Below are 72,089 nucleotides of genomic sequence, written 5' to 3' on the forward strand. Positions count from 1 at the left end.
CTAAGTGTAGCCTTACTTTAAGATCTTTTATAAAGTCTGGTTCATTACATAGCACGAGGTCCCCAATAGCCTGCTCCCTTGTGGGCTCCATGACAAGCTGTTCCAAAAAGCCATCCTGTAAGCATTCCAAGAATCCACTTTCTTTGGATCCACTGGCAACATTATTTACCTGCATATTGAAGTCCCCCGTGATCACCGTAACCTTGCCTTTCTGACATGCCTTCTCTATTTCCTGGTACATGTTGCACCTCTGGTCCTGACCATTGTTAGGAGGTCTGTACATAACTCCCATTATGTTTTTTTTTGCCTTTGTGTTTCCTCATTTCCACCCACATCATCAGAGGCTATGTCATTCAATGCCATAGATTTAATTTTGTTCATAACTAACAAGGCCACATCGCCCCCTCTGCCCACCTCCCTGTCTTTTCGATAAGTTGTAAATCCTTGGATGTTTAACTGCCAGTCCTGAACCCCCTGCAACCACGTCTCTGTGATGCCTAACACATCATAATCATTCACGATGATCTGTGCCGTTAGTTCATCTACTTTGTTATGAATGCTACGAGCATTCAGGTAAAGTGCCTTAATGCTAACATTCTTATCATTAGAGATATTGGAAGTCATAAGATGTCCTAAGTTATCCTTCCTTTTTGTTGCATTCCTAATCTGCCTCAAGGTTAAATCCACCTCAACACATGCTATCCTCCTGCTTATCTTTCCACTTAACTCCATACTCCCTGTCGCTTTCACTTTCGCTTCCTCCCAACTCAGAAGTTTAAAGTCCTGCTGACCACCCTATTTATCCTCTTCACTCGAACATTGGTACCAGATCGAGGTGGAGACCGTCCCAATGGTACAGATCCCCCCCGGTTCCAAAACTGATGCCAATGCCCCATGAAATGGAATCCCTCTTTCCCACACAATCCCTTGACCACGTGTTTACTTCCCTAATCCCTATGCCAATTGACACGTGGCTCGGGCAGTAATCCTGAGATTATGACCCTTGAGGACCTGTACTTCAATTTTCTTCCTAGTGCTTGATAATCCCCAAACAGGTCCTCCATCCTAACTTTGCCTATGTTGTTAGTCCCAACGTGGGCCACAACAACTGGATCCTCCCCATCCCGCTCCAATATCCTTTCAAGCCGGTCGGAGATGTCCCACAATCGGGCAGGCAACACACCATGCGAGACTCCCGATCTGGCTTGCACATATTACTATCTGTCCCCCTAATCATAGAATCCCCTATAACAACTACTTGTATTTTTGCTCCCCCCTCTTGAATGGCCTTCTGCCCAATGGTGCCGTAGTCAGCTGGCTCATCCTGTCCAGAGCCCTTTTCCTCATCCGTATAGGGAGTAAGAATCTCATACCTGTTGGATAAGGTCAAGGGATGAGGCTCCTGCACTCCTGAACTCAGGTTCCCCCTGACTGCCTCACTTACAGTCACACTCTGATGTCCCTGACCACTAACTGAATGTGAATTACTTAATCTGCCAAGTGTGACTGCCTCCTGAAACAAAGCGTCCAGATAAATCTCCCCCTCCCGGATGTGCCGCAGTGTTTGAAGTTCAGATTGCAGATCATCAACTCTGAGCCGGAGTTCTTCCAGCAACCAACACTTGCTGCAGATGTGTTCACTGCCACTCACAATGGGATCCGCCAGCTTCCACATCATACAGCTACAGCAGATCACCTGCCCAGCCATCTCTGTTTCGTTAATTACTTTATTACTTTGCATAGGTTTGAGTTAAAATACTTTCTGATACCTCTCTGCTGTAGTCTTTTTCGGAAAACCAATTAATAGATGAACCATAAAAAGTAAATTTTTAACCATTCACCGATAAAGAAATAGAAAATCCTGTCCTTAACAAAGCAGAGTCCTATTTTTGATTAGAGGAGGAGGGGGTGGGAGACACAACACGTGTAGTGCCTCGGGTTCAGCCACTGCCCAGATATATTACTGGCAGTCCCCTGGTCGTCGCTCCCGCTCTTCCTACTTATTAAGTAGGTTAAAGGAAGACGGCGGGTGGGAGACACTACATTAGTAGAGTCTCGGGTTGAGCCGCCTTGCTGATATATATGGTCACTGCTTTCCTTCCTGCCTGCCCCTCCGGTCCACCTCACTTCATCCGCTGCTCCCGCTCCTTCTGTGAAAGCGAAAAACACCGCTGCCCGCTACCAGTAAGCAATTTTAATAAAAACTGCCTTCCCTATCTGCAGTCTTCCGAGTTCCTCCTACCTCCGCTGCTGCTCGCACTTAAAATGGTCGTTGCCGTTGAAGGGTGAAAACTTATACTCAATACTTACCTTCCCGGCTACCCCTCTGTTCCCCATCACTTCCTCCGCTGCTCCCGCTCCTTCTGTGAAAGAGAAAATCTCGGGAGCTGCGCACACCACAGCAGTGCACTGATCCATAAACCCGGTCCGGATATCTATCCAGCACGGGGAGTTATGCAGACCACAGAACTGCATTGATTTATACAACTCAGCCAGATATTCTGACCAGCAAAGGGAGTTGTGCAATGATCACTGGTGAGTTGAAGTGCAAACCAGGAGCAGTTACACTCCCAGCATATAGAGCTGTGTACATCACCCCAGTGCATTGATCTGTATACCAGGAGCAGTTACACTCCCAGCAGGTAGAGCTGTGTACACCACCCCAGTGAATTGACCTGTAACCGAGGAGCAGTTACCCTCCAAGCATCTAGGATTGTGTACACCACTCCAGTGCATTGATCTGTAAACCAGGAGCAGTTACCCTCCCAGCATGTAGGACTGTGTACCCCATCCCAGTGCATTGATCTGTAAACCAGGAGCAGTTATCCTTCCAGCATGGAGAGCTGTATAGCCCACCTCACTGCATTGATCTGTAAACTAGGAGCAGATACCCTCCCAGCATGTAGAGCTTTGTACACCACCCCAGTGCATTGATCTGTAAACCAGGAGCAGTTACTCTCCCAGCAAGTAGAGCTGTGTACACCACCCAAGTGCACTGCTCAGTGACACTGTGTTAGATCCCTGACCTGCACAAGGAAACTTGCAGCCCGTGCTGGAAGTGAGAGGATGTGCAGCTCCCATCCTTTTACAGCTCCATATCTCCACTGTGCCATGACACAGGAGCTGCTGTGGGTGTAAACATCACTGCTAGAGAGAGAGATGGCAGGGGAATCAGTTTAAATATCACCGCATGGGTGGGGTTTGGGGTATAGGCAGAGAGCGGAAGATCAAAACACGTCATGGAAGAATGTGTTCCCAGGTTTCAGAATACTGAAATGAAGACATTTTGAATACATCCTGCAACATGAGCCAGTATTCATCGAGTGTGACCGAGGGATTGTCTACACGCGGCTGAGTTCGTTCCCTGGTGCTATCTAACTCACCACATTAATTACCCATCCCACCCCATGGTGTCCCTCTCATTCAATACCAGCCCGATTATCCCATCCATCATGGCTGGAGGTACTAACCATTGCCCAGATGCCCCTGGATATTCCATGATCCCTGCCACTGGTTCCATCTTTAAAAGGCCCATGGGCACACGATTGAGCTTTCTCAGTTCGGAGCTGCCCTGTACAGTTTACCCTGAGCATGGCAGATAAGGGACAATTACACTACGGTTTCTCGACCGGGGTACGGAGGTCCTGGTGGATGGGCTAGTACAGAGGGGGACCATTCTCTTCCCAGAGAGGGCCACACCACTAGACCCACCGAGCTTGGTGTGAGCTCACCATCCATCTTGTGCCGTATCAGCGGTTTGAAGAAATACCCAGCAATCCAGGACAAGCATCAATAATCTTCCCCATTCTCTCAGGATAAGGGTCACTATGTTCTCTCTGCTCTCTCACACTCACTGTGTATCTGTTATAGCACCTACCCCCAAACAAGATTCATGCTCCAACTTTTCTCACTCTTGCATGCAGCACCTTCACCCCCCTCCCTCTATCTCTCTCCCCCCACCCCAGTATACCTCCCACAGTAATAACACTGCATGGATACAACACTGCAGACTGACTCCCACCAAACACATCACTATGCCTCCCCCCCGATACGAGATGGAGAAGTCCGGGACGCCTTGTGTGGAGACTCTGAAGCATCCACGTCCCACCGACCGAGTAAGGAGCAATGATCAGTGAAGAGCAATTATCACTTTAAACCAACTGGCAGCTCCGTTTCCCCCAGGCACAACTTAGAAGCCGTGGCCCTGATGCCATCTCCCTTTTGTGTCGACCTGGTACAAATTGAATCCCCACGGTCTCAGTGGACAGGAGGGTGAACCGACAACACATTGTCACCACCACCTCCCAGGAAGGGAGCACGGAGACTCCCTCCTACATCTCCTCCTCTAAACAGCTCAAATATTGAAACTAATCTGTGATATTTACTGCTCTCCCCACTTGTCCTAACATTTTCAATACTGTGCTCATATACTCTGGTCCTGCACCCCTTTTATAATGGTACAGCCTATTTTATATTGGCTTCCATTGTCCTTCCTACCAAAGTACATTACCTCACACTGGTCTGCATTGATCTTTATCTCCCATACACTTGAACACTACACCAACTTGTCTTTTAAATTGCGTAACAATACCCACTTTCACCACTTGCGTAACAATACCCACTTTCCACTGGAAGTTCATTCCACACACAAACCATCCTCTATGTATAAAAGTTGCCTTTCATGTCTTTATGAACTATTTCTCTTCTCATCTTAAAATATCCCCCTAGTCTTCAATACACTACCCTCGGGAAAAGAGAACGGCCAGTCACCTTATCTCGACCTCTCATGATTTTATAAGCTTCTATCACTCCTCAAGCTTACCTGTCCAGTGAAAAAGTCCCAGCCTAACCAGTCTACTCTTATAACTCAACCCCTCCGTTCCTGGCACCATCCTGGTAAATTTCTTCTGAACCCTCTACAGCTCAATCATGTCCTTCCTACAACAGGGCGACAAGAACTGGACACAGTATTCCAGAAGAGCACCATTATTTAAGAAAGGTGGGAGGGACAAGCCAGGGAACTAGAGACCGGTGAGTCTGAAGTCAGTGATGAGCAAGTTGTTGGAGGGAATCCTGAAGGACAGGATTTACATGTATTTGGAAAGGCAAGGACTGGTTAGGGATAGTCAACATGGCTTTGTGTGTGGGAAATCATGTTTCACGAACATATTTGAGTTTATTGAAGAAGTAACAAAGAAGATTGATGAGGGCAGAGTGATGGATGTGATCTGTATGGACCTCAATAAGGTTCCGCATGGTTAGCAAGGTTAGAACTGATGGAATACGAGAACTAACCATTTGGATATAGAACTGGCTCAAAGGTAGAAAAAAGAGGGTGGTGGTGGGGGGTTGCTTTTCAGGCGGGAAGTCTGTGACCAGTGGAGTGCCACAAGGATCGGTGCTAGGTCCACTACTTTTCGGCATTTATATCAATAATTTCGATATGAACATAGGAGGCATTGTTTGTACGTTCTCAATTGTCGATGTCACAACGGACAATCTACACAAACTACAGCTGGTTTATCAAAGATCATTTCCCTTTCCTGAATCTCGTGCGAATGCACTAAATCATATCATTGTTCTCCAACTGTCGAGTCGTTACATTCCTTATCAAAGATTACAGCGTTTTTCTCGCATCTGACATCAAGCTATGTAGTTTTCTGTTTTCGCTCTTCGTCCTGTTTTAAATATTTAGGTTTACAACAGTTGCTTTCCAGTCTGCAGCATCCTTTCCAGAATCATCCCAGCTTTGAAGAATAATCAATAATTCTTTCACCAGCTCTGTTGCCATCTCCTCAATACTTGGGGATGTAGCTCATCAGATGTAGAACCTTACCAACCTTCAATTCAATAAGATTTTCAAGGATATATTTTTTGTTAATTCTAATTTCCTGCAGTCCCGCTTTTACACCAGTCACTCCGTTTCCTAGTTTGTTTCTGTACGTTCCCCTGTGGAGATGGAACCAATGCATTTCTCTCAGCGGGCTTCTGTCAGCCAGTGACACATCAGAGGATTGCACTCTGGACATGATGAATATGTCAACCTTCCTGCATGGAAAGTTCCAGAATTGAAACCGCTCACTTCGTGGTGAGTGTCAGTACAGTCCTGTCCCTGGTGTGAGACTTCAGGTTATACTGAAGGAGGGGACACAGATCAGTGACCACCTCATTTTATTTTTTAAACGGACTGATTTCACACATTACACTTGGAATTGGTCCATTTTAGACAAATTTTCCCGGAATTCCAAAGGAAGATAGTGCTGTGGTCTGCTCCTCCCTGTTGACAGAGCTTCCCTTTTGTGGGCACTCAGCTCCATTTTTCTTTACCTTGGACCCAGACACTTTGTAAATGCAGTGTCCAAAGTGAGGTCACAGACCCTCGGGTCTCCCTGAATGAACCCAGGAGCTGACAATACAAACCCGAGGAAAACATCCACAGAAACTCCACTGAGTTTCCAATGACTGGAGCAAGTCAATTCCCCACATACATGGTACACCCATTCAGTGTTGAAAATGTCTCCATCTCCTCAGTATTTCTTCCTGTCTGAGAAAACCATTGCATCTCTGTACACTCCCACAGTAACTGTTCCGCTCTCCAAAGATGCAGTTGACAATGGAACATTGCATTTCTCTGTATATCGTCAACTGTCTGGGCAGCACCTGTATTTCCGATGGAATTCATCACCAAACTCAGAGAAGAGAGATAGAGTGAGCGGGGCTTATACAATTAATAGTAAGGTCCTCGGGAGTTTTGCTGAACAAAGAGACCTTGGAGTACAGGTTCATAGCCCCTTGATAGTGGAGTCACAGGTAGATGGGATAGTGAAAAAGGCGTTTAGTATGCTTTCCTTTATCGGTCAAAGTATTGAGTACAGGATTTGGGAGGTGATGTTGCGGCTGTACAGGACATTCGTTTGCCGACTGTTGGAATATTGCGTGCAATTCTGGTCTCTTTCCGATCGGAAAGATGTCGTGAATCTTGAAAGGGTTCAGAAAAGATTTACAAGGATGTTGCCAGGGTTGGAGGATTTGAGCTGTAGGAAGAGGCTAAACAGGCTGGGGGTGTTTTCCCTGGAGTGTCGGAGGCTGAGGGGTGACCCTATAGAAGTTTACAAAAATCTGATGGGCATGGATAAGGTAAATAGACAAAGTCTTTTCCCTGTGTTCGTGGCGGCCAGAACTAGAGGGCATAGGTTTAGGGTGAGAAGGGAAAAGATATAAAAGAGACCTACGTGGGCAACTTTTTCACGCAGAGGATGGTATGTGTATGGGATGAGCTGTCAGAGGAAGTGGTGGAGGCTGGTACAATTGCAACATTTAAGAAACATTTGGATGGGTATATGAATAGGAATGGTTTGAAGGGATATGGGCCAGGTGGGACTAGATTAGGTTGGGATATCTGGTCGGCATGGACAGGATGGACCGAAGGGTCTGTTTCAATGCTGTACATCTCTCGGACTCTATGACCTAATGAGCTAATGAGGATTGATCTACCTTTATGTGTTTTAAGATTCCAGCGCTGTCTCTTATCTGTTGAGGATTCTTTCCAAGACATTACTATTTATTTCCCCAAATTCCTGAGCTTCCATGTCTTTCTCCACAAGAGTTTTTTTTGTTTAAGATCTCACCTAGCTCCTCTGTTTCCACACATCAGTGACCTTATTGAAATGTAAGGGATCTTATCCTCGAACAAGTTACTCCTCAGCCCTTACTGAGACTTACGTAAAAGCTTCTGAAAATGCAAATATAACATATCCGTCGTACCTCCTACAACCTTATCTATTCTGCCATTTACTCACTCCAACAAATAAAATACAACAGGTTCAAAAACACATTCTCTTTTATAAAATGTGCTTTTAAGGCTCCAGTTATTGTTATTGATGTATCCTTTCTAATACATTACAGCACACTCCCGACTTACTGTTAGGCTAATACTATTTGGTTTCAGACTCACAGCAGAAAGGGTTGTGGGAGTTGTTGTTTATCAATCTGAAAAAGGTAGCTTACAGGGTCAGCAGGTAATAGAGAAGGCAAATCAAATGCTGTCATTTATTGAAAAGAGAATGGTGTCTAAATATAGGGAGGACTTGCTAAAACCATACAAGACATGAGTCAGATCACACCTAGAAAATTATGAACAGTGTGAATGCCCGAAAGGAAAGATATTGTCGTATTGAAGGCAGGCCAGAGAAGGGTCACTCGGCTGATCCTGGCAATGGATGGATTTCCTAATGAAAAGACATGGAATAGATTGAGATTGAATCCACTAAAGTTTAGAGTAATGAGAGGGAACTGGAATGTAACTTGTAAAATTCTGAAGGACTTTGGTCAGTTAGATGCTGGGAAGTCAGAAAATAGAACAACACATCACAGAAATAGGCCCTTCGGCACACCATGATGCTATTTTCATAACGTCTGCCTGCACATGTTCCATATCCGTCTATTCTCTGCCTGTTCATGTTTCTATCGAAATGCCACTTCAAAACTTTGCTCACATTTCTGCTTCGAGGACTTCCCTCGGAAACCTCCACTCTCCGTACAACAAAAATGCCTTTCACATCTCATTTAAACTTTTTGTTTCTCATCTTAAAACTATGCACTATAGAATTTGAAACTTACATGCTGGAAAATTGATTCTGACTATCTAAAGTATCTATCCCTGTCCTGATGTTATATTCCTGTACCTGGTCGCCTGTCAACCTCTGATACTCTCACAAAGCAATCCAACTTTGTTTAATTTGCTCTTATAGTTAAGACACCCTTAAAGTACCTAACATAGGCAACGTGCTATTAAACCCCGTTTGCAACCTCTCCAGAGCCTCCACATTCTTCCTATTGTGTGGAGGTGAGAACTGCACATAGTACTCCAAATGTGGCCAAGCAACGGTTTTATAGAATCACAATATCAAATGCAAGATACCATACTCAACGTTGTGACCGATGAAGGCCTGTGTTCCATTTGCTTTCTTTCCCATCTGAAACACTTCTGTTGCCATTTTCATGCATTTACTGGCTTGGACCAAGAGCCTTCTCTACATTAATGTCCCCCAGTACCGAACTTTCTTCTTGACTTTGACATGACCTCACACTTGTCCAGATTAAACTCAATTTGCCATTTCTCTGCACATCTTTCCAACTAATCAATAACCTCCGGCAACCTTGGATCTCCTTGCTCATTCATCCCAACTCCACCAATTTTCATGTCATCTGCAATAATTATCTTTGTCACATCCTTTCGTTTCAGTTGTGTGAGACTCTGTAACCAGGGGGCAGAAAATCCCAGCAAGGGCTCACCTATTTTAAGCTGGAGATGAGGAGGAACGTCTTCACTTAGAGAGCAGTGAGTCTGTGGGAATTCCTGACTGCAGGGGGCTGTCGAGGCTGGGTCATAAAGAATAGTTACAGCAGAGATGGTGAGGTTTTAATGAATCAGGGAAACAACGGTTTTGTGGAGAAGGAAGGAAAGTAGAGTTAAAGATCATCAGGTCAATCATGATCTGATTGAAGGGCAGAGTATCCTCAATGGGCCAAATGGCCTAATTCCGCTCCTACATCTCATGGTCTGAACTCAAACTCAATATGGTTTGCATAACATTATGGCTCTTGGCTCACAAAATTCCTTTGTCATGGGATTATTAGGTACAGCATTAGACACAGCATTAGATCTACAATACACCCTTTTTTTGATGGCTCCTTGATATAATGTGATAGAAAGCCATCACACAGTCCATCCATTACATCCCTGATATTCATTAGTTATCCAGTCGGGATGGAGACCGCCGTCACACACAGTTACTGTACTGCCCTTGCTACATGTACATTCAGTGTCCTGACTGTAACCATATTGACATCACCATACTGGTTCATATAAAAGAATTCCTGCTAATGGTTGCTGCTGCTTGCTTATTCTCAGCTCCACCCAAATGGACTCAAAATCTTGATCTTCATTTCCACGTGGTTATCTCATTAATGCATTAGCCTCGTTCTTCCTTCACAACTTGTTGTCTTTTTGCCTAGCCTGCCTCGATCCCAACAACCATTCAATATTCACATCCCAGCGATCGTCATTCTGCAGCTATCTCTCTGGAATGACATTTCCATCATATCTGTACATGACATTCCATCTGTATTATGGCGAGTGCAGGGAGTCATTCCTCAGTATGGGGGATTGAACGGATGGATATAGGTTACAGAGTTAGGGAGGCTAACATGGGCTCGAGGATGTTAAAGTTAAACAGAGCTACATCTGGTCAAGAATGTCAGTGGGACAAAGGGGTTTGGGAATTGGACGAATTTATAGAGATAGAGGGAGCTGGATTAGATTCTGGAGATAGGGATAGGGATGGATGTCGAGAAAGGCAGGCAGACTGAGAGGCACAGACAGTGGGTGTTTCAGGGAGAAGAGTATTGTGTAGACTAACAGAGATATGGAAGGTTGTAGCGACTGAAGACGTTTAAAGATATAAGAAGGTTCTAGGTTCTGGAGACTACATAGATAGAAATGCAATGTAGAATGCCAGGTTTGCTGGGTTGGAGACAACTACACAAATGGGGAGGGTTGTACAAACTGAACGTGGTTCCTGTGGTCAGGAGTGCTGGGGCGGGGGGGAGGATGAGGGTGAAATTTAAATAGATTAACATTGAAGAATTGGAGAAGGATAATGAGATTACAGATGAATGTAGAGATTGGTTGAGCTGGCATTCATAGTGGTCTTTTCGGAACAGAAGATTCACAAACATTGGGGTTGACGCTAAGATCGGGGTTTTGCCAGGGACATCAAGAGGTTACCCAGTAAGGGAAGATTAAAGGGGCTCCATATATTGGGGGTGTTGTCAGGACTGGAAGAGGTTACACAGAAAGAGTGGGCTTCAGGACTGTAGATGTTTATGTAGATAGTGGAGGAGTTGGAGCAGTTTACAGAGACGTAAGTTTTTTTAGGACAATACTAAGACGCATAGGCTTTGATAATGCAAGAATGGGAAGCGTAATGGGACTGGAGGACGGAAGAAAGTACGGACAGTTGTGGTGTTTGCAGATGTTAACGGATTATAGAGATTTGCAGGTTAGAGAGAGTGTGGGTTTCAGATTCTGACATTGTAGGAACTGGAGTAACCTTGGCAAATGGGGCGTTGACAGTTATAGAAGTGCTGAAGGGACTGGAAGTGGTAAAAGATGAAGGGAGGGTTGTGAAAGCAGTTAGTGGTCAGAGATAGGGAGGCTGCAGTGTTTGCAGGGGATCATACAGACAGACGAATTTATAAGAGTAGGGGAAAGTAACAGAAATAGAGAAAGTGCAGTGCCCGAAGAGGGTTCATCAACCAGGTGGTTTCAAGAGGCAGGACAATGTTACAAAGACAGGGACAGTTGTAGGAATTGGAGGAGCATACAAAGATAGGGAGGGCTTCCAAACCTGTAGGATAGTATGTTACAGAGATGGGGAGAGTTTCTCAACTAAAGGGAATTCGAGAGATCAGGTTGATTTGAGGTTATTGGAGCAGCTTTGACTATATAGTTTCTACAGAGAAAGGGAGAGATGTGGAGACTGGAACAGGTGACATCGATAGGGAGGGTTTTAAGAATAAGGAGGACTTTTCAGAGAAACGGAGGGATGTAGGGATGGGACATGTTGAGAGTCACAGTGACAATTACGGCAGCTCATGAAGGTAACGGAAAAAAATAGTGTAGTCACATGGGGAGTATGTAAAAGGTATAAAGATTTGTAAAGACTGAAGGAGATTAGATGCATAGGGAGGGTAGTAGGGAACTTCAGAGTTTACACAGATTGAGTCGGTTTTAGAGACGAAGGGTTTATCATCATTAGGATTGTAGAGACTAAATTCCAATGATAGGGACAGTAGAACATGATGGTATCCACAGACATGGGGGATGTTAACAGGTGGAGGGGGTTCCTAAGGTCAGGATTTCCTTGAGAGATTTCACAGATAGTGAGATTCTCAGGTAGGAGCCTGACATAGTTACAAAGACAGGGAGGTATTTCAGGTCTGGAAGGGATTTCACAGATCAGGACAGTTCAATGAACTGAAGAATTTTTTCACAGATAAGGAAGGGTTGGAGGAGCTGGAGGAGTTTACCCAGATAGGGACTGATGGAGAGGTTAAAGGCGAATACATTGACATGGAGGGTATTATTGGTAGGGGGAGCTTACAGGGATAGACCGGAGTGTCGGGGATTAAAGGGATGAAGGAATTTATTATCTACTGGAGAAGTTTAGGGAAAAGGGTGTTAGGGATTGGAAAATCTGACAGAGAGAGAGAGAGAGCATTTTGTGGACTACAGGAGATTCCAAACAGAGGAAGGATCATCGGGACTGGAGGATATTACAAAGATCACTAATACAGCATGGGCCAGGATTGATGCCTGGGATCCACTGTGCTGTCTCAGGGAGCATCAGTACAGCAGAGGTGAAAGCAGGACCCTCACAAGATGGTGGGAATGAAGCCTAGAATGTAGCTGTTCCTTGCCCACCACTATATCTGTGTCCTGTCTCCCAGGCCTGAATACAGAACGCCACTAACACCTCCCTGTGCTGTTTACTGTGAGTGATCTTACCCCGGCTGCAGGATTTACTGAAGGCTCCAGATCTTCCTCTTCTCCTCTTTCGAGCTGACCAAGCATCTTCAATGAGGTGATGGGTGAGACAGGAGTCAGGAATATCCTTATTACCTGCATGGACAGAATGGGAAATTAGACTTGATGCAGTGAGGATAACTCATGTAGAGTAGCACTGAGTCCAGCAGACATCTCGAAGATCCCAGCCTCCATCCATGGCCTGTGCTGAGGCGTCTCTCTGGAGTGGATAATTCTGTTCGCTCAGGATCAAGAGTAGCTGCAAGAGTGAGAGGTGCTGACAGAGGCAACAATTAGACACACACAGTGAGGGCTACCACATGGAGAGAGACTGAGTGATACCACCAGAGTGCTAGAAGGTATCAGGATCAAACCATGTTGTCAGAAGAAGTGGGTCTGATGCAGGGGGCACTGCTACCAGTACTCATGGAGGAGTCAGCTATTTTATTGAGATTGTACAGTGCTGGGTCCAGTGCCCTGGTCAATCATGTGACCATGGTCATGTAGAGTGGTTTGAACTGACAGAGATGAGGAGGGACAGGTCTCAGCTGAAAGGAAATTCCCAATTCCATAGAGAAAGTTTAAAATTTGAAACATGGGACTGTGGCTGAGGATGAACAGAAAGAAACAGGAAGGAACTGAGTTTAACTAAAATTGTACATCAGCAAATAGGTTTGCATCAGGAAATTGTGATTAAATAAAGTAAATTACTGTTTATTATTTTGAATGTATGAAGCATTTGCAATAAGGAATATGTACGTGTGACTGTGATTTCTATCTAATCGCCATCAGGGAGACGTGGTCACAGAGTGAACAAAAAGGTGGTGCATTAATATTCACAGCTACACAACATTGTGGAAAGTCAGGCAGAGTGGGAAGCAGGATGTGGAACTCTCATCGTTAGGGATCACAATTGGGAGTAGCAAGGAAATATATGGCCTTAGATTATCAATCATTAGGAGACTAAATTCTGGGTAAAAAGGGTCAGAACACAGAATTGGAAGGGCAGTGTTAAAGCCCCTTTACAGCATTATGTTGTGAGACACTACATTAACAGGTAATTATTGGAATTTGTAACAAAGGCACTGGGATAATTGTGAGGGATTCAAACTTCCTATCTCATCATCTGATTGGCCGTGGGTCACAGACGAGGCTGACTCTCTTCCACTCTCAGGGGAAGTCTGTAGGTGGCTGTACAGACCGATGTGGCCTGCCACAGACTCTGTTACACTTGGGGCAGAAGGTGGCCGTGGGAAGTGGGGTGGGTGGGGCGTTGGTGTGGCAGCGTGCTCCTTGTGCTGTTTTCTCCTGGATTCCCCTTCTTCCCCACAGCAAGTCTCGAGTTGCTTGACCCCTTCCCAATGCTCCTCCCCACTTTGGACATTCCTCGCCCAGTGATTCCCAGGATTTACCAGATTTGATTAAGAGATGCTTAAAAGACAGAAAAACCTAACAATTCTGAAGAAGCCAATGCTTTAGAAACTTGGAAGTATTTGTTTAAGAGATTACTAGGAGTCTACTAGCAGGAGGAGTGCACCAGGAAGGGGAAATACTCTCAGAGTTTATTGAGATGATGGAACAGGGAGACCTGAAGGTGCCGGAGGCACTGAGAGTGTACCAGGAAGGGGTAATGGCCTCAACAATGTTACAAAGGAAGTACGAATTCAGAGCCAGTGGGTCCCGTGAAGAGTGAATGGCAAAGGCAGCAAGTCCAGCAAATACTGGTCAAGTGATACTGTGAGTTTGATAAAGAAAATACAGTGCAATATAAACACGTGAAGCCCTTCAAAATTATAGAGTGCAACGGGGTTCTTCAAAATGAGGGGCAAACAATTGCCATTAAGGAAAAGACACAAGGTATGTTATCAGCATCGTTAGAATAAGAGGATTCCAAGCTAAAGAGTGGGGCTTGTTAGAAACCAAAGGGACAATCTGCGCATGGAGCCAAGCCGAGGTCTTCAATGAATACTTCCCTACTGTATTCAAACAGGAGAAAGACATTGTAGCTGGAGATTTCAGTTGGGACAATGACGTTTTGGAAGGTCAATAAGGAGATATTAAATGTTTCCACCGGCATAAATGTGAGGAAATCCCCAATGCCCAATGAACTCCATCCCAGGCTGCTATGAGAGGTAAGGAGGAGATTGCTAGAGCCCTGGTGGAATTATTTATTACTTTGCTGGCCACAGGTGAAGTGCTGAATGACTGGAAGATCGCTAATGTGGTTCCTTTGTTCAATAAGGACAGCACGGATAGGCCAGGTAATTACAGAACAGATAGTTTGACAAACAAGAACCTATTGATCTTTTTTGAATATACTCAATGATCTCGTTTCCACAGCCTTCTGTGTCAATGAATTGCACAGATTCACCACTCTCTGGGTGAAGAAGTTTCTCCTTATCTCGATTCTAAACATGCTTCCATTTACTCTTCACTGGTGCCTTTTGGAGCTTAATCTCTCCTCCCAGTGAAATCATCTTCCAAAGGTCCACTCTACCACGGGAATTTACCGCCACTATACTAACTGCTGTAATGTTGAGGAAGCTGTGGATGTGCTGTACTCCACCACTAACACTCTGGAGATCGAACACTCCGAGGCCCTGTTCATTGTAACTTTCAACTTCAATCAAGTCAATCTGAGGAAGGTGTTGATCAATTACCACCAGGACATTACCTGCCCACCAGTGGCCCGCACGTTTTAGACCACTGCTACACCACTGTGAAAGATGCCGACAACTCCATCCCTCACCGTCATTTCGGGAACTCGGGGATACAATGCCGTGTTTCTTCTCCCACTTTACAGGAAGAAGCTCAAGCAGGAGACCGCCCCCTTCGCGGATATACGTCCAGTGCTGGTCGGAGAAGGCAGAGGATCAACTCCGGTGCTGTCTAAAATCGGCTGATTGGGCTGTGTTCAAACAGGCCACAGGTACCTTGGACGAGTACGCCACCACCATCACAATCTTTAGCAGCAAGGTGTGTAGAGGACTGCATACCGAGGAAGTCAGTCCAGCTGAGCTCCAGCAGGAAACTCTGGATGAATCAGGACATACAGAACCTGGTAAAAACCAGGCATGAGGCCTTCAGATCAGAAGACCCACTCAAGTATAAGGAATCCAAGTATGACATTCGCACAGCATTATGACAGCCAAGGGCCAATACCGGTCTAAACTAGAGATCCAGACAGACACCCGGCAACTATGGCTACGACTGAATGTCATCATAGGTTCTAAAAAGAGACACTGAAACATAGCAGATGATGACACCTCCCTTCCAGATTTTCTCAGTGCCTATGCTCGTTTTGAGTACAATTTCAGTGGAGAGGTAACACCTATTCCGACAAGTCCTGACGAACCTATCCCAACAGTCACTCCATCAGTGGTCAGATCGGTTTTCCTTCGTGTGAATCCAGGGAAAACGATGGGACCTAAAGGAGAACCACACTGTGCACTCAGAGCATGTGCAGATCCACTAGCAGAGCTTTTCTCAGACATCTTCAACCTTTCTCTGCAGCAGGCCACTGTCTCTGCTTGTTTCAAGAGGGCCAATATCATCCCTGTGTCTCAATGACTACCGTCCAGTGGCCCTAACTTTGGTGGTCATGAAGTGCTTTAATCATGGTATTAATCAACTCCAGCCTCCCCACTACACTTGACCCACTCCAATTTGCCTGTCGGACCAACAGATCCACATCAGGTGCCATGTCACCTGCCCTTCACTGCTCCCGAGAATACCTTGACACAAACTACAACAACATAAGAATCCTACTCTTTGACTACATTTCAGTATTCGTCACTATTATCCCCTCGTGATTGATTACTAAACATAGTGATCCGAGACTAAGCCGCACTCTCTGCAACTGGATCCCCAGTTTCCTGACCCACAGGCCTCAATCAATGAAGATTGGGGACAATACTTCAGCCTCACTAAAACTCAATAGTGGAGACCCCCAGGGGTGCATACTCAGCCCCTAGTGTACTCACTGTATACCATGATTGCATCTGAAAATACCAGACTAATGTAAGTTACAAGTTCGCTGATGACACCACCATAGTTGGTCGAATCTCAGATGGCAACGAGACAGACTACATGCAGGAGGTGGAAGATGTGGATAAATGTTTCACTCAGAACAACCTAGCTCTTAATGCCAGCAAAACCAAGGAACTTACTCATCGTTGACATCGTCCCCATCGGGTTGGGACATGTTATTCATGTCCCCACCCCCCCCCCCCCCCCCCCCCCCCCCCCACACACACATTAACAGCACAGAGGTGGACTGAGTGGAGAGTGTCAAGCTCTTGGGAGTGGTCATCCACAACACGCTTTCTTGGACTCTTCATGTGTACACACTGTTTTCAAAGGCCCAAAAACGTTTCCTCTTCCTCAGGCAGCTGAAGTAATTTGACATGACGGTGAATAAACCTTGCCTACTTTTGCAGGTGTGCCATCGAGCGCATTCTGTCTGGATGTATCACTACCTGGTATGGCAAAAGTACCATTCAAGATTGGAGACTGTTACAGAGAGTGGTGAACTCAGCCCAGACTATCAAAAAGGTCAACCTCACATCTGCAGAATCCATCTACCAGCCCGCTGTTAAGGAAAGGCCGTCAGAATTCTCAAAGATCCATCCCACCCTCGCAATGTTTTTTCTACAATCTCTTCCATTGGCGATAAGGTACAGAAGCCTAAACACATGCACCAGCTGGTTTCGTAACAGTTTCTACCCTACTGTAGCTCGGATACTGAATGGACTCACAACTGTAAACATTCGGCTGTACCTATGTTTTTGTTTTTGTCACTGTTTACCTATTATTTACTATCTATGATACTTAACTCTTTGACCTGTCTGTATTGCTCGCAAGACAAAGCTTTTCATTGTGCATCGGTACCCGGGACATTACATTCCATTCAATTCAATTCACTCTGTCCAGGCTGTGCAATTACATCCCTCCTTATCCTGCTAAACTCCATCACGCATAGATAGAGTCTTCAAACGTCTGTTTAAAGTCTCAGAAATATATCCCTGCCTTAATGTTCCAGTGTCCTCTAGATGAAGAGAACATTGTATTGTCCTTCCTAATTACTGATACAATCTGCAAGCTTACCTTAAGGGAATCCTGGACTGGACTCCCTTTGTACTCAGATTTCTGAATTTTCTCCCCATTTAGAAAATAACTCACACCTCTATTTAACCAAGCAAAGTGCATTACCTCACAATTTAGCGCATTGTATTCCACCTGCTACATCGTTGCACACTCTCCTAACTTGTATAAATCTTTCTGTAGCCTTCCTGCCTCCTTAGTTCTACCTGCCCATCCTATTAGCTTTTTTATCATCTGCAAATGTTTCCATATTGCCCTCAGTTCATTCATCCAGATCATTTATGTCTAAGGTGAAACGCTATTGTCCCAACAATGACGCTTGTGAACCACCACTGGTCAACAGCTTCCATCCTGAAAAGGACTCTTTAATCTCTATGCTCTGCCTCCTGCCAGACAGCCAAATTTCTATCCATGCTGGGACCTGGCCTCAAACACCATCGGCCCTTAGCTTACTCAGCAGCTTACTATGAGGTACCTTGTCAAAGGCTTTATGGATGTCCAGATAAAAAACATCCACTGGTTCTCCTTGATCTGACTTGCCCATTAACTTCTCAAAGAATTCTAACAGATTTGTCAGGTATAACCTCCCTTGATGAAACCATTCTGACTTTGTCCTATTTTTCCAAGTATTCAGAAATCTCCTCCTTCTGCAATTCCTTCCTGGAGGGCTGTCAAGGCTGGGTCATTGAGTGTATTTACATGTGAGATGGTCAGATTTAATCAATCAGGGAAACAAGGGTCACGTGGAAAAGGCAGGAAAGTAGAGGTGAGGATTATTGGATCAGTCATGGTCGCATTAAACGGTGGAACATACTCGATGGGTCAAATGGCCGAATTCCAGTTGCACATTGCATGGTCTTCACTAAATCAGATTCAAATCAATAAAAGATGGAACAATATTATGTTTATGGAAAGAAAGAAATCCTTGGTCCAATCAGAAATATCTGTGACTCAAATTATAACACGTTTCAGGATCCACAACCCATTTTCAGTCCCATTCTTCAGGTTCTATGAATGCCTCTACCTCTAACCTCCTGCACGATCCATGTCCCTTCCTACATTTCTACCATCCTCCAGATTCGGCAGGCCTTCTGACCCCCGCAATATGGCCTAGCCTCGACAACTCTTCCTTCCTCTGCAATGTTCCCCAGAACGGCACTGGAGGCACAGGGGTTCAGAGATAGGGAGGGCTATCAGGACTGGAGGAGTTTGCAGACATTAGGAGGGTTGCAGTGCAAAAAGGAGGCTGCATAATTGTGAGGGTTCATGGTAATGAAGGTGTTTGAGCAGGGAGGGAGGGAGGATTGTGGTGACATGCGAGGTTTCACTGTTTGGGTGTTTTGTTTGGACTGCCAGAGGTTACTGAGTTGGGGAGGGTTTATGCACTGACAGAGTTTACATAAATATGGTGGGGTTGCAATGACAGGAAGAGGATTCTAAAATCTGGAGAGTATGGGGTCTGAAAGAGGTTTCACAAATATGAAGAGTTGTCAGGAGTAGAGGAGTTTACGGAGACTGTAATTGTCTGATCAGGAGCAGACGACCCAGGTTGGGAGGGATATGTGGACTGGAAGTGCTTTCACAGGGAGGGAGGACCTTGGAGCCACAGGATTTTACAGAAATGTGGAGAGCTGTTGGGATGATGCAGCAGTTTACAGGGATAAGAATGTTTGTAGGACAGGCCTGGATAACACAGTGTTTTAGGGAGCTGAGCTGATTACAGAGATAAAGATGTTTGTATCGACTGCAAGAACAAACAAATATGCAGGGTTACTGTGACTGAAAGTGTTTCTATATGTAGGAAGGCTTAGGTTCTGGGGGTTATTTAGACATGGAGGCTGTGGAATCTGGATTTTGTTTTCAGATATTGGGGTAGCAATTTTGTTTGGAGACAGTTTCACAGATAAGGGAGCATGGCACAAACAGGAGGAAGTTCCTGCGGTAGGGAGGGTTAGAGGGAAGTTTACACAGATAGGGCTGTAAGAGCTGGAGAAGATTATGGAGTTGGGAAGATGTTGGAGAGACTGGAGGAGCTTACATTGACAGGGGTTGAAAACAATTGGAAGGGTGTTAAATAGATAGTGGGTCTGCTAGGAACTGGTTCGGGAGAGGCACAGGCATTGGAGTGGGTTGTACAGATCGGGAATGCTGCAAGGACCTGAAGGATTACATAGATAGGGATGGTGGCAGGGTCTCCACGGATTGATAGTGTTTTAGGGACTGGAAGAGATTAGCTTGATCGGGAGGACTGGAAGATCTACAGGGGCTTATGGAGATTTGAACAGTTAGAGCAGTTTAAAGAGGGAAGTTTCTCAAACAGGAGTAGGTTACAGATAGTGAGGGTTGTGTGGCCGTGGTAAGTTAAAGAGAGTGGATTTTTTGGGTCTGGAAGAGGTGAGGTTCCAGAACATGGTAAGATCAATAAGGAGGAGGTATTAAATGTTTTCACAGGCATAAAAGTGGAGAAATCCCCAGTGTCCAATGAAATGTATTCCAGACTGCTATGGGAGGTAAGGGAGGAGATTGCTGGGTCCCTGGTGGATATATATCTAATACTTTGCTAGCCACAGGTGAAGTGCTGAATGACTGGAGGATCGCTCATGTGGTTCCTTTGTTCAAGAAGGGCAGCACGGATAGGCCAGGTAATTACAGAGCAGGTAGTCTGGCAGCAGTGGGAGGGAAATTATTGGAAATAATTCTGAGGATGAATCAATTGCAAAGGCAAGGATCAACGTGGCTGAGTCATCACCGATTTGACAGAGGAATATACTGTCTGAGGAATTCAATTCAGTTTTTTGAAATTGTGTTTAAAATATTGATGAGGGCAGTGCTGATGATGTTGTTTACATGGACTTGAATAAGGCCTTTGACAAGTTCCCTCATGGAAGGCTGGTCCAAAAGGAAATAGCCATTGGGATCCAAGGCAAGTTGGCAATTTGGATACAAAATTAGTGGATAGACATCTTCGTGTTTGAATTTCGTTCACCAGCGGGTGCATCAGAGGAATCTATGCAAGAACCACTGTTGCTTTTTTATGTACTTTAATAACTCCGATATGAAAACAGAAGGAATCATGAGTAGGTTTGCTGATGACATGAAAGGTGAGAGTGTTGTCCACAGTGAGGGGGTTGGTCTCAGACTACAGTCTGATGTCAATCAGATGATAATCTGAGCAGAGTTTAGTTCTAATCAATGTGAGGTAATAACTTGTGGTAGATCTGATAAGCAACGGACAGACATAATGAATGGTAGGTTCTTGCAGAGGACTGAGGAACACAGTGACCTTAGTGGATAAGTCCATAGATCCCTGAAGGTGTCAGCACAGGTAGACAGCTTGGGGAAGAAACCTGAACTGGGAGCGGGAGGGGGAGCCATCCTGATGGCGCGAATTGTTAGAGCTGCTTGAGAGGATATAAACGTAAGGCCAGAAAGAAAATTGAGGCTGGTACACAAGTTAAAGGCAGCAATTTCAGCATCACGACAGGCAAGAACACAACAAGAAATGGGTGAAAACTGATGATAAAACTGCATTTATTTCAATACAAGACAGCTCAGGAAGATGAACTCAGGGCATGGATTGGAACATGGGACTGGGATATTATAGTTATTACAGAAACACAGCTGAGGGTGGGGCAGGACTGGCAGCTCATTGTTTCAAGGTAGAGATGCTACAGGAAGCATCGAAGGGAAGCAAGAAAGGACACGTAGTGGTGGGTTTTGATTGCATGAATCATGCCAGCAGTACTAAGAGAGGGTATTCCTGTGGGATCACCCAGTGAAGCTATATTAGTGGAACTGAGAAATAAGACTGGGTCATCACTGCGATACGGGTGTCATACTGACCCCGAATAATCAGTGGCAGACTGAGGAACAAATTTGTCGGGAGATCTCAGATATCAATTATAATAATAAGGCTTTATGGTAGGGTTTTTTTTAACTTTCCATCTTAGAATGGGACTGCCAGTGTTCAGTATTTGCAAGGGAGGAATTTGGTAATTGCGTTCCAGTAAACTTCCAATCAAGATGGAAATGGCCTGAAAAGAGAAAGGGGCAAAACCTGACCTCCCCTTGGGAAACAAGGTAGGGAAACGGACTGTGGTCTTAGTGGGAAAGCATTTTGCCAAAGTGACCACAATTCTATTAGTTTGAAAATAGCGATGGAAAAGGAAAGGGCTGGTCCACAGGTTGAAGTTATAAAATGGGGCCAGACCAATTTTGATCTTATTAGCCAGGAACTTTCAAAAGGTGATTGGGGAGTCTATCTGCAGGGAAAAGGAAGCCTGGCAAGTGAGAATATTTAAAAAGTGAGATAAATTGAGCGATCACCACCAGCATGTTCCTGTTTGTGTGCAGGTCAATGCTGACAGCATTCGGAAACACTGGCTGTCTATTGAGGGTCTGGTCAAGGAAAAGGGGACACGTGTCAGGTATAGCAAGCTGGATCAAGGGAATCCACGAGGATCACAGGGGCCGTAGGAATACACTGTGGGTGGAAATCAGGAATTCAGAAAGGGTACATGAAATAGCCTTGGCAGAGAATGATAAGGAGAATCCAAAAGTGATTGTGTAAAAATATTGAGTAAAAGACCAACTCGAGACAAAATAGTATCCCTTAAAGATCAATGAGACCATTGGTGTGTGGAACCGCAGGATATGGCTAAGAACTTAAACACATTTTTTACTCCAGAACTTACTGTGGACAAAGACTGGGGAACTAAGGGAACAAGAGTAATACGTTAGACCGCAGTTGGAGTATCTCTGCTATAGGAAGGATGTTGTGAAATTTGAAAGTGTCCAGATAAGATATCCAAGATGTTTCTGGGGTTGGTGCTGAATAAGCTGGGGTTATTTTCCCTGGAGCATCGGAGACTGAGGGGTGACCTGACAGAGGTTTATATAAACACGAGGGGTATGGATTGGGTAAACATTCAAGGTCTTTTCCCTGATGTTGGAGAGTCCAAAGCTAGAGGGCATAGGTTTAAAGTTAAATGGGAAAGGTTTAAAAGGGACTGAAGGGTCAGTGTTTTATGCACACGGTGATGTGTGTATGGAATGAGCTGAGAGATAAAGTAACAGACACTGATACTATGATAACATTTAAAAGGTATCTGGATGGGTATGTGAATAATAAGGGTTTAGAGGTACATGGGCCAAATGCTGGTAAATGGGATGGACTTAATTGCATCTTCTCGTCAGGATAAATGAGTTGGACCGAAGTGTCTGTTTCCATGCTCTACATCTCTATGATTTGAAAAGAGTGCATATTATAGAAGAGGTGGTGCTGGAGATTTTAAAACACAAAGGTATGGAAAGACCCAGGACCTGATTAAGTGTATCTCAGGTCATTGTGGGATGCTAGGGAAGAAATTGTAGAGCCCCGAGCAAAGATATTTGTACCATTGACAGCCATGTGTGATGTGCTGGAAAGGCTGGAGGGTGGCATAATGGACAGTGAAGGAGTTTTTTTGAGATCACAAAGGGATCTTGATGAAATGGGTGAATGGGCTGTAGATGGAATTCAATCTGAATAAATGCGAGGTAGTGCACTTGGTAAAACAAACAAGGATAGAGCTTATACAATTAATGTTATGGCCTCGGTTATTGTTTTACAGCAGAGGGACCTCTGGGTTCAGATACATAATTCTTGAGGCTTGCATCACAGGATGGATAAAACACTGCTTGGCATGCCTGATGATTGATCAGTCCATTGAGTGTGGGATTTGGGAAGTCATGTTAACATTGTGCAGACATTTGTAAGGTCTGTTCTGCAATACTCCATCCATTTCTGGTCGCCCAGTTATGTGGAGGATATTATTAAGCTGCAGGGGGTTCAGAAAAGATTTACCAGGACAGTTGCTGGATATGGAAGGCTTGAGTTCTGAGAAATGGCTGGATAGGCTGAGTCTTTTTTCCTGAGGAAGGGCTCATGCCCGAAACGTCGATTCTCCGTCTCCTTGGATGCTGCCTGACCTGCTGCGCTTTTCCAGCAACACATTTTCAGCTCTGAGTCCTTTTTCACTGGAGCCTGGAGGTTGAGGCGTGATGGTATAAAAGTTTATTTTTAAAAATGAGGTATATAGATCGATTTAATGGTAGTTGTCTTTTCCGCAGGATGGGGGAGTTTCAAGAGGAGGGACCACAATTTTAAGGTTAGAAAAGAGAGATGTTCAAAAAAAAAAGACATGGGGTCAAATTGTTACACAGAGGGTGTTTTGATTGTGGAATGAACTTCCTGAGGAAGGGTGGACGTGGTTACAATTACATCGTTTAAAAGTCAGAGATACTAAACGAGTATTTTGCATCAGTGTTTACTGTGGAAAAGGATATGGAAGATATAGAATGTAGGGAAATAGATGGTGACACCTTGCAACATGCCCATATTACAGAGGAGCAAGTGTTTGATGCTTTGAAATGCTTAAAGGTGGATAAATTCCCAGGACCTGATCAGGTGTACCCTCGAACTCTGTGGTAAGCTAGAGAAGTGATTGCTGTACCTCTTGCTGATATATTTGTTCCATAGATTGTCACAGGAGAGGTGCCGGAAGACTGGAGGTTACCTAACGTGGTGCCATTGTTTAAGAAGAGTGGTAAGGACAAGCCAGGGAATTATAGAAAAGTGAGCCTGATTTCAGCGGTGGGCAAGTTGTTGGAGGGAATCCTGAGGGACAGGATGTACATGTATTTGGAAAGGCAAGGACTGATTAGGGATAGTCAACATGGCTTTGTGCTTGGGAGATCATGTCTCATAAACCTGATTCAGTTTTTGAAGAAGTAAGAAAGAGGATTGATGAGGGCTGAACGGCAGATGGAATCTATATGGACTTCAGTAAGGCGTTTGACAAGTTTCCCCATGGGAGATTGACTAGCAAGGTTCGATCTCACGGTTTACAGGGAGAATTAACTATGTGGATACAGAATTATCTCAAAGATAGAAGACAGAGGGTGGTGGTGGAGGGTTGCTTATCAGACTGGAGGCCTGTGATCAGTGGAGTGCCACAAGGATTGGGCCTAAGAATGGTGAATAGCCAAGGGTAAGGGAGTCTAAAACTCGAGGGTACAAACGGGAGGTGAGAGAGCAAAGATTTAAAGAGGGAACTGAGGGGCAACATTATCCACAGAGGATAGTGCATAGACAGAACGGACTGCCAGGGGCACATGGGAGAAACAAGCACAATTACAACATGGAAAAGACATTTGGGCAGATAAATGGAGAGGAGAAGGTTTGAAGAGCTAAGAGTCAAACGGAAGCAAATGAGACTCATTCAATATGTGAAACATGGGCAGCATTGATAAGTTGGAGCACATGTTCTGTTTCCATGCTGTATCACTCTGTATCCAGTCAAAGAGGATTACAGTACCGAAATAAAGCATGTTGTAGACACTGAAGCAAGTTACAGCGATTTGGATGGTAATCTCGAATACAGTACGTTTCAAATATGTGGAGGGACTATCGGGAATGGAGTAGGTTACAGGGACAGGAATTGTTATCGGAGTTACAAATTACTGAAGACACTGGTGCACAAGCCATGCCATAGATAGAGTGCTGCAGAGTAGTCAGTGTTAGTACAGTGTTGGAGGAAGAACACAGAACAGAAAGATCCCAGGCAGCATTTCAACCTCTCGTCGGAGGCCTGCTTTAACCACTGTTATTCCGATGCTCACTAAGACAGCACAGGCCTGGATTGATGACTGTGACACTCCCAATGCTGTCTCAGTACAACGTAAATTAAGGTCGAGTAGCTGATTGATGCTTGGGTGTGTCTGTAATGTGTTTCCTCCACCCCCAGTACTGTATCTGTGTCATGTCGTGTTAGCCGATGTTTGGAGCCCTCTCATTGCTCTCTGCTCTGTGCACTTTGAGTGATCTTACCTCACTGCAGGATTTATTGAAGGCTCTCTGGCTGACCAACCATCTTCAAAGAGGTGATGGATGAGCCACCCAGCAGTTAGGAAGTCTATTGAGTCAGGAGCTTCCTGAGTACCTACAAGAGACAAAGGAATAGATAAAATGGGAAATTAGACTGATGCAGTGCGAGTTACACAGGGAGAATGGCACTGAGTTCCACAGAGATCTGGAAAATCCCAAACTCCTTCCCTGGCTTGTGCTGTTACATCTCTCTGGAGTGGATAATTCTGTTGGCTCAGAAACTGGGGTAACTGAAACAGCGAGAGTCGCTGACAGAGGCAGCAATTAGACCAACACAGTGAGGGACATCACATGGAGAGAGACTGAGTGATATCATCAGAGTGCTGGAGGTCAGGATCTCACAATCATGTTGGAAGAATGGGTTCAGCTTCATGATGCACTGGTGTCAGTGCTCAGGGATGAGCAACCAGTAAGTAGGTGAAGTGCTGGCCTGATGGTTTTATTGCTAGAGAATGTATCCAAAACCTCAGCTAATGTTCAGGTGAAGCGAGTTTGAATCCCACGATGAGAAATTGTGGAACTTGAAATCAATAATTTTAAAAATAGTAATTGACAATCCATAAAAAAAACTGAAACCATTGCTGATGTACAAAAAAAGCCCAAACATTTGTCCTTCAGATAAGGACATCTGCCCATCCTCACGTGGTCTGCTCAACACAGCCACAGCAACATGTCTGCCTCTCCATAACCCTCTGAAATGGTCGAGCAAGGTAGTCAGTTCAAGGGCAACTCGGGCTGGGTAGGAAAGGCTGGTCAGCCTAGAGCCGCCCACATTCCATACCTGATTTTGAAAAAAAAATCCATTAGGCTGGCCTCACAGGAACAGTGCTGGGACCAATGCCATGGTCAGCCATGTCAGTAGGTTTATGGACAGGGGTTTAAACTGACAGATAGGATGCAGGGACAGGATTCAGGTGAAAGGAGCTTTCCAAATCCAAAGAGAAAAGGTGACGCATCAGAATAGCATGGAAATGTGACTGAAGACAAGCAGAAAGGAACAGGATGGGACAGAGTTTAACTAAAACTGTACATCAGGGAATTGGTTTGTGACAGAAAATTGTGGGAAAGAGTAAATTATGATTTATTTTGGAATGGATAATGTCTCTTCAATAAGGTAGACTGATTTGTGGCACAGAGGTAAAAGAGATTTAGACACCAGCGAGATGTGGTTACAGGGCAAACAAAACGAGGACATAAAGATTCACTGGATCACGACCTTGCTGAAACTCAGGCAAAATGGACAATGCTAACAATAATGGGTAACAGAGGCATTACAGAGAAAGTATTTGACCTCAGATCATGAAGTCGAGTCAGTCTGAATGTAAATTCTGGCTACTACTTGCCAAGGACACAAGCAGCAAAACAGTTTTATCCACCGAACAGCATTCCATTGCTCATCATTGCATTAAACAGGAATTCATTGTAATTTTTTTGACAAACATTGTGATAATTTTGGGAAACTTCAGTATTCACATAACCTGGGACAGTCATACTGACAAAAGTGATATTGGAAGACGAGCTCAGGGAATTCTTTTTCAGTGTTTCTTTGAATAACACATTGTGCAAATGGCGAGGGACGTAACTATCTCAGAGCGATCGTTGTGTGATGAAACTTACTGAATGAGTAATGCCACCTGGAGAGATCCTCTGGGAAATTGTGATAAAGTGCAGTTTAAAGGAATATAAAGTTTTAAACTGAATCACAGAGGACAAGCTACAACTAGAAACAAAAACAGCCAATTATATGAATTTAATGATGAGAACTGACCAAGGTAAAGCGGCGAAACAGACTGAAATATGTGTCTGTAAATTAACAGTGGAAAACATTTGAAGGAACAGTGTAAATCACTCAACGAAAGAACATTCCACTGAAACAGACAAAACCTCAGCAAGAAATTCCCACCAGCCCCTCACTCAGGACAAAATGCATCATATTAGATTAGGAGGCTTAGAAGATCACCACAAAGTACCTAAAATGCTGAAGTGAGACAGAGTTTTAGGAGGAAGTTTTAAAGGTATTGCAAAGGGCCTGGTAGCAGGAGTTTTGAAGTGGGAAGGGGAATCATTGTCAGGGTGTAATGTCACAAAAGGAACAGGGAGAGGTGAAGGTGCTGTAGGTGCTAAGAGTGTTACAGAGAGTGATCAGGGCCTGTACGGTGTTACAAAGCCAGGACGGATTGCCACAGCTGCAGGTGTTTGCAGAGGTAGGGACGGACATATGTATTTTTACTTATTCATTAATGGGACGTGGATGTCACTGTTAAGTACCCAGAAGACAGCTCAGAGTCAGCCATATTGCAGTGGGTCTGGATTCACATGTTAGCCAGACCAGCTTAGAATGTCAGATGTCCTTCCATAAAGGTGGTAAGAGAACCAGATGAGTTCTTCCCACTGATCAACAATGCCTTTATGGTGGCCTCACCAATGTCTTGTACAGATACAACATGACATCCCAACTCCAACTCTCAATGCTCTGCCCAATGAAGGTAAACATCCCAAACGCCTGCTTCACCAGCCTGTCTACCTGTGACTGTGACACCACTTACAAAGAACTGTCTACCTGCATCCCTGGGTCTCTGACTGACAACATTATCCAGGGCCCGAACATGAACTGTACAAGTCCCACCCTGGTTTGTTTCACCCAAACTGAAACACTTCAGCTTTATTTAATTAAACTCCATCGGTTATTCTTTAGCCCACTATCCCAGCAGTGCTGTTAATCCTGTTCTATCACAGATAATCTTCTTCACTGTCCACTTTACCACCAATTTCAGTATCATCCAAAAACTTACTTACCAGGAAACCAATATTCCCATCCAAACGATTTATCCAAATGACAAACAACAGTGGATCCACGACACCGCTGGTCACATGCCTCCAGTCAGAAAAACAACATGTCTCCCATCAGCCCCTGTCTCCTACCATCATGCCAATTTTCTGTCCAGTTGACTAGCTTCTCCTGAACGTCAGATCCATTTACACTGATTGGAGCGTATTACCCAGCTTACCATACGACACATAGAACACAGAACATTACAGAACAAGACCCTTCAGCCATGATGACATGCCAATCTTTTATCCGATCGTAAGATTAAAAAAATGTGGCAGATGGAGTTTAATTCAGATAACTGTGAGGTGCTGCATTTTGGGAAAGCAAATCTTAGCAGGACTTATACACTTAATAGTAAGGTCCTAGGGAGTGTTGCTGAACAAAGAGACCTTGGGGTGCAGGTTCATTGCACCTTGAAAGTGGAGTCGCAAGTAGATAGGATAGTGAAGACGGCGTTTGGTATGCTTTCGTTTATTGGTCAGAGTATTGAGTACAGGAGTTGGGAGGTCATGTTGCGGCAGTACAGCACATTGGTTAGGCCACTGTTGGAATACAGCATGCAATTTTGATCTCCTTACTATCGGACAGATGTTGTGAAACTTGAAAGGGTTCAGAAAAGATTTACAAGGATGTTGCCAGGGTTGGAGGATTGGAGCTACAGGGAGAGGCTGAACAGGCTGGGGCTGTTTTCCTTGGAGTATCGGAGGCTGAGGGGTGACCTAATAGAGGTTTACAAAATTATGAGGGGCATGGATAGAATAAATAGACAAAGTCTTTTCCCTGGGGTTGGGGAGTCCAGAACTAGAGGGCACACGTTGTGGGTGAGATGGGAAAGATATAAAAGGTACCTAAGGGGCAACTTTTTTACATAGAGGGTGGTACGTGTATGGAAGGAGCTGCTAGAGGATGTGGTGGAGGCTGGTACAATTGCAACATTTAAGAGGTATTTGGATGGGTATATGAATAGGAAGGGTTTGGAGGGATATGGACTGGGTGCTGGCAGGTGGGACTAGATTGGGTTGGGATATCTGGTCGGCATGGATGGGTTGGGCTAAAGGGTCTGTTTCCGTGTTGTACATCTCTGTGACTCTAACTTCCATATCCTTCATTTTATTATTATCCATGTGCCGATCCAGAAGTATATTAAATATCCCGAATGCAACTAATTTTACTGCCACCGCTGGCAGTGCATTCCACTCAGCCACCACTGTATGTAACGAACCTACCTCTGAAGTCTCCCCTTAACTATCCGCTAATCACCTGAAAATTAAACCCCCATGTAATAGCTATTTATGTCAGGGTAAAAACATCTCTCACTATTCACTCTCTCTCTGTGCCTCTCATCAACTTGTTCAGCTCTACCAAGTCGCCCCTCACCCTTCTTCACTCCAATGAGAAAAGCCTTAGCTCCCTCAACCTTCCTTCATAAGACATGCTCTCCAGTACATGCAGCATCCTGGTAAGTCTCCTCTTTACCCTCTCTAAAACTTCCACATCCTTCGTCGAATGAAGGGACCAGAACTGAACACAATATTCCATGTGGGGTCTAACCAGGGCCCTATAGAGCTGCAACATAACTTCACTGCTGAAAACTCAATCCCCAAACTAATGAAATCCAACACAATGTATTACTTCTTAATAAGCCTATCAGCTTGGTGGCAACTTTGAAAAATCTATGGACTTGTAACACAAGATCCCTCTGTTCCTCCACACTGCCGAGGATCCTAACTTTAACCCTGCATTCTGCATTCAAATTCAATCTTCCAAAATGACAATGCTTTCTCATGCACCCTTCTAGTTGCCCTAAGTCTATTCCTCAGTTCCTTCTTGGTACCTACAGAGTGGAAACAGGCCATTTGGCCCAACAACTCCATATCAACTCTCCAAACAGTATCCAACCCAGCCCCATTCCCCCACCCTATTACTCTCCATTTGCCAAACCTACACATCCGTGAACACTATGGGTAATTTAGCATGGCTGAGTCACCTAATCTGCACATTTTTGGACGGTGGGTGGAAACTGGAGCACCTGGAGGAAACCCACGCAGACACGGGGAGAATGTGCAAACTCCCCACAGACAGTCGCCTGAGACTGGAATTGAAATGGTGTCCGTGGTGCTATGAGATAGCAGTGCTCACCACTGAGACACCGTGCCACCCAATGTAACTCTCTGGAGCCTTGTCTGATCCTTGCTTCCTCAACCTTAAGTAAGCTTCCTTCTTCCTCTTGACTAGATGCTAAAGTCAATGTGGACAACGTTGACTGCTCTGCCTTCATCTATCTTTGGCCACCACCTCGAAGAGTCAATCCGGTTTGTGCAACATGGTTTTCCACTCACAAAGCCCTGCTGACCATCTCGAATCAGCCCTTGCCTTTGTAAATGTAAGGAGCTCCTTTCTCTCAGAATCTCCTCCAACAACTTCCCCATCTGGTCTCACTGGGCTGTAATTTCCTGGCTTTTCCCTGCAGTCCTTCAGTGATGGGACAGCATTAGCCAACCTCCAGTCTTCCAGTGCCTCACTGTGTCTATTGATAACATAAATAGCTCTGTAAGGGATACTGCAATCTCTTCCCTAGCTTCCTACAATATTCTAAGATCGACCTAATGAGCTGAGGATTGATCTACCTTTATTTGTTTTACGATTCCAGCACTTTCTCTTCTCTGGTGAGGATTCTTTCCAAGACATTATTATTTATTTCTCCAAGTTCCCGAGCTTCCATGTCTTTTGCCACAGTAAATACTGAAAGACTATTTTGTCCAATATCTCACCCATCTCCTCTGGTTCCACACATGGGCGACCTTATTAATCTTTAAGCGGCACTATTCTCTACCAAGTTACTCTTTAGCCCTTCTTAAAACTTGTGTAAAGGCTTCTGATAATTCAAATACACCATATCCCTATGCCACTGCACCCCTCCTACACCCTTACAATTCTGCCATTTATATTCACACCAACAAATTAAATCCAACAGGCTCAGAAACAAATTCTCTTTTATCAAATGTGTTTCCAAGTGGCCAGTTATTGTATATTGACATATCCTTTCTAACAATGTCAATATGCTCCCGACTTACTGTCAGGCTTACAATATTTGGATTCAGACTGAGAGCAGAAAGGGTTGAGGAAGTTCCTGTTTATCAAACTGAAAAAGGTAGCTTACAGGGTCAGCAGGTAATAGAGAAGGCAAATCAAATGCTGACATTTATTACAAAGGGAATGGAGTCTAAAAATAGGCAGGTCTAGCTAAAACTATGCAAGGTACAAGTCAGATCACACCTTGAATATTATGAACAGTGTGAGTGCCCGAAGGAAAGGTATTGTCACATTGGAGGCAGTCCAAAGAAGGTTCACTCGGCTGATCCTGGGAATGGAGGGATTTTCTACTGAGAAGAGGTGGAGTAGGTTGAGGTTGAACCGATTGAAGTCAAGATAATGAGAGAGAAATGGAATGAAACATCCAAGATTCTGAGGGGCCCTGATCGGGCAGATGCTGGTAAGTTAGAAAATAGAACAGTAGAACACAGCAACAGGCCCGTCGGCCCACCACGTCTATGCTGACCAAGATACTATTCTAACTCATACCATCTGCTTGCACCTGGATCTATATCCCTCTATTCTCTGCCTGTTCATGTTTCTGTCTAAATCCCATATCAAAACTTTACTCACATTTCTGTTTCTCTGACCTCGCTTGTCAAATTCCACTCTCTGTAAAAAAAAACTTACCTCGTGCACCTCATGTAAACGTTCTCTTTCTCACCATAAACCTCTAGTATTTGAAACTTACACATTAGAAAAGAGATTATGACTATCTACATTATCTATCCCTTTTCCAAATGTTATATTCCTGTACCTGGTCACCTGTCAGCCTCTAATACTCTCACAAAGCAATTCAACTTTGTTTAATTTCCTCTTACACCCAACACACCCTTAAAAACCCTAACACAGACAACGTGCTGATAAACTCCTTTTGTACTCTCTCCAAAGCCTCCACATCCTTCCTATTGTGTGGAGATGAGAACTGCACCCAGAACTCCAAATGTGGCCAAACAAACGTTTTATACAATTACAACATCAGATGCAAACCACTTTACCCAACATTATGACCGATGAATGCCAGTGTTCTCTTTGCTTCCTTTCCCATCAGAAACACTTCTCTTGCCATTTTCAGAGAGTTACTGACTTGCACCAATATCCTTCTGTATATCAATATCCCTCAGTTTGCTAACTTTCTACTTGAATTTGAAATCATCTCATACTTGTCCTGATTAAACTGAATTTGCCATTTCTGTCTATCTCTCCAACTGTTCTGTAACCTCCTGCAGATTTTAATGAATCAGGGAAACAAGGGTTTTGAGGAAAAGACAGGAAAGTAGAGTTGAACAGTATCAGATCAGGCATGATCTGGTTAAAGGATAGAGCATACTCACTGAGCCAAATGGCCTCATTCCCCTCCTACATCTCATGGTCTGAGCACAAACTCAATATGTCCTGCATAATATTATGGGTCACTTCTCACAAAACTCCTTTATAATGGGATTATTGGATATTTAGTAGTACACTCAGCATTTGATCTACAAATATGATATGATGTTATAGAAAACTATCTCACATACAATCCAGGATTCTATCCGTTACAACACTGATACTCATTGCTGTATCAGTCGGGATGGAGACCACTGTCACACGCAGTTACTGTACTGCCCTTGCTACAAGTACATTCAGTGTCCTGACTGTAACCATATTGACATTCCCATCACTGTTTGGTGCCTACAAACGAATTCCTGCTAATGGTTGCTGCTGCTTGCTTATTCTCAGCTCTACCTTTGATATTTACATCCACATGACTGTCTCAATGCATTAACCTCATCCTTCCTTCACAACTTGTTGGCTTTTTACCTAGTCTGCCTATTGGGACTAGATTGGGTTGGGATATCTGCTCAGCATGGATGTGTTGGACCGAAGGGTCGGTTTCCATGCTGTACATCTTTCTAACTCTATCCCAACAACCCTTCAGTATTCACTTCACAGCGATGGTCATTCAGCAGCTCAATCTCCGGAATGACAGTTCCATCATATCTGTTCAAAGTCATTCCATCTGCCTTATGGCGAATGCAGGGAGTCATTCCTCAATAGTGTGGGTTGAACAGATGGGTAGAGGTTACAGAGATAGGGAGGCTACAGGGGCTCAAGGATGTTAGAGTTAAACAGAGTTACATCTGGTCAAGAATGTCAGTGGGACAAAGGGGTTTAGGGATTGCAGGAATTTACAGAGATAGAGGGAGCTGGACTAGATTCTGGAGATAGGGGTAGGGATGGAGAAAGGAAGAGGTAGGCTGACTGAGAGGCACAGATGGGGGGTTTTTCATCTAGGAGAGTATTGTGTTTACTAACAGAGATACAGAAGGTTGTCGTGACTGAAGACGTTTACAGTTATAAGGAGGCTTTTGAATCTGGAGGCTACATAGATAGGAAATCAATGGAGAATGCCACATTGCTGGGTTGCAAACAGTTACACAAATGGGGAGGTTTGCACAAACTGAAGAAGGTTCCTGTGGTCGCGAGGGGTATGGTGTCGGGAAGGAGGGTGAAATTTAACAAGATAAAGATCAAAGAATTGGAGAAGGCTAAGGCGATTACAACTTTTTCACAGGTAAGGAAGGGTTGTATGAACTGGAGAAGATTACATAGGTAGGGACCGATGGAGAGGTTAAAGGTAAATATATTGACATGGAGGGTGGTATTGGTAGGAGGAGCTTACAGGATAGATAGGACTGTCATGGTTTACAGGAATGAAGGAATTTAGTGTCTACTGGAGAAGAATAGGAATTAGTGTGTTAGGGACTGGAGAACCTGACAGAGACAGAGTCAGGGAGAATGGTGTGGACTAGAGGAGATTCGAAACAGAGGGAGGATTATCGGGACTGGAGAATATTACAGAGATCACGAACACTGCATGGGCCAGGATTGATGCCTGCGATCCCCTGTGCTGTCGCATTGAGGACTAGTATAGCAGAGGTGAAGGCAGGACCCTCACAAGATGGTGGGAGTGACACCTAGAATGTTGCTGTTCTTTGCCCAGCTCTCTATCTATGTCTGGTCTTCCAGGTCTGAATATAGGATTCTACTACCTCCACCCTGTACTGTTTATTGTGAGTGATCTTACCGGCTGCAGGATTTACTGAAGGCTCCATATCTCCCTCTCCATCCCTCTCTGGCTGACTAACCAGCTTCAATGAGGTGATGGATGAGACTATAGTTAGGAACATCCTGATTACCTGCATGGGACAGAAATAGACAGAATGGGAAATTAGACTGATGCAATGAGGATAACCCAGACGGAGAGGCACTGAGACCAGCAGAGATCTCGAAAATCCCAGTCTCTATCCCTTGCCTGTGATGTTGCATCTCTCTGGAGTGGACAATTCTGTTGACTCAGGATCTCAGACCATCTCTAAGAGGGAGAACTGCTGACAGAGGCAGCAAATACACCGTCACAGCAAGGGATACCACATGGAGAGATACTGAGTGATGTCACTTTATTAGACACTGCATTAACAGGGAATTGTTTGAATTTGTAACAAAGGCACTGGGATAGTTGTGAGGGAATTCAACCTTCCTATCTCATCACGGCTTTGTCAGTGGGTCATGTATGAGGCTGACTCTCTCCCACTCTCGTGGGGTGGGGAGGGGGGTTCTGTAGTTGGCTGTACAGACCGATGTGGCATTCCACTGACTCTGTTACACTTGGGGCAGAAGTTGGCTATGGGAAGGAGGTGGGTGGGGCATTGGGTTGGCAGCACGCTCCTTGTGCTGTTTTCTCCTGGTTTCCCATTTTCCCACAGGAAGTCTCGAGGTGCTCGACATCTTCCCAATGCTCGTCCCCCACTTCGGACGGTCTTGGCCCAGGACTTACCAGATTTGATTAAGAGATGAAAAAATACTATCAAGTCTGAAGAAGCCAACGTCTAGAAATGTGGACGCATTTGTTAAAGAGATCGCTAGGGATTCTCCTAGCAGGAGGATTGCATAGGAAGAGGAAACGTTGCCAGCGTTTAATCAGAATATAGGAACAGGGAGAGCTGAAGGTGCTGGAGGTGCTGAGAGTGTTACAGAGAGGGTCAAAGGCCTGAACAATGTTACAAAGCCAGTACAAATTGCTGCAACTAGAGCTGTTTACAAAGGTAGGGATGGACATATGTATTTTCATTGATTCATTCATGGCATGAGGCTGTCACTGGTTGGGGGAGAAAGTGAGGTCTGCAGATGCTGGAGATCAAAGTTGAAACTTTGTTGCTGGAACAGCACAGCAGGTCAGGCAGCATCCAGGGAATAGGAGATTCGACGTTTCGGGCACAGGCCCTTCTTCAGGAAGGGCCTGTCACTGGTTGGACCAACATACATTGCCCTCCTGCTAATTGCCCAGAGGCAGCTCAGAGTCAGCCATATTGCTGTGCGAGTGGAGTCACATGTGAGCCAGACCAGGTAAGAATGCCAGATGTCCCTCTCTAAAGGACACACGTGAACAAGTTAAGTTTTACCAGATAATCAACAATGCTAATCCGGTGGCCTCACTAATGTCCTGTACAGATACACCATGACATCCCAACTCCTACTCTCAATGCTCTACCCAATGAAGGTAACCATCCCAAACGCCTGCTTCACCAGCCTGTCTACCCATGACGCTACTTTCATAGAATTGTGTACCTACATCCCTGGTCACTGATTGACAACACTACTCAGGGCCCGAACATTAACTGTCCGAGTCCAGCCTAGTCTGCTTTACCACAATACAACATCTTGCATTTATCCACCTTTCTTCCTTACCTCACTGGCCCAGCAGTATGGTTGATTCCATTGTACTCTCCGATAACCCTCTTCACTGTCCACTTTATCACCAATTTCAGTCTCACTCACAAACTTGCTCACCATGACTCCTGTGTTATCATCCAAACTGTTTATATAAATGATGCATAACAGTGACCCAGCACCGAACCCCATGGCAAATCGTTGGTCACAGGCCAGCAGCTTGATCAGTAGCCTTCTATGATCACGCTCCGTCTCCTACCGTCAATCCTGTTTTGTATCCAGTTGGTGAGCGCTTCCTGGTTATGTGTGATCTAAACTTACTAACCAGTCTGCCATGCAGAACCTTGTCAAAAGTCTTGCTGAAGTTCATGTGGACATCGTGTACTGCTCTGTTTTGATCTGTCGCTTGTCTACCTCCACACTCAGGTTTGAGGCATGATTTCCCGTGCACAAAGCCATACTGACGATCATTAATCTGTCCTTACCTTTCAAAAGACATGATGATCTTTTCTCTCAGAATTTCCTCCAACAACTTACCACCCTGCCATCAGACTCACTGGCCTGTAGTGGCTGTTGATGATACAAATATCTATGGGAGGGGCCTGAAATTTCCTCCCTCGCTTCTCACAAGGCGCTGGAACATACTGATCATGTCCCAAGGTTTTATCTAACCTTTATCATTTTAAGACATCCAGCACCTCCTATTCTCCAATGTGCACTCTTTTCAAGACATTCCTATGTATTTTCCCAAGTCCCTGAGCTTCCCTGTCTTTCTCCACAGTAAACCCTAATGCAAAATATTTGTTCATTACCTCCCCCATCAGCAGTAAATCCATACAGACAGCCTCGTTGATCTTTCAGGGGCCCTATTCTCTCCATCGTCATAATTTAGCCCTGGTTGGAACTTGTCAAAATGCCTCTGAAATTTCAAATATCCCTCTACCGCAACTAGCCTTCCCCAACCTTATCTATTCTGCCATTTATGATCACGCCAAAATATAGAATCCAACAGATTTTAAAATATTCCGCTTTTATAAACTCATGCGTCTCCCATTGTTTCTAAGCATCCAATTATCATTTATTGCCATATCCTTTATAACACATTCCAGCACGTTCCCGACTTACTGTCAGACCAACACCGTTTGGTTTCAGACTGTCTGCACAAAGGATTTTTGGGAATCCTTGTTTATCAATCTGAAATAGGTAGCTTATAGGGTCAGCAGGTAATTGAGAAGGCAAATCAAATGTTGCCATTTATTACAGAGGGATTGGAGTCTAAAATTAGGGAGGGCTAGCGGAAACGATGCAAGGTACAAGTCGGACCACACTTAGATTATAACGAACAGTATGACTGCCAAAGGAAAGATATTCTTGCATTAAGGCAGTCCAGGGAAGGTTCACTCAGTTGATCCTGGAGATGGCGGGATTTTCCAATGTGAAGAGGTGGAGTAGATTGACCTTGAACCTATTGGGGTTTTGAAGAATGGGAGAGAAATTGAATGAAACATCCAGGATTCTGAGGGGTTTTGACAGGGTAGATGCCGTGAAGTTATAAACTAGAACAGTACAGCAGAGTAATAGGCCCTTCGGCCCACCATGGTTGTGCTGACCATGATGCTATTCTAAACTAATCCCATCTGCCTGCACATGGTCCATATCCCTCTATTCTCTGCCTGTTCATGTTTCTGTCTAAATGCCACTTCAAAACTTTGCTCTCGTTGCCGCCTCTCCCACCTCCTGAGCAGCTTCCACCCACTCGGTAAAGAAAACTGGCCTCATTCATCTCACTTAAAACCTCTCACGCTCACCTTAAACCGAGGCGCCCAAGTATTTGATATTTCTACATTGAAAGAAGGATTCCAACTATCCACACTATTCACGCCTCTCCTAATGCTATATACCTGTACCCAGTCGCTTCTCAATCTCTGATATACTCACAAAACAATCCAACCGCGTCCAACCTCCTTACAGTAAACACATTCTCATCCAGGCAACATTCTGCCACCCCTCTGTTGTAACCTCCCCAAAACCTCCACATCCTTCCTGTAGTGTGGCGATGAAAACGACATGCAACCTTCCAAACACGGCCGAATGAAGTTTCATTCAGTCACATCATGACATGCAAACGTATGTACTCAATACTGTGACCAATGAAGGTAAGCATACCATACTCCTCCTTTACCACCACATCCTATTGTGTTGTTATTTTCCGTGATCTACGGATTTGCATCCAAGGTCATCTGTTTATCAATGTTTCCAATTAGTCAATTACTGCACTTCTCTCTTCCATTTGACTTCATAAATGCATCACTTCACACTTGTCCCGATGAAATTCGATTTGCGATTTCTCTGCACAGCGTTCCAGCTGATCGACACACTGCTGCAACCTTTAACACTCTTCCTCACTATCCACAATTCCCCTAACTATCTCTAATCATGACATGCCTTTAGAAATGTCGTCTGCAAAATACTAACCAAACTGCTGACCTTTCCATCTGAATCACAGATATAAATTGCACACAGACATCGCAGCACTGATCCTTGTGAAACATCATTGGCCACAGACGTCCAATCAGGAATTGACCACTCCACATGCCTCTGTCTACTATCATCAAGAAAATATTGTATCCAACTTACCAACGATCATGGATTGTGATTTGATCTTCCAGATCCCCCTTGCTGTTCATTCAAAATGACTCTATATTTTGATTCGCAGATTAAATTGGCTGTCTCACTAATGCACTAACCACATCCTTTTTTCACAACAAAACGGGAACTTGTTTGTTTTTTTTGCTGATCCTGCCTAAATCCCTACACCCTTCAATAATCACTTCCCAGCCATGGTCATGCTGCAGCCACGCATCCACAATAACAATTCAATCATATCTGTTCTCTTCAGTTAATGCTGTCATTCCATCTGCCATGCTGCAAATGCATAGTGCGTGTCACTAAGAGAGGGCCTTTGAGGGATGGATAGAGGTCACAGAGTGGGAGAGATGTTTGGGGGCACAACAATGTTGCAGGGTTAAACATAGTTACAGTTGCTACAGAATGTTCGCAGGAGAAACATTTTATTGTTTGGAGGAAGTTAGAGAGGTAAAGCATCTTTGCTAGACTTCAGAGAAAGGGATGTGTGTAGGGCTGTGGATCGTGACATGAGAACATCACAGTGATAGGGAGGATGTTATGGACTGGTGAATATTACAGGGAAAGGAAGGGTGGTGTGGGTTGGAGAATGTTACAAGCACATGGAAGATAATATAGACTGGAGAATGTTGCAGGGATAGGGGGGGAAGTTGTCGACTGGATAAAGTTCGAAGGAAAGATGATTTTATGCACTGGAAGGTATGTCAGAGAGAGTGAGTGGTGTGCATGCTGCAAGATACAACAGGGATAGGAAAGCTTGTAGAGACTGGAGGAGAGAGTCATAGAGAGGCTTTTGAGAGACCAGATTCACTTATGAGCAGAGGATGTGCTACATTGAGCAGAGACTTTTACAGATATAAACGAGGATGAAATGGCCACAAAACAGTCACACTTATACATAGGTATATAGGAACTGAAGGAATTGAAGAGATTACACAGACTGGGAGTGTCGTGAGCAGTGGAGTAGATTAAACTGATAGGGATGGTTTTAGAGACTCAACACCGTTAGGAAATAATGGGGGTTGCAATGGTGAGAGCGGATTTCAGCATGTTGTAGGATATAGACCTGAAGCAGTTTTCACAGATAGCGATGGCTTTCGGGTCTGGTAAGGGCTGCACAGCCCAGGGAATTGTAGTGGCTGGAGGCATTTACACAGATATGAATTTACAAAAACGGGTCTGCAGGACAGGACAGAAGTCAGAAGGGTTGTATCAACTTGATGGTGTACACAGGCAGGAAACTTTATGGGGACAGGAGCAGCTCACCATGACAGAGAGACGCATGGAGAGTGGAGATGACGCAGAAAGATTACTATGTTTAATACTATAGAACTCCACATACGTCTGTCCTGATTCTTTCTTTATGTTTCTGAACAGCTGTCGTTACTTTTCTGGTAAGCACTTAAAATAGCCTGTTTGACATGTGCATTATCTCTTGACCACTGATGAGACAGCGCTGCAAATACCTCACTGGCTCTGCCTAATAGCTTAGACTGAACTAACTATATCCACAAGGGCTCAGGCCACACCAGCTGACTATCCAATTTTTCAAATGAAGTAAAGAGGTCCTTGAAAGTAGAGTCACAGGTAGATAGGATAGCAAATAAGACACTTGGTATGCATTCCTTTATTGTTCAGAGTGTTGAGTACATGAGTTGGGAGGTCATGTTGCGGCTGTACGGGGCATTGGTTAGGCCACTTTTGGAATACCGTGTGCAATTCTGGTCTCCTTCATATCGGAAGGATATTGTGAAACTTGAAGGGTTCAGAAATGATTTACAAGGATGTTGCCAAGGTTGGAGGATTTCAGCTATCGGGAGACGCTGAACAGGCTGGGGCTGTATTCCCTGGAGTGTCAGAAGCTGAGGGGAGACCTTACAGAGGTTTACAAAATTATGAGGGGTTTGGATAGGATAAATAGATAAAGTATTTTCCCTGGGGTCGGTGAGTCCAGAACGAGAAGGCATAGGTTTAGGTTGAGAGGGGAAAGATATAAAAGAGAGCTCAGGAGCGAATATTTCATTCACGCGTTTGGAATGAACTGCCAGAAGTAGTGGAGGAGGCTGGGATAATTGCAACAGTTGAAAGGCATCTGGATGTGTATATGAACAGGAAGGGTTTAGAGGGAGATGGGCCAGATTCCGGTTGGTGCGACTGGATTGGCATGGACAAGTTGGAAGGGTTTGTTTCCATGCTGTACCTCTCTATGATTCTCTGACTCTATTTGCCGAAGTTTCAAATCACTGCAGGCAGTCAGTGATCGAAGTAGAATTGTAAGGTCTTTTGGGGATTACACAGTTCTGGAGGATTGCAGGCACTTGATGATATTGTATGTGGAAGTAGGGTTGTCGGGACTGAGGGAGGGAACAGAAAGAGAGAGAACCGTAGGGAATTACTGAGTTCTGGAGGTTCGTGGTCTCTGGTGGAAGTTCTATGTAGAGGGATGTTTTGTGGAACTGCAGGACCTTGGAGAGATAGGCAGTTTTGAAGGGGCTGTAGGGGTTTACAAATGCATGGAGAAATGTAGTGACTGGAGCATATAGAGATGGTGTGGGCTGGAGGAGATGCAATAATTTAGAAGCACTGTAGAAGCTGGAGGGATTCTCACAGACAAGAAGGATTGTAGGAGTGTGAGGAGTTTACAGAGGTGGGGATGTTCGAGCATTCTCAGTAATTAGTGGTTTGAAGTATTGTCTAGCACTGGGGGAAGTTTCAGAATGATGGAGGGATAGAGCAAAAGGAAGCAGTTGCAGAAAATCGAGGAACATAAACATGTCACTTCGGTGCTGTGCCACTGAGGGTCATCAAGAGGACAGTTGTCCTCATTAAAATGAACAGATCCTCAGGGGAATGGACAGGGTGGCTGCTGAAAGGATTGTCCCTTATGGGAGAGACACAATCAAGCAGACTCTGTTGGCAAATGTGGAGAAGGGGGAATTGTCTTTTTCTTCCAATGGCCCAAACCTGCTGCAGGTTTGTTCCCACACAGCTCAAAGGAATGAAATGCGATAACATTGGTCATTTAGGATTTCAGGAGATACGAGACCAAGGTCAGGTTGGAAGGGCTGGAGGGAAATATAGAGAAGGGAGATGTTCAACAGCTGGAAGGGTTCACAGGGAGCGGACACTGTCAGGACTAGAGAACATGACACGTTCAGTCATGAGAGGGAGATAACGATATGGCGCAAGGTCCAATACAGCAGGAGGATCCCAAACTCCATACCTGTTATCTCGTCAGGGAGCTGCTGTCACCCAGTCTGATGCCAAGCACCACATACATATAGAGTCTAGGTACAGTGGTGCTGGAAAGGCACAGCAGGTCAGGCAGCATCCGAGGAGCGGGAACATCGACATCGGGCAAAACGTCGATTTTCCCATTCCTCGGATGCTGCCTGACCTGCTGTGCTTTTCCAGCAGCACTCTAATCGAGACTCTGATCTGCAGCATCTGCAATTCTCACTTTTGCCACATACAAACAGCATGAGGTTTCCCAGTTCCTGGTGCTCAGGGCCCAGTGCACTCACCCCTGAACCAGTCGGTGAGGTATTTGGACAGTTACACATTGTCCAGAAACGCTGTGTCCGAGCTGACATAAACTGGTAAATTGACTCCGTACCAAGCAAAGACTATCTGAACTCAGATTCCCTGGTCATACAATTCTCTGAGTGATAGTCTGCAGAGAACAACAGAATCCATGAATCCCCGTTGCATGTGTCAGGGTCAATGATAAAAGTTTCATTCTTTCAAAAATGACAAATCTTTAATTCCTACATCTTACAAAACTGCCATTTAAAAATATTAAAATAAGGAACATTCTAAACGAAGCATTTGATGAGGTGAGCTGTGGTGAGTCCTGTAGATCTGGATGTTACCAGATACATTGAGAGCGCTTTCTACCAGAGCACGACCAGGTCAATCTCAGGCACACAGAGAGAATGGACAAATCGATTCATATCTGAACTCAAATCTCCCAGCCTGGGAACCTGAAGCTGTGCACAGCCATTCCGGTAAAGATCTCTAGAAACAGGATATCAGAACCAGAAGACTGGAGGTTGGCTATCGTGTTGCTACTATTGAAGGAAGGCAGTAAAGAAAAACCAGGGAACTATAGACTGGTGAGCCTGACGTCGGTGGGCAGGATGTTGGAGGGATTCGCGAGGGACAGGATGTACATGCATGAGTCAGGGTCAAGGAAATGCAAGGACTGATTAGGGATCGTCAACAGTGCTTTGAGAGTGGGAAATCATGTCTCACAAAATTGATTGAGTTTTTTGAAGAAATAACATGAAGGATTGATGAGGGCAGAGCGTTGGATGTGACCTATATGGACTTCAGTAAGGCATACAACAAAGTTCCCCATTGGAGAGTGGTTCGCAAGGTTAGATCTCACAGAATACAGAGAGAACCAGCCAACTGGTACAGAACTGGCTCAAAGGTAGAAGACAAAAAGTGGTAGTGGAGGGTTGGTTTTCAAACTGTAGGCCTATGACCAATGGAGTGTCACAAGGATCAGTGCTGGGTCCAATATTTTGCATTATTTACATAAATAATTTGGATGTGAGCATTAGAGGTATACTTAGTAGGTTTGCAGATGACAACAAAATTGGAGTGTAGTGGCCAACGAAAGAGTTTGCTTCCAATTACAATGAAATCTTGATCAGATGGGCCAATGGGCTGAGAAGTGGCAGATGGAGATTAATTCAGATATATGGGAGGTGCTGCATTTTGCCAAAGCAAATCTTTGCTGGACTTATACACTTAATTGTAAGGTCTGACGGAGTGTTGCTGAACATAGAGATATTGGAAAGCAGGTTCGTTGCTCCTTGAAAGCAGAGTCGCAGATAGATAGGATAGTGAAGGAGGAATTTGGTATGTTTTCTTTTATTGGTCAGACTATTGAGTACAGGAGTTGGGAGGTCATGTTATGGCTGTACAGGACATTGGTTAGGTCACTTTTGGAATATTGTGTGCAATTCTGGTCACCTTCCTATCGGAAAGATGTTGTGAAACTTGAAAGGGTTCAGAAAAGATTTACAATGATGTTACCAGGGTTGGAGGGTTTGAGCTACAGACAGAAGTTGAATAGACTGGGGCTGTTTTCCCTGGAGCAGCGAAGGCTGAGGGGTGACCTTATAGAGGTTTATAAAATTATTAGGGGCGACCTTACAGAGGGTTATAAAATCATGAAGGGCATGGAGAGGAGAAAGAGACAAAGTCTTTACCCTCGGGTGTTGGAGTCCATAACTGGAGGACATACTTTTATGATTAGAGGGGAAGACATAAGAGACATAAGGGGCAATTTTTTAATGCAGAGGGTGGTACATTTATGGAATGAGCTGCCAGAGGAAGTGGTGAAGGCTGATACAAAGACATCTGGATCGGTATATGAATAGGAAGGGTTTGCAAGTATATGGGCCAGATGCTGGTAGGTGGGACTAGATTGGGTTGGGATATCTGGTCGGTATGGATGGGTTGGACCGAAGGGCCTGTTTCCATGCTGTGAATCTCTTTGACTCTAAGAAAGGCTGAATGGTTCAATCAGAAATGATCTGTGGTTCAAATCATAACATTCTTCACGTTCCACATCCCATTCTTGGTCCCATCCTGCAGGTTCTTTGAGTCCCAATCCCTCTAACCTCCAGCAGGAACCACATCCCTTCCTACATTAACACCATCCTCCAGGTTCTGCAGCCCTTCCTACCTCTGAAACATGGCGCAGTCTCTACAACCCTTCCCTCCTCCGCAATGTTCCCCATAAGGGCAGTGGAGGCCGGTGGCATTTACAAGAGTTAAGGAGGGATATCGGGAATGGAGGATTTTGTAGGCATTAGGAATATAGTTACTTGAGGAGGTTTCACAGTTTATGAGTGTTGTAGCGACTGTAGGAAGTTACAAAGATTGGGATGGTTTCAGATTGGAGGATTCTGCAGAAAATCTTTACATGGTTAAAGACAGGATTCTTAGAAGTGTACACAAACAGAGGGATCCTGTGTCCCTGAAGTTGCCAGCCAATTTGAGAAGGTGTTACGAAGGCGTATAGTATGTTGGCTTTCATTAGGAGATATGGCTAAGACCCTAAACAAAGTTTTCACTCCAGAACTTACTGTCGACAAAGACTGGGGAACTCAGGGAACAACAGTAATACGTTAGACCACAATTGGAGTTCTCTGCAATTCCAGTCTCCCTGCTATAGGAAGGATGTTGTGAAACTTGAAAGGGCTCAGAAAATATTTACAAGATGTTGCCAGGATTGTTGCTGAATAAGCTGGGGTTATTTTCTCTGGAGCATCAGAGACCTTAAAGAGGTTTATATAAACATAAGGGGCATGGATTGGGTAAACATTCAAGGACTTTTCCCAGGGCTTGGCAAGCCCAAAATTAGAGGCCACAGGTTTAAGTTTAGAGGGGAAAGGTTTAAAAAGGAACCGAAGGGACAGCCTTTTCATGCACATGGTGACGTGTGTATGGAATGAGCTGAGAGAGAAAGTAACGGAGACTGATAAAATTATAACATTTAAAGGGTGTCTGGATGGGTATATGAGTAAGGGTTCAGAGGTACATGGGCCAAGTGCTGGTAAATAGGATGAATTTATTTAAATCTTCTGGTCAGCATGGATGAATTGGACCAAAGGGTCTGTTTCCATGCTGTACATCGCTATGACTTGAGAAGAGTGCATGTTATAGAAGAGGTGGTACTTGTGGTTTTAAAACACGAAGGTATGGAACGCCCCAGGACCCGATTAAGTGTATCACAGGACATTGTGGGATGCTAGGGAAGAAATTAAGGAGCTACTAGCAAGGGTATTTGGACCATTGACAACCATGTGTGATGGGCTGGAATGCTGGAGGGTGGCATAGTGGACAGTGAAGGAGGTTTTCTAATGTTACAAAGGGATCTTGATGAAATGGGTGAATGGGCTGAAAAACTGCAGATGTAATTCAATCTGAATAAATGCGAGGTAATGCATTTGGTAAAACAAACAAGGGTAGAGCTTATACAATTAATGTTCGAGCCTCGGTTAGTGTTTTAGAGCAGAGGGACCTCCGGGTTCAGGTACATAATTCTTGGAACTTGCATCATGGGATGGATAAGACAGTGTTTGGCATGCCTGACTATTGCTCAGTCCATTGAGTGGAGGATTTGGGACGTGATTATGATACTGTACGGACATTGGTGAGGCCTCTTCTGCAATACTCTGCCCAGTTCTGGTCACCCAGTTGTAGGGAGGATATTATTAATCTGAAGGGTGTTCAGAAGAAACTTACCAAGACCTTGCGGGGTATGAAATGCTTGACTTCTGAAAAATGGCTGGATACGCAGAGTTTTTTTTTCAGTGGGGCCTGGAGGTTGAGAGGTGAGCTTACAGAAGTTTAAGAAAAAAGTTGGGATATAGATAGAGTTAATGGTAGTTGCCTTTTCCTTAGGATGAGGGAGCCTCAAGTGGACGGGCCACATTTTTAAGGTTAGATGAGAGAGATGTTTAAAAAAAGGATATAAGGGGCAAATTGTTACACAGAGGTGGTTTGGGAATGTAATGAACTTCCTGAGGTAGAGGCTGGTACAATTACAATGTTTAAAAGACATTTAGTTAAGTCCATGGATAGCAAATGGTTTGGAGGGATATGGGCCAGCAACAGGCAGCTGGGATGAGTTTAAAGTTAAAAATCACACAATACCATGTTATTGTCCAACAGGTTTAATTGGAAGCACACTAGCTTTCGGAGCGACGCTCCTTCATCAGGTGATGAAGGAGCCTTCATCAGGGTAGTGTGCAGTGGGATGAGTTTAGTTTGAGATTATGGTTGGTATCAACTGAAGGGTCAGTTTCCATGCTGGACAGCTCTGACAACAATATGGTTTTGTTCCATTATTTAAGAAATACTACGATGGAAAGCCAGGGAATTAAAGACCAATTACCCCAATGTCAGTGGTGGGTAAGTTGTGGAAGTGATTGTGCCAGACAGGAGTTACATGCATTTGGAAAGGCAATGATTGATGACAGATAGTCAGCAGGGCTTTGTGCTTACGAAGTCAGGTCTCACTAACTTGATTGTTTTTGCTGAAGTGGTGACCGTACATTGTCTACACTACCGCCGGAAGGACCTTTGACGGGATTTAGCATGATATACTGGTTCGTAAGATTAGATTACATGTGATTGGGGGAGCTAGCCAACTGGATACAAAATTGGCTTGACAGTAGGCGACAGAGGGTGGTGGGAGAGAATTGTTGTTCAGACTGGAGGCCTGTGACCAGCGGTGTGCTACAAGGATCGGTGCTGGGTCTACTGATGTGCATCATCGACAAACGATTTGGTTGAGAATATCGGAGTAATTGTTATTAATTTTGTGGATGATTCAATTAATAGGGTAGTGGGCAGTGAATACGGTTATCAAAGGGGATCTCGACCAACTGGGCCAGTGGGCCAAGGTATGAAAGATGGATTTTAATTCAGGTATTGCGTTTTGGACGAACACAGTTAATGGTACAGCCCTGGGTAGTGTTGTCAAACAGAGGCAGACCAAGGGGTGCAGTTACATTGTTTTTGGAAGTGGCATCATAGGTGGACAGGGTGGGGAAAGCGGCATTTGTCACACTTGCCGTCATTGGCCAGCACTTTGATACATGAGTTGGAGATATTTTTAACATTGTCTTCAATATTTCCCTTGGACAGAGGAAGCTTATAAGTGGTGACCTTATAAATGTTTTTAAAACGAAGCAGGGAGTAAGAATGGTGAATAGCCAATGGTAAGTGAGTCCAAAACAGAGGGTATAAATGTGAGGTGAGACAGCAAAGATTTAAAGAGGGAGCTGAGGGGCAACATTATCCACATTGACGGAAAGAGGGAAAGGTTTGAAGGGATAGGGGCCAAACAGAGGCAAATGCGACTCGTTCAGTTTTGGAAAAATGGTCACCATTGATGACTGGACTGAAGGTTCTGTTTCCTGCTGTATAACCCTGTACCCAGTTATGGAGGAGGAGAATACTAAGATAAAGCATGTTGTAGACACTGAAGCAAGCCATAGCCATAGGGATGGTAGTCTGGAATGCGGTACGTTTCAAATGTGCGGAGGGCCTATAAGGAAAGAAGGAGGTTACAGAGATAGGAACTGTTATAGGATTTAAAAATTATTGAAGACACTGATCCACAAGACGTACCATAGGTACAGTGTTGGAGAGAGAACACATAACGGAAAGATCCCAGGCAGCACTACCACCCTCTCGTGGGAGGCCTGCTTTCCCCTCTGTTGTACTGATGCTCACTAAGAGAGCACAGGTCTGGATTGATAACTGTGAACTCTCTATGCTGTCTCAGTGCAACGTAAGTTAAAGTAGACGTGGTGATTGAGCTAGAGGTGTGTCTGTGCTGTGCTCCTTCTCAAGCACTGTATCTGTGTCATGTCCTGTTAGTTGATGTTCAGAACTCTCTCATTGCTGTTTGCTCTGTGCACGGTGAGTGATCTTACCTCACTGCAGGATTTATTGAAGGCTCCAGGTCTGCCTGCCCTTTTTCTCTGTGGCTGACCAACCATCTTCAATGTGGTGATGGACAAGACACCCCGCACTTGGGAAGTCTATTGAGCCAGGACCTCCCTGAGTACCTACAGGAGACAGACAAATAGACTGAATGGAAAATTACACTGATGTAGTGTAGGTTACACATGTAGAATGGAACTGAGTCCCACAGAGGTCTGGAAAATACGAGGCTCCTTCCCAGGACTGTGCTGCTGCATCTCTCTGGAGTGGAGAATTCTGTTAGCTCAGGATCTGGAGTAGCTGCAAGAGTGAGAGGCACTGACAGAGGCAGCAATTAGACCCACATAGTGAGGGATACCACATGGAGAGGTACTGAGTGATATCACCAGAGTGCAGGAAGGTGTCAGGATCAAACAATTGTGACAAAAGAATAGGTTTAGTTTCATGATGCACTGCTATAACTGGTCAGGAGTGAGCAACCTGTGAACCGGCGAAGTGATGGCCTAGTGGTATTATTGCTGGAGCATGTATCCAAAACCTCAGCTAATGTTCAGGGGAGACAGTTTTGAATCCAACCGTCTGAAATGGCGGAAATTGAAATCATTAAATTCAAATATTATAATTACCAATCCATAAATATGTATGAAACCATTGCTGATGTACAAAAAACCCAAACACTTGTCCTTTCGAGAAGGACATCTGCCCATCCTTTCGTGGTCTGCACGACATACCCACAGCAAAGTGTTTCCCAAATCCAAATAGAAAAAGGTGATGCTTCGGAACAGCATGGGGATGTGGCTGAAGACGAGCAGAAAGGAACTGGATGGGATAAGGTATAACTAAAACTCTACATTAGCGAATTGGTTTCTGATAGGAAATTGTAGGAAAGAGTACAGATTTCTTTTTTTCCGCATAGACAAAGTCTCTTCAATAAGGTAGCTGGATTTGTGATACAGAGGAAAGAGATTTAGATACCAGAGGGACGTGGTTACAGGGTGAACAAAAGGTGGAACATTAATATTCAATGATTCACAACCTTGTGAAAGCTCAGGCAAAATGGACGACGCTAACAATAATGGATAACAAAGGCATTAGATAGAAAGCGGGGGGAGGGGGGTTCCTTAAATATGAACAGGCAAACAATGGTCACAAAATATCCTTAGCAGATAATGTTAAGGATAAGGCACAAGATATTTAATTAAGTACAGTTAGCGTAAGAGGATCCCCAGCTAAGCAGTAGGGCCTGTTAGAAACCAAAGGGGCAATCAGTGAATGGAGCCAGAAGAAGTAGGTGAGGTCTTCAATGAATACTTCCCATCTGTATTCACACAGGAGAAAGACATTGTAGCCGGGGATTTCAGTTGGGATGGTGAGGTTCTGGAACATATTAAGATCAATGAGAAGGAGGTGTTAATTGTATTCACAGGCAAAAATGTGGAGAAATTCCCAGTAACAATAAAGTGTATTGCAGGCTGTAATGAGAGGTAAATGAGCAGATTGCTGGGGCCCTGGCGGATATATTTAATACTTTTCTGGCCACAGGTGAAGTGCCAAATGACTGGACGATAGCTAATGTAGTTCCTTTGTTTAAGAGAGCAGGGATAGGCCAGGTAATTACAGAGCGGATAGTCTGACAGCCTTGGGAAAGAAATTATTGGAAACAATTCTGAGGGACAGGATGAATCAATATTCGAAATGATAGGAATACATTAGGGATTGTCTGTATGGATTTGGCAGAGGACTGTCCTCTGATATTGATGAGGACAGTGCAGATGATGTGGTTTACATGGAGTTTATTGAGGTCTTTGACAAGGTCCCACATGGAAGGCTGGTCCAAAAGGAAAGAACCAGTGGGCCAGTGACTCTTCTACAAAGCTCCCATTTTCTCCAGCAATTTTTGCATTTTCATTTCCAGTAGCCATAGTTATTTGTTTAATTGAAAATTTGTTCTGAGCCTATTCATTTCTAGAGAAACTCAAAACGTCTGGCATCATCTGCAGAGACAGAAAAACAGAGTTAGCGTTTCAAGTCCAGTATGACACATCTTCAGAACTGAAAAGGATTGGAAAATGTGTTTTATAATCCCTTGACAGATGTGGGGAGTGGGTTGACGGATACAAGAGGGTGTGGCAAAAGATAAACATGTTTTTAGTAGTGATGAATGAGAAGATCATGTGAAATAGCTTTAAATTAAGATGTGAATGGGGAAAAGGGGTTCTCTCTATTGAGTGAAAGGTAAAGAAGATACAACCACACAATGTCATAGGGAGTCCAGGAGGAAGATTGAACGGAAACTAGAGAACAGTTATAATGGGGTCAGACTGTGAAGTTGTGAAATTGTTCATTAACTCCTACAGGCTGTAACGTACGAAAGTGTAAAGTGAGTAGTTACTCGAACTTTTGTTGTGCTTCCTTGGAACATTGCAGCAGCCCAGGGCTGAAATGCTGGCATGAGAGCAAGGTAGGTTATTGAAATGGGAAGCAATGAGATGGTCAGGGTTATTTCTACAGACAGAGTGGGAGTTTTCCTCACCCCAATATCTGTTTCGTCTTGCCAATATCGAGAGACTGCATTGTGAGCAGTAATGATGGGAGACCAGAATGAAAGTTTACAAGTGAAATTCTGCTTCACCCGGAAGGTATGCTTGGGGCCTTGGACAGTGAGGAGGGAAGTGGTGAATGGACAAGTGTTGTAGCTTCTGCAATTGCATGGGAATGTGCCATGGGGAGTGGGGAAGTCTTCGGGGTGATGGAGGTTGACACAGAGGGATCGGACCCTGTGAAATACTGACAGTGGGCGGGAGGGGAAGATGTGTTTGATGGTGCTGTCCTGCTGGAGATGGTGGAAATGGCGTAAGATGATTATGTGAATGTGGATTCTCGTGCAGGAGGAAGTATGGACAAGGAGGAATCTATCATTGTTCTGGGATGGAGGGGACGGATTGAGGGCAACACCGTGGGAGATGTGACAGTGACTGCTGAAGGCCCTGGCCAACAGAGTTCGGGGATTTCTGGTTTAAAGGAAAATGAGGTCACGTTAGACGCAGCTCATAGGAATGTGGCATCATCAAACAGAAATAACAGGGATGGAGAAACTTGGAGAATGGAGTCAGCCTCCGCTGATCATGTGTTCAGCCACATGCAGAAGTTTCCCCTGAATGATTGAAAAGAACCAGGCATCTAAATTGAGGATTTCTGCCTCACATCTGGTCTGAAGCGGATTGTGAAAATAGACCCAGAAGAAGGCCAGTGAGTATACGTGAGCAGACATTCAAACAGATATCCCAAACCGCTCAGTATTTATTGTTTCTGTTCAAAATAAGAACTCGATACGCATGTGAACCACCCATAGTTGACAAAAGAATTCAAGAATACTATTGATGAGGATTAGTGGATGGCCAGATTTATAATGTTTATTTCAGGGACCATAGGCTGATGTTATGCATGAATTTCAGCGGTGCTTCCTGATTTTCCCCGCAGAAAACACTGCCATTGCTGCTCCATCCTCTTCCCTGCTCGTCTCCCCTTCCTGATTCCAGGTTTTTCCTCTCAAATTACAGAGTACATTCTCTCACATTATGGTCCCTACCCACTTCACCTGAAACTCTTTGATCAAGTCTACGTACTCTGCAGAAGCATCAAGCTGCGTTTTATGATGCCACTTTGCTCTGGTCTCAATGTGGCTCGGCCTCTCCATTCAAGCTGTTTTACACCTCCCACTCACATCTCATTCTGAAAAGTTTCCTTCTTGGCGTAAACCTTAATGAAAACACTTCTTCCCCATTGCACTGAATTCACACTGTGATCCAAATTTCAAAAAATATACTCAGCCTCCATCTCACTCTGCTAAAGGTTGACGCTGACCGTGTAGTACAAGAATTCCCCTTCTTGTATGGTTCAAGCCAGAGATGCGCTTTCACTGGAGAGATCATCACACGATTTCGACAAAGCAATTCAGGTGTTTGACCTCTTATTGGTACACGTAAGAGCTTCCTCCTGCCTTAACATGGTGTATTGTAACATGGAAAAAAACAACTCACAGTATGAAGCTTGGGCTGAGTGTTATTTACCTGTCACTTGAATACTGTTTCAAATTTGCTGTGCTCATCTTTAAATGCTTGTTCGTAAAGTTAGTGTCACATAGCGTTTAGGAGGTTGAGGGATGACATTGTAGAAGTTTATAAAATCATGAGACGTATGAATAGAGTGTCCAGCCAAGGCCATTTCCACGGGATGGGGAAGGCACAAGTTTTAGGTGCTGGATTAGTGGTGCTGGAAGAGCACAGCAGTTCAGGCAGCATTAGAGGAGCAGTAAAATCGACGTTTCGGGCCTAATGAAGGGATCTTGCTCCTCTGATGCTGCCTGAACTGCTGTGCTCTTCCAGCACCACTAATCCAGAATCTGGTTTCCAGCATCTGCAGTCATTGTTTTTACCGACAGGTTTAAGGTGAAAGAGGGAAGATTTGAAATGGACGAAGGGTCAATGTTTTCACACAGAGAGTGATGTGTGTATATGGAATGAGCTGTCAGAGGAAGAGTGGGAGATGCAAGTACAGCTACAACATTTAAAACTCATGAGGACAAACATATGAATGGGAAAAGCTTAGAAACATATGGACAAAATGCAATCAGATGGGACTAGTTTAGTTCGGAAAACCTGCTCAGCATGGACAAGTTGGACCAAAGGGTCTGTTTGTGCACTATATGACTGTATGAGTCTAGAAAGCGAGGAACAGGGAAGAATAGACATGATGTAGTCATTTGGCAAGAAATACAAAAAAAAAAGCAGCACGAGCTTTTCCGAGCTTATAAAAAAAAGTTCAAGATGAGTTTGTGACCTTAGGTAGAAATTAACCAGGAAAGTATATTGAGGATAATTGGAGTGTCTGGTTGAAGAATTGGCTACAGGGAGCAGACAGATAATTTGCACCCATGTTTTACATCTTTCCTCATGGGGGAAGGCACAGTAAGTATTTCAATGATGTAAACACAATGGTAATAGGAGGGAGGTTTTTGAACAGTCTCCAACAAAAGGAACAAGGATTTTTCTAACAGGTAAGAGTAAGAGTAGACAGGCCAGCAGTAATTCATAGCTGGTTTTAAAAGGAATGGTCACAGTCTTGTGGTCATTGCGCCCTCTCTATCAAATGTTAGTTTTGCCGTTTGTTAATGTAAGCAGTTAGCGTGATAGCTTGAATGGGTTGTCATCAGGTTTAGGTACACATAGTTCTGACCATGGCATGTTCACCCACACTCATCACTGAACCGGAGATCAGCTTCATGGTAATGGTAGACTGACAGATTATATTGTGGTTGAATATAATTCTGCTGCTGCTGCTGCCACTACAGCTGCTATGATTTGCAGCATCACACGAATGCCCAGTTTGAGCTGCAATATCTGCAATACAATTCTGCTGCCTGTCCTCAATTCGCACGGGGACCCGGTCACCCTTCTACCCTGCACATAGTGCCCTATCTTGATTTCTGATGTGGGAACGCTTCCTTTTTTTAAAATTCTCACGCTGTTATAATATCTTCATGATGCCAAGCCTCCAATATGTATCATTCCTCAAAAACATTTAACGTTTTCATCTGAATCTTTTCCCCTGCAGTAATGCCATCTTCTGTTTAAAGCGAATGTGTTTCCCATTGTTTCTCTCCATGAGCATGATAAAAAGTTCTGTCGTGTCGGTGATGACAGCCTTATGTAGTTTCAGAACTAATGAATTTGTATACCTTGCGTTATCATGCACTTCTCGGTGTATGTTGGCCAGGGCATGTGAGCAGCTTTAACATGCATGTTTGAACCTTGTTGAAAAACAGAAATTGCTGAAGACACTGACAAGTCTGACAGCATCTGTGGAGTGAAAGCAGAGTTAATATTTTGGGTTCTGTGACTGTTCCTCAAAGCATCCAGTAAGTCCAATAATCTTTGTTTTTGTTTCAGATTTCCAGTATCCAATGATCTTTGCTATATTGAAAATGTGTTCTGTAACTATTCATCTTTGAATGAACTCAGTTGGTCTGGAAACATCCGCAGAGACAGAGAAACAATGTTAATGTTTCAATCCAGTGTAAATCTTCTTCAGAAGTGTAAAGGATTGGAAAGTGAGCGTTTTAGTATCTTGGCAGAGGTGGGAAAGAGTGTTTGGAGGCCCAGTGTGAAAGACAAATTGGCTTTAAATTGTGGTGAAAGAGACACAGATATATAATGGGTGTAAATTAATGTGTAAATATTAGAAATTGATTTTCTCTGTTGAATGCAACATAAAAAGACACGATCTGAGGGAGCCAAGGAGGGGGAGTGTATGGAAAGTGGAGAACAACCATAAAGGATTCAGGCTGTGAATTTATGGAATTGAATATTAACTCCTACAGACTGTAATGTACCAAAGTGTAAAGTGAGGTGTTACTCGAGTTTGGGTTGTGCTTTATTGGAACATTGCAGCAGCCTGCATTTTCTTAGATTCCCTACAGTGCGGAAACAGGCCCTTCAGCCCAACAGGTCTATGTTGACACTCGAAAGAGCATGTGAACCAAACCCCTTCTCTACCCTAATACTATTCATTGGCCTTTGACTATTGCACCTAACCTCAACATCCCTGAACACAATCGGAAATTCAGCATGGCCAGTTCACCTAACCAGCACAACGTTGAACTGTGGCAGTAAACTGGGGCGCCCAGAGGAAATGAAACCCAGTTCCCTGATGCTGTGAGGCAGCAGTGCAAACCACTGAGCCACCGTGCATTCCAGGACCGATACGTTATAAGGTCACAAGACAATACGAGCAGAGATGAAGCCATTCGGACCATAAAGTCTGCTCCGCCATTCGATCACGACTGATAGATTTTCAACCCCATTTCCCTGCTTCCTCTCAGTAACCTTTGATCCGCTTGTCAGTCAAGAACTTATCTGTGTCTGTTTTAAGTATACAAAATAGAACATAGAGCTTAGAAAAGTACAGCACAGGACAGGCCCTTTGGCCCATGATGTTGGCCCGAGACTTAATCCTAATGTAAAATATAGTAACTTAACCTACGCATCCCTTAACTCACTGCTATCCATGTGCATGTAAAGCAGTCGCTTAAATGTCCCAATGACTCTGCTTCCACCACCATTCACAACTCTCTGCATAAAGAACCTACCTCTGACGTCTCCCTTATTCCTTCTTCCTAATATATTCAAAATATGACTTATCGTACTAGTCAATCCTGCCATGGGGAAAATTTTCTGGGTATTGACTCTATTTATTCCTCTCATTATTTTGTAAACCTCAATCAGCCTCTCCTCTCTCCTCCTTGTCTCCAGAGAGAAAGGTCCAAGCTTGTTCAAACTTTCTTCATAAAGCAAGCCCTCTAGTCCAGGCAGCATCCTGGTAAACCTTGTTTGCACCCTCTCGAAAGCCTCTATATCTTTTCTGTAGTAGGGCGACCACAACTGGACATAATATTCCAAGTGGGAGTTCTAGGGCTGCAGCAAAATTTCACGGCTCTTAAACTCGATCCCCATGTTAATGAAAGCCAAAACACCATATGCTTTCTTGACAGCTTATTCATTTGGGTGGCAACTTTGATGGATCTATGCACTTGCGCAACCAGCTCCCTCTGTTCCTCCACACTGCCAAGAATCCTGTATTTAATGCTATACTCAGGATTCGAATTTGACCTTCCAAAATGCATCACTTCACATTTTATCCAGGTTGAACTCCATCTGCCCTTTATCAGCGCAGCTTTGCATCCTGTCTATGTCGCGCTGCAGCCTACAGTTGCCCTCAATGCTATCGACGATACCTCCAACCTTTGTGTAATCAGCAAATTTACTAATTCTTCCCACAACCTCCTCATCCAAGTCATTTATAAAATCTACAAAGAGCAGAGGCCCAAGAAAACAGCCCTGTGGGATCCCACTCAACACTCTCCTCCAAGCAAAATACTTTCCAACTACAACCACTGTCTGCCTTCTGCCAGCCAGCCAATTCTGAAACCAGATGGCCAAATCTCCCTCTATCCAATACTTCCTGATTTTATGAATGAACCTTCCAAGGGGAACCCTATCAAATGCCTTACTGAAGTCCACATGCACCACATCCACTTTTGGACCGTCGTCGATCTGTCTTGACACCTCCTCAAAGAAATCAATAAGATTTGTGAGGCATGACCTGCCCCTCACAAAGCCATGCTGACTGCCTTTAATCACATAATACTATACAAAATAGTCATAAATCCTATCCCTCAGATTTTTATCCAAACATTGCTGACCACAGACGTGAGGCTGACTGGTCTCTAATTGCCAGGGATTTCCCTATTACTCTGCTTGAAAAAAAGAACAACATTCGCCTCCTTCCAATCCTCTGGTACGACTCCTGTGGAGAGTGAGGAGGCAAATATCCTCGCCAGAGGCTTCGGAACCTCCTTTTCCGCTTACCGGAGCAGTCTAGGATAAATCTGGTCTGGCCCTGGGGACGTATCCATCTTAATGCTTTCCAAAATTGCTAGCACATAAACTTCATCAATCTTGATCTGATGAAAACTGATCTTTCCCAGCTCCTCTAAGTTTTCATTTACAACAAGTTCCCTTTCCTTGGTGAAAACCGAAGCAAAAAACTCACTTCGGGCTTCCCCTATCTGCACAGACTCCACGCATAAGTTCCCTACGCTGTCCCTGATCGGCCCTACCTTCTCCCTGATTATTCTCTTATTCCTCACGTATGAGAAAAATGCCTTTGAATTCTCCCTCATCCTTCTTGCCAAGCCTTTTTCGTGCCCATCATTGCTCGCCTCTGTCCATTTCTGAGCTCCTTTCTAGCAAGTCTGTATTCCTCTAAAGCTGTGCTAGATCCTTGCTTGCTCCATTTTACGCAAGATGCCTGCTTCCTTTTGTCGCGAAGTTCCTCTGTTCTCGTCATCCAAGGTTCCTTAATCTTACCCCTTCTTACCTGTCTCAGAGGAACAAATTTGTGTATCACTCGCAACAACTGCTCCTTAAGCAGTCTCCACGTGTCTGCTGTGCCCTTTCTGTGGGACAATTGTTCTTACTTGCCAACTCCTGTCTGATAGCATCATAATTTCCTTTTCCTCAATTAAATATCTTCCCTCGGAAACTGCTCCTTTCACTCTCGCAGACTATTCTACATGTGAGGCAGTTGTGATCACTTTCACCAAAGTGGTCTCCCACCGTGAGTTCTGACACCTGTCCTGGCTCGTTGTCGAGCACCAAATCCAAAATAGCCTCTTCCCTCGTCGGTCTGTCTACATACAGAGCAAGGAAAACCTCTTGAACACACCTGTGGGCTTCATCCACACCATCTGTGCCTTAGGAGGTTCCAGGTGATATTGGAAAAGTTGAATTCACCCATAACAATAACTCTGCTACTTGCGCATTTGTGCAGGATAGGGGACTCTGCGACCCCCCATCAGGCACTCTGCTTCCCTTCCCAAGAACAAAGACACGGAGGAGTTCGTCCCAAACTATTTATTCAATTCTGCAGAACCGGGTGTTACTTCAATGGCTTCACACGAGGCACACACACAGATAGTAATCCCCGCACGTTATATACATGTAGGAGTGGGCGGGGCCTTCTACTGTCTCAGCCAATGAGTGTTAAAGTTCCCCACTGTCCTCCTGATGTATGAGATTATTTGGTTATTCACCCAGCCAATCAGTATTCGAGTTCCCCGCTTCTCCCTTATATGGATGATGACGTACAGCCGTGGTTGTGGGCGGTCCCTCAGCCACGAGGAAAGCTGTTTCCATTGTTCCATTCATGAAAATCTGGGGGAGTGTCTGCTCGTGCTTACTACAAGGTAGAGAAGACTAAAATGGTGGCTTTGTACTTACTATGTGCTTACTACAGCAGTTAATGATTTAAAAATTACACCACCCCCTACAAATCCCCCGTGTCTTTTCTTACGGTTTGTAATTTTTAAACTGGGAGTTTCTTCTCCAGGGCGTCCAATAGCTCCCGAGCTTGTTTATCAAGCTGCCCGTCTCTAATGCTACCCCCGCCCAAGAGGGATTCAGACTGTTCTATCTCGAGGTTCATCCTTTCGACCTGCCCATAAGGAACATCCCTCTCAGTAAGGGCGGTTTCGATCAGTCACTGAGTTAACCCCCTGGCGCAGGGAATGATACAACACCCAAGGGCAGTGAGTACCCCTGCCACCACTATACATGAGACGAGAAAGGAAACGACCACCCCCTTCCATTTACCGAACCAAGCTTCCAACCAACCCGTGAGGCCAGAATCAATGCCCGAGTTTTCGGCGAGTTCATCCACCAATGTGGTGAGCCCATCCAGGGCGCGGGTGATGGACCCATCAGGGGCTGTGTTGTTGGGGATGAAAGTGCAGCACTGAGTGCCTATCATGACACAAACACCTCCCTTCTCTGCTAACATCATGTCCAGGGCCAACCTATTTTCCCACGCCATTCTGCTAGTGGCGTCTAGTTGTTCTGCTATTCCCTTCACTGCATCCCGAGTATAATTAATGAACCTCTGCTGATTGTAGTAAATATAATTAATCCAATCCACGTTCTTATTGATAGTCACACACCAGAACAGTGACGACTCAAAACCCGCCGCTATCTGGTTCCTAGCCTTGTACTCATCAGGAACACCCCTGGGGACCCCTATGACATCTAAATATATATTATCATCAAAAGAGGTCTCCAAAGCCCTTAGTTCTTCTACTGGAACGGGGTTGCTCTTGTTTTTCGAATGCCACGGTGAATGGGATGGCCAATTGAACGATTGCACAAGTGCCCGCCCATTTTTGGGGCAGGGTCGGTCGCAGAATCCTCCCACCACAGTACCACCAGAGGTCTGCCCTAGGCACATGAATGTGTGAGTAATTCCTGCCCCCGGTAGTTTCGTTGACCCGCCGAATTGATCCGCTGCACTTGTCAAATGTCCCCACATCATTGTCCCATTGCGGTCCCCTCCGTGAGACGCAGGCCTGGTGCGTACCCGTTACCCCTGTGAATGATGGCGGGCGGGGCGCCCCTTTAGACCTCACGGGAGGAAACTTCAAACTTAAGGGTCGACAAGTGGGGTCGTTCCAGGCCTCTCGGTCCTGGTACAGCCTTACCATGCAGTCCAAGGCTTGTGGATGTTTCTCCCATCCCAGCGGGAATGGGACCACCTGAGGGTTAGGACGGGCACCCGTGCACGCGTAGCAATCACTCTTTTTCATGCTCCTTACCGTATATTTGACCCCTTCCATCCAGGCATTCACTTCCCCGTATCCCGTTTCTATTTCAAAGGTCCTTTCCAAGTCCATCACCTCAATTATCCTAAACTTTTCCTGCTCATCGGGGGTGGATGAGGCCCCAGACCCAGCTTCAATGACCGTGATGGTTGTGCAGCACAGCTGCAACCCCTTCTGTCCTGCCTGGCCCCCAACCCTAATACCCAGGATCGTTCCATTAAGGCTCGTCCCGTTTTTCCCCAAGGTCTTTATGGTCAGATAGAGTGGATTGCACTGATTATGCTCACAATTCCATCCAGGGGTGATGGGATCACGGACAATTGACACCATAGCCTGGACCCCGGGGGCCGGAGGCCTATTGATGCCTTCTTTGCCATGCCACTGTAATACTAACGTCTGACCCTGGAATCCCCTTTCTCTCTCTAGGTTACGCTTAGTCTGATTCAGTTCACTTTTAGTCGCACAGGGCACCAACCCACATAGGTCTAATCTAAGTGTCTGTGTTGGCTTGTTGGCGGGAACGGAGATGGAGAGCCACCGACGGTCCTCTGCCTGTTTTTTTTTCCCAGAGGCCGAATTGGGTAACACGCACACTATGACCCAGCCGAAAGATAATGGCAAAGCAAGTTAACAATACGATTGACTGCATTTTGTTGCAACACTCGTGTCCGGCCGAAGGACACAGTCCTTTAAACTCGCCAAAGTCCAATTAGTCTGTTCTCAGGGTCTCTGTTCCTTAGATGCCTCTGTCAGAGAGGTTTGTTCGTCCTCCGTCGGTTGTGGCACCGGTCCCTTGATCCAAGTATAATGTGTCCAGCCCTTTTCGGCCGTGCGGACAGCCGTTTCGGTAGTCAAAAGTACTAGGAAGGGACCGTCCCAAGTTGGTTCGAGGGTGCGTTGCTTCCAGCTTTTAATCAGGACCCACTGACCCGGCTTGATGGTGTGCACCGCGAACTCGAGGGGCGGAGTCTGTGCCAAAAGTCCCTGTTGGCGTAAACGAGATAGAGCAGACCCCAGAGCCACCACATATTTTTGCACAAACATGTCCCGAGACTCGAATAAGGGAGGTTCTCCCTTCGGTCCATGGAACGGGAGGCCAAACAGCATTTCGTAAGGGGAGATGCCCAAATCCCGTCTTGGCGGGGTGCGAATTTGCAACAGGGCGAGGGGTAGGCATTTGGTAACTGTCTTCAGGCCCTGCCTCCCTTCCCAAGAGATGGGGTATTGGCGCACTCTGACGTCGGGGCTCTGGGGCTTTAATTTTACCTCCACAGGTCGAATTGCTAGCCCCCCCCCCCCCCCCCCCCGGTTCCCTTTGGCGACCCAAACCCTAGGGTCTATCTCTGTCAATCAGGACTCACTAAGGTATGACATGGTAATGGCTAATTCTTCCTCTTCTCCCACTTCTATTCGTAGTCCGAAACGGACTATTAAATCCCGTCCCAACAACCCATAGGGAAGGTGCGGGAGGTGAAGGAGTTCCACTTGGAGCTCCTCCTCCTCCAGCCGCAAGGGTTGTGGTTCAAATATTCTTGCACTGAAAACCCCACCCTTTACTCCTGAAATGTTTAATGTTTTAGCCTGGAAGCCAACCCCCCTAGGATGGAGGGGGATTGAGGACCTGCCGGCGCCTGTGTCAACTAAGAAAGTAACATCTTGTCTAAATGGGCCCACCCGTAAATTTACCAGGGGTTCTTGGTAGGCCCGTGTTCCGATCCTCCCCTGACTTCCCTAATCCATTTGTTCGCGCTCCATTTCATACATCCCTTCTCGCTCCCTTTTAAAATCGGGACAATCCCTCTTGAAGTGTCCCAGTTTCCCGCAATAGTAACATCCGGCCGCCTGAGGCCGTTCGATTCCATAAGATCCTCCTCTCCCACTTCTGCCCCGTCTCGCTCCTCTCCCTCTCCAACTTTCCCTCGACCTTCCTCTTTCCATCCCATAACCTTCTTCCCCCATTCCGGTGGATTTATAAGCTTCCCGTACGGCTGCCACCATCATTTTTGTCTTCTGTTTCTCCCTTATTACATCCCTCTGAACGTACACCTTCTGTGCTTCCCGTAATAATTCTGCAACATCTTTTTCAGCCCAATCCTCCACTTTCTGTAATTTCTTCTGAATGTCAGGCCATGACTTAGTCACAAAGTGCACCTTAAGCATGCCCTTGCCTATTTCCCCATCGGGGTCTAAACCTGAATACTTTCGCATGGACTCCCGCAAACGGTCTAAAACCTCACTCGGGGATTCATCCTTTTTCTGTCCAACTTCGAATGCTTTCGCTAAATTCCACTGTTTAGGCACGCAGGTTTTGATTCCCCTGATTATAAGGTTTCTGAGGTCTGTCATATGAGCCCGTCCCCCCTCGTCATTATGATCCCACCGGGGGTCCTCTAAGGGGTACTTCTGCTCTCCACGCTGAGGGCCGTCCTGATGCTCCCTATCCCAAATGGCCATTGCACTATTCCGGATCATGACAATTTCATCGTAATTAAATAGTATTCTCATCATGGCCTGCAATTCGGCTCTTGTGTATATACTGGGCCCCAGAAATTGATCTAATTGTGTTCCCACACTGACGGGGTCGTCCAGTAGACAGGGTAGTTCATTACGGAGTTGTCGGATATCCCCAGAATTTAAAGGTTGTACTACGAATCCGGTCCGTTTGTTCCCAAACGGCACCTCTCGTAAAGGGTTCATCTGTTCAACATTGTTAACCCTCTCAACACCCAATCTCTCTTCTTGATCTCTCCGCATCTCAATTCGGGCTGATCTCCTAATGCCTGGGGTCGGCTCTTCTTCCATTCCTGTGTCCCCCCCAGCAGGCTCTCCCTCACTGAGCATGACCTGCCGGGAACCGGGATTATCCGACGCAGGAGGGAGGTCCGCGCTGGACGCCTGGCCGTGCGCGGGTTGTACATACGGAGGCGGGGCAAAAGGGGGCAAACCGTCGGTGAGGACGTCCCAAGACCTCTGGGGCTTTCTCGGGTCTGTTTGGGGAATCAGAGGAAAGAGACTCGTGGGGTCCCTGCAGTCACTCGCCAACCAGGCGGCGGCGTATTTGCTCTCTTCTGGGTCAAACGGTTGTTTTCTGTTAACATATATATTTAGGAGTTGACACACCCAGTCTTCATCAGACCCATACTCGGGCCAAACTACCGAGGGGGCGCGGATAGGTTCTTTGGTCCATATAAAACAACAATATTTTATCATAGTCTCTTTCTTTAAGTCCTTTGTCCTACTGCTTTCCGTCCATAAACTCAATTTCCGACCTGGTGGACTATCGGGGGGGTATTTCTTTTCCATTTACAGTCCTCCCTGACTTGTCCTTAGTGGACCTAAAAGTCTGATTTCCCATGGTCTATCTTCGGTCCTGGTCTTAAACGCCTAAAGCATTTTCACAGATAACCGTCAAAACCACAATTTCCCATGGTCTATCTTCGGTCCTGGTCTTAAACGCCTAAAGCATTTTCACAGATAACCGTCAAAACCACAATTTCCCATGGTCTATCTTCGGTCCTGGTCTTAAACGCCTAAAGCATTTTCACAGATAACCGTCAAAACCACAATTTCCCATGGTCTATCTTCGGTCCTGGTCTTAAACGCTTAAAGCGTTCTCACAGATAACCGTCAAAACCACGCGGCCAACAAGGAAGAACAAAAAGAAACTCTCTCACCTTGATTCGTGCACGAAGTTGTCTGGCCTTTTTAAATGTGTGTACCCCCGTGTATAGTCACTAACCGGTCGTCCCAGCACTCGTCCGTGTGTTCCTTTTCTCGGGATCCAAAATTATTTTAATGAGCCGGGTCACTCTCTTGGCCGACGGCTGACGGACCAAGCCGATCCAGTGAGCAGTATAAATATATACCAGACGCGTCTTTTTGTATCAGACTTGATCCACGAGCCGAAGAGAGCCCCGGCAATAATTATTGCATCCCGGAAGAGCCCCCAATTGTGCAAGATAGGGGACTCTGCGACCCCCATCAGGCACTCTGCTTCCCTTCCCAAGAACAAAGACACGGAGGAGTTCGTCCAATTTATTCAATTCTGCAGAACCGGGTGTTACCTCAATGGCTTCCCACGAGGCACACACACAGATTGTAATCCCCGCACGTTATATACATGTAGGAGTGGGCGGGGCCTTCTACTGTCTCAGCCAATCAGTGTTAAAGTTCCCCACTGTCCTCCTGATGGATGAGATTATTTGGTTATTCACCCAGCCAATCAGTGTTCGAGTTCCCCGCTTCTCCCTTATATGGATGATGACGTACAGCCGTGGTTGTGGGCGGTCCCTCAGCCACGAGGAAAGCTGTTTCCATTGTTCCATTCATGAAAATCTGGGGCAGTGTCTGCTCGTGCTTACTACAAGGTAGAGAAGACTAAAATGGTGGCTTTGTACTTACTATGTGCTTACTACAGCAGTTAATGATTTAAAAATTACACCACCCCCTACAGCACTTTCTGAGGTATTGAGGGAGATGTATCTGAGGGAGCACTTTCTGAGTTATTGAGGGAGCACTATCTGAGGTACTGAGGGAGAACTATCTGAGGTAGTGAGGGAGCACTTTCTGAGGTATTGAGGAAGCACTTTCTGAGGTATTGATGGAGCACTATTTGAGGCATTGACGGAGAACTATCTGAGGTATTGTGGGAGAACTATGTTAGGTATTTGGGGAGCACTTTCAGAGGTATTGAGCGAACACTGTCTCAGGTATTGATGGAGCACTTTCTGAGGTATTGAGGGAGCACTATGTCAGGTACTGAGGGAGAACTATCTGAGGTATTGATGGAGCACTTCTGAGGTATTGAGGGAGCACTTTCTGAGGTACTGAGGGGACACTTTCTGAGGTACTGAGGGAGCACTTTCTGAAGTATTGAGGGAGCACTTTCTGAGGTCTAGAGGGAGATGTATCTGAGGGAGCACTTTCTGAGTTATTGAGGGAGCACCATCTGAGGTACTGAGGGAGAACTATCTGAGGTAGTGAGGGAGCTCTTTCTGAGGTATTGAGGGAGCACTTTCTGAGTTATTGAGGGAGCACTATCTGAGCTATTGAGGAAGCACATTCTGAGGTTTTGAGGGAGCACTTTCTGAGGTACTGAGGAGGCACTTTCTGAGGTATTGAGGGAGCACTACCTGAGATACTGAGGGAGAACTATCTGAGGTAGAGAGGGAGCACTTTCTGAGGTATTGAGGGAGCACTTTCTAAGTTATTGAGGGAGCACTATCTGAGATATTGTGGAAGCACTTTCTGAGGTATTGAGGGAGATATATCTGAGGGAGCACTTTCTGAGTTATTGAGGGAGCTCTATCTGAGGTACTGAGGGAGAATTATCTGAGGTAGTGAGGCAGCACTTTCAGAGGTATTGAGGGAGCACATTCTGAGTGATTGAGGGAGCACTATCTGAGGTATTGAGGAAGCGCTTTCTGAGGTATTGAGGGAGCACTATCTGAGGCATTGACGCAGAACTATCTGAGGTATTGTGGGAGAACTATGTTAGGTATTTGGGGAGCACTTTCAGAGGTATTGAGCGAGCACTGTCTCAGGTACTGATGGAGCACTTTCTGAGGTATTGAGGGAGCACTCTCTGACGTACTGAGGAAGCACTATGTGAGGTACTGAGGGAGAACTATCTGAGGTATTGATGGAGCACTTTCTGAGGTATTGAGGGAGCACTTTCTGAGGTACTGAGGGGACACTTTCTGAGGTATTAAGGGAGCACTTTCTGAGTTATTGAGGGAGAACTATCAGAGGTATTGAGGGAGCACTTTCTGTGGTATGGAGGGAGCACCTTCTGAGGTCCTGAGGAAGCACTATCTGAGGTACTGAGGGAGCACTTTCTGAAGTATTGATGGAGCACTTTCTGAGGTACTGAGGAGATGTATCTGAGGGAGCACTTTCTGAGTTATTGAGGGAGCTCTATCTGAGGTACTGTGGGAGAACTATCTGAGGTAGTGATGGAGCACTTTCTGAGGTATTGAGGAAGCACTTTCTGAGTTATTGAGGGTGCACTATCTGAGGTACTGAGGGAGCACTTCCTGAGGTATTGAGGGGACACTTTCTGAGGTATTGAGGGAGCACTCTCTGAGGTACTGAGTGAGCACTTTCTGAGGTATTGAAGAAGCCCTTTCTGAGGTATTGAGGGAACACTATCTGAGGTATTGAGGTAGTACTATCTGAGGTACTGAGGGAGCACTTTCTGAGGTATTGAGGAAGCACTTTCTGAGGTATTCAGGGAGCACTTTCTGAGGTATTGAGGGAGCAATCTCTGAGGTACTGAGGGAGCATTTTCTGAGGTATTGAGGAAGCACTCTCTGAGGTACTGAGGGATCACTATCTGAGGTACTGAAGGTGAACGATCTGGGGTATTCAGGGAGAACTATCTGAGGTGCTGCGGGAGCACTTTCTGAGGTTATGTGGGAGCACTATCCGAGGTACTGAGGGAGAACTATCTGATGTATTGAGGGAGAACTATCTGAGGTACTGAGGGAGAACTATCTGAGGTACTGAGGGAGCATTTTCTGAGGTATTGAGGAAGCACTCTCTGAGGTATTGAGTGAGCACTATCTGAGGTACTGAGGGAGCACTATCTGAGGTACTGAGGGAGAACGATCTGGGTTATTCAGGGAGAACTATATGAGGTTTTGTGGGAGCATATCCGAGGTACTGAGGGAGAACTATCTGATGTATTGAGGCAGCACTATCTGAGGTACTGAGGGAGCACTATCTGAGGTACTGAGGGAGCATTATCTGAGGTATTGAGGGAGCACTATCTGAGGTACTGAGAGAGCACTATCTGAGGTACTGAGGGAGCACTATCTGAGGTACTGAGGGAGAACTATCTGGGGTATTGAGGGAGCACTATCTGAGGTACTGAGGGAGCATTATCTGAGGTATTGAGGGAGCACTATCTGAGGTACTGAGAGAGCACTATCTGAGGTACTGAGGGAGCACTATCTGCGGTCCTGAGGGTGCAATATCTGAGGTACTGAGGGTGCACTATCTGAGGCACTGAGGGAGCACTATCTGAGGTACTGAGGGAGAACTATCTGGGGTATTCAGGGAGAACTATCTGAGGTCCTGAGGGAGCACTTTCTGAGGTACTGAGGGAGAACTATCTGAGGTCCTGAGGGTGAACTATCTGAGGTAGTGAGGGTGAACTATCTGAGGTAGTGAGGGTGAACTATCTGAGGTACTGAGGGAGCACTATCTGAGGTACTGAGGGTGAACTATCTGAGGTACTGAGGGAGCACTATCTGGCGGTACAGAGTGCAGACGGTGGAAAGGAACAGATGCAATTCCCTGATCATTTCCTCAGGGTCCCCGGGGCACTCTGGTATCGTAATTTGAAATGGAAGCCACTTCCCATTTCAGCAGATCCAGATCATTTTACACAATCAGTGAAAAATAACAGCAGCATGTGTCTGAAACATGGTTTGGGGGAAAACTTTCATCAGTCTATTGTTACTTGTTGCTTGGAGACATTTTAGAAAATCAGGCACTCAAACAGACTAATGCTGTCGATGCAAGAGGTGGTGCACAGGAAGATCCAACAAGTCTCTGCAGCTGCTGTCTGTCCCCCTGGAGATGTCATCATGTGAGATCATGGCTCAGTCCTCGGAGATATCATTTCTCCAGCAATACCTCAACCATGCCTTTACAGCTGTGTGTGTGTGTGTGAGAGAGAGAGAAACAGTCAGCTAGAGAGAGAGAGACTGCCTGTGTGTGTGTGTGAAAGAGTGGATGCATGTGTATCTCTGTGTGTCTATATATGTGTGTGAGGGAGAAAGTGCATGTTCATGTGAGAGTGTGAGGGTGTGTGTGTCTCTGTGTGAGTGAGGGTGTGTGTGAGAGAGTGTGTATGTGTGTGTATGTGTGTGAGAGAGTGTGTCTGTGTGTATGTGTGTGTGTGAGTGTGTCTGTGTGTGTGAGAGAGTGTGTCTGTGTGTGAGAGAATGTATCTGTGTGCCTATGTGCGTGTGTATCTGTGTGTGCATATGTCTGTGTGTCTATGTGTGTGTATGACAGTTTGTCTTGTGTGCTAGAGAGTGTGTATGTATGTGTGAGAGAGTGTGTGTCTGTGTGCATGTGTGTGAGAGTGTGTCTATGTGTATTTGAGGGAGTGTGTGTCTGCGTGTGTATGTGTGTGTGAGAGAGAGTGTAACTGTGTGTTTTTGTGTGTGTGAGAAAGAGTGTCTGTGTGTGTTTGAGGGATCGTGTGTCTGTCTGTGTGTATGTGTGTGAGAGAGAGTGTGTGTGTGAGAGAGACAGAGAGTGTGTGTGAGAGAGAGAGTGTGTCTATGTGCGTGAGAGTGAGTAGGTGTGTGAGAGAATAAGAATGTGTGTGTGAGAGTGTGTGTGTAAATGAGAGAACGTGTGTGTATGTGTGTGTGAGAGAGAGTGTGTGTCTGTGTGTGAGAGAGTGTGTGTCTGTGTGTGCATGAGAGAGAGTGACTCTGTGTGTGAGAGAGAGTGTTTCTGAGAGAGAGAGAGAGTGTCTGCATGTATGTGTGAGAGAGCGTGTCCATGTGTGTATTTGAGGGAGCGTATGTCTGTGCGTGTATGTGTGTGAGAGAGAAAGTGTGTGCTTGTGTGTGTATGTGTGTGTGAGAGAGTTGTGCCTGTGTGTATGTGTTTGTGAGAGTGTGTCTGTGTTTGTGTTTGAGGGAGTGTGTGTGTGTGTGTGTGTGTATGTATGTAAACGAGCCAATATTATTGGGTGCCCGTGAATATAAAATTCAGCTGCTGTTTCAGATGAATTGGTCCTTGTGTCTCCAAAGACACAAAAGCTGTAAGAGTGACTTAACTGGGGGAAAGAGAGTTCTGTTCATTCCAGTGGGGATTCATCCGGTAAACCTTCCCCACACACTAACATCCCTCTAGCAATGCAGTGACTAGTCCTGCACACAGTGCTCCAGGTACAAACCAATGTAATGTCTTACCAGAGCATGGGACAGCTCCTCATTACAGAGCGGTATCTGGTGGGGATGTAAACAGAGGGTCACCATGGTCCAGCTGAGGGGAGAGGTTTAGAAGGAGAGTCCTTCAGAGTAACTCTAGCTAGTGTGTTAAGCTAACTGCCCAGCCAACTGAGCTAACCAACCTCACTCCAGGGACATGCCCTGTATAACCCAATCATAGCCAGCCTGCACCTCAATAGGAGCCAGGAGAAAGGCCATTCGGCCCCACCCTAACCCAGAAGGGAGAGCACGGGAAGCTGATGAAGGAAACAAGCCCCTCCCATCTGGCCGTCTGAAATGGAGCTGGAGGACAGAGCAGACCTGGCCTGCTGTTTGCTTCCCCGTGACTGGCCTGCTCCAGCTTACAGTGAGAGACTGAGGGGAACCTCAAGGAGATTTCACTTCTCACTGAGAGGCTGCAACTCCAATCCAAATCAGGCTGGTTCCCTCCGAGACTCACGGAAGAGGGCAGCCCTCTACAGATCAGGCCCTTGTGTCGTCCGAACCTCCAGTGTGGGGGCCAAGAGCTGGGAGGTAGTGTTAATAACATAAGACCATCCGAAATAGGAACAGGAGGAGACCATTCAGCCCCTCGAGGAGACCATTCAGCCCCTCGAGCCTGCTCTGGTATTCAATAGGATCGTGGATGATTCAACATTCGATTTGGGAGCTGAAACTAGGACAATACAGAGACAGAGAATCAAATTATTCTGCCATGAGGAATCATCAGACGAAAGCACACACACGCACACGGACACACCCACACACACAGACACACACACACACAGACACAGACACACACACACACGCAGACACACACACACACACACACACACAGACACACAGACAGACACACACACACAGACACACACACACAGACACACACACACAGACACACAGACTCACACACAGACACACACACACACACACACACACTCACTTACACACACACACACACACACACATACCACGTACGCACGCACACACACACACACACAGACACACACAGGCACACACACACACACACACGCATACACACTCACACACACGCGCGCGCGCACACACACACTCACACACAAACACAAACAGTGGGATTCAGGCCGTCTGTGGGAACGGGGAGAGACAAAGGAGCAAAATGCTAGAGAGGGATCTGATCCCAGAGATTTCACTGCTTCCCTCTCTCTCTGCGGCTCTCATGTCTATTTCTGTGTTCCCAGTTCTCTCTCCCACATCTTTCCTTCAATCCCTATCTCTCAACATCCTTCACATCTCTGTCCAATGTACATTTCCCAGTGTTCTGCAAATCTCTCTCTGCATGTCTGACAGCTCTGTGGGATCTTGCTATTCCTGTCTGTACATCACTCTAGCCACATCACAGCAGCCCCTACCACCACCCCACTCTCTCAGCTCTATCTCTCTTCTGCTGCAGCTCCTCTCTCTCTCTCTGTCCTATCTCTCTCCCTGGGATTTCCGTCTTGCTGTCTGCCTGAACTTCTCTCCCTGTCTTTCTCTCCCATTTTCACCTTGTATCTGTCTGACATTGTATTTCTCTTCCTGGAGTTTCACTCTCTCTCTCTCTGTCTCTCTCTGTCCTGCTCTCTCTCAGTTCTTCTCACTTCCTCTCCCCTTCCCCCCCGCCTGTCTTTGTCTTGTTCTCTCCCTCCCTCATGCTGTCTGTCCGTCCATCTCTCTTTCTCTCTGGTAGTTTCTCTCCCTCTTTCTCCCTGGACCCCTCTGCTCTGTCCCAGTGACTGGGGAAGGGGCATTGGGAAGAGTTTGCCTCAGTGCCTGGTCTCTCCCAGGATTTACCCCAACTGTGGGGAGGGGGTGAATGGAAGGAACATGAAGTACTTTTCTGAGTGCGTCTGAAAAAGAGAGAAAGAGAACGAGAAAGGGAGAGTGACAAGAAGAGAGAGAGAGACATGGAGAGAGTGGAGATGGAGAAAGTGGGGAGAGAGAAATGGGCAGTAAGAGTCAGGGAGGTGGAGTGAGAAAAGGACAGAGTGAGAGAGACAGGGAGAGAGAGAGAGTGAGATGGACATATATGGAGGGAGAAGGACAGTGTGTGTACTTGGCGATGGTTTTAGAGTGGGATCTTGCTGTGCATTACAGCAGTCAGTGTCAAAAGGCGAGTTAGACTCTGCACTATGTCCTCCAGCCCAGGGGCTGTGAGTCTGCATGGGAAGGGGGAGAGTGGGAGACACGGAGGGAATGGGACAGCCAGAGACAGGGTGAGGGTTTGATGGGGTTGGTGGTGAAAGGAGAGACTGTTGTCATAGAGAGATGGCGGGAGGGATAGCATGTGATGCAAAATCTGAGACAGGGTAGAGAAGAGGTCTTCACATGAAGGATAGTCAATGAGGCCATTCAGGGGCCAATCCTGAGGATCCTGAACCGAACCAGGATCATTTAATGGGGCAGGGGGATGATGGGCAGAAAGGACTCCATCTTTGATGCAAACCTTCTGTAATTCTTGGGCTGGGATCTTGCTGTACATTAAAATAAGTCACAGACCAGTCAGTCAACCCAGACTCATTTACCGGTGTGAGAAAGCGAGGACTGCAGATGCTGGAGAGTCAGAGTTACAAAGTGTGGAGCTGGAGAAGCACAGCAGGTCAGCCAGGAGAGTGGATGGTTCAGGCCTGACCTGCTGGGCTTTTCCAGCTCCACACTTTTCCACTCAACTCCCTCTGCCCCAGGGAGTGGGGCTCACAGCAATGTTGGGGGGGCAGCAAAATATTTGAGGGGGGCACAGTTGGTGAGGTGGGTATTTTGGAGGGAAGGTATTTGGGGAAGGGAATAAATTTGGGAGGAGAGTGAAAATGAGGGGCAAATGTTTTTAGGGGGTTCAAAATTAGGTGAGCACTTTCAGGTCTGAAATAAAGAAAAAGAGAAAGGGAGGGTGAGAAAAAGAGAGAGAGGTAGAGAGAGTGGGGATGGAGAAGGGGGATGAGAGAATGATGGGGCAGAGACAGACAGTGAGACGGAGGGTGTGAGAGAAAGGCAGATTGAGAGAAAGAGACAGACAGGGAGAGAGAAGGACAAAGAGAGAAGGGGAAGTCAGACTGAGAGAAACAGGCGTTGAAGCATGGACAGACTGAAGGGGGGACACTCAGTATTCCAGGTGGTTCCAGCTCCCTCTCTCTCAATGGTTTTTCACACTTCCTCTCTCCCATGCTCTTGGGGTTTCCTTCAGCTTGTCTCTCTCTCTCCCTCTCTCTCTCCCTCTCTCTGGATGGTGAGCTGGTCTCTGTCCCTTGCCATGTTGGGCACCTCAGAAAGCCTCCATAAAATTCAAGAGATCAGTCTGCAGGTGATCCCTGGTTTTGTTCATTTCTGGATGGTTTCCCAGAACTTTCTATACTTCGGCCAATTCGGAGAATCCGTTAATAGTTTGAAGTGTTGCTGATCATTTGGATGGCTTGTTCCTGTTAGTTTCTTTGTGTAGCAGGACCCGGTGCCTTCCTATCTGGGCCCTCCTTTGTTTGGTGGAGACGTTGTTAGGGATATGTCTGCCCAGGGGACCTGCTGCCTTTGACATTATG

General features: G+C 45.4%; 1 long non-coding RNA gene across 1 annotated transcript; it reads right to left on the reverse strand.

The window, feature by feature from the left end:
- Nucleotides 1-12,604: 12,604 nt before the first annotated feature.
- On the reverse strand, nt 12,605-38,537 carry LOC148146673 (uncharacterized). Its single transcript, XR_015760659.1, has 3 exons — nt 38,422-38,537; nt 25,563-25,674; nt 12,605-12,685 (listed from the first exon to the last, which is right to left on the reverse strand). It is a non-coding gene; the product is annotated as an uncharacterized LOC148146673 (long non-coding RNA).
- Between the last annotated feature and the right edge of the window lie 33,552 nt (nt 38,538-72,089).

The sequence above is a fragment of the Chiloscyllium plagiosum genome, unplaced genomic scaffold, assembly GCF_037043375.1.
Source record: "Chiloscyllium plagiosum isolate Xiang-an unplaced genomic scaffold, Cpla_swu_hap1 HiC_scaffold_20, whole genome shotgun sequence".
NCBI classification, from domain to species: domain Eukaryota; kingdom Metazoa; phylum Chordata; class Chondrichthyes; order Orectolobiformes; family Hemiscylliidae; genus Chiloscyllium; species Chiloscyllium plagiosum.